The sequence below is a fragment of the Dasypus novemcinctus genome, chromosome 2, assembly GCF_030445035.2.
Source record: "Dasypus novemcinctus isolate mDasNov1 chromosome 2, mDasNov1.1.hap2, whole genome shotgun sequence".
Lineage (NCBI taxonomy): Eukaryota > Metazoa > Chordata > Mammalia > Cingulata > Dasypodidae > Dasypus > Dasypus novemcinctus.
Genome location: NC_080674.1, coordinates 31,492,643 through 31,564,731, shown reverse-complemented (window position 1 = coordinate 31,564,731; position 72,089 = coordinate 31,492,643). Strand labels below are relative to the sequence as shown.

General features: G+C 35.5%; 1 pseudogene; it reads right to left on the bottom strand.

The window, feature by feature from the left end:
* Nucleotides 1-25,075: 25,075 nt before the first annotated feature.
* On the bottom strand, nt 25,076-31,126 carry LOC101415728 (nucleolar complex protein 3 homolog pseudogene; annotated as a pseudogene).
* Between the last annotated feature and the right edge of the window lie 40,963 nt (nt 31,127-72,089).

The following is a 72,089-nucleotide window of genomic DNA, read 5'->3' as shown; positions in this document are numbered from 1 at the left end:
AAGTTTGCATCAAAGGGGGGAATATATGGGCTGTGTTTTTCTTCATAAATAACCTAGGTTGTGTGTGTAAACTAAATGTGTTAATTCAAGCTTACCTGGAATCTGATGGATATGTGTTAATTCAAGCTTACCTGGAATGTGGAGGATATGTGTTAGTTCAAGTTTACCTGGAAAGTATGTGTTAATTCAAAACCTATCTAATATTCAGATAAAACACTTGAAACTTTAAGAAACTAACAAAATCATTTTGCATATAAGCACTGCTTGACTCCCCACTCCTACATCCTCTGTGTAAAAGGAACCCAAAAATCCTATTCAGGGCTTGGTTTTTATTAGGACAGGATTCCACCAAGTCTATCCAGTAGTAATAAATCTTCCTTCTCAGCTTCTCACATCCTGGCCTTCAATACTGTGTCTACCTGACTTCTGTCTCTCCACAACATCATCAGAGCGTTATCACCAGTTGACCTATCTCACAACTCCTTAGGAAAAACAATTTACAGGATATTGTCTTAATTTGACTTGACTCAGCTCACACGGCAGAAAAAGCCCTATTTATTCAATATATATTAACTTGCCAAAGGGCTGTTAATGCAAAGTACCAGAAATCTGTTGGCTTTTACAAAGGGTATTTATTTGGGGTAAAAGCTTACAATTCCAAGACCATTAAAGTCCACCTCGAAGTATCTTAAGAGGTGATTTCTCACCAATGTCAGCTGCCACATTTTGAAGCAAGATAGTCTGTGATGTCTGCCTGGTCTCTGCCTTCCCCTCTGAGCTTCCTCTCTCAGGCTCAAATATTCTACTTTGTTACCAATTTCAAGCTGTAACCTGGCATAGGACTTGTCTCTTTCTGAGCCTCCTATATCAGTCTTGGCTTTTCCACTCTCTTCCCATTTTCATCTGTATGGTAAATGACTCATTGTTTAAATCTTGTCACATGGCAGGATAAAAAATTACAAAACTCCCTTTATATCAGACCCAGTAAGAGGGTGAGGACTCTACCTGAGTCACACTCACTGATGTAGTCAAATCAAAAGGCTTAAAGCAAGTTTATCATATAATCTAATCAAAGACCCCTCAGCTAAATTTAATGCAATCAGATTTATTCATAAAATATTTTCAGACTGCCACACAGGGTGTTTGCAAAAAAATTTAAAAAATCTATTGCTTAGCTTAACATTTTAGGAGTTTGAATCTGTGATATCAGTTGAAATAATTAAGTTTCCGGATAAAGCAGGAGATGCTCATGAGGATGTTGAGAAACTGACATATTCTGGGATATCTAGAAGGCTATTATAGCGCTGAGCACATGCCCCAGTAAAAACTTTATAATGCCTTAATTTCTAACCTCTGGCTAATCTGGAGGCTTTAAATAAACAGGAACTGAAGCCTAAAGAAATGTTGCATAATGCTGACTGAAGTTAAAGGCTTACAAAGACATAAATAGGAAGCCTTTAGGAAAGGGTTAGAGAACAATTGATACACAACATTTAAGAGAATCTATGGCCAGTCACCAGTTGACTGCTAAGCTAATGGACCAGAGACTTCAGGGTTCTCATGCAATTAAAAAAGATACAGAATTTAAGGTATTAGTCCAGGAGACTCACTATACAAACAAACAGAAACTGCAGTGACAGCAACAACAATAAAACAAAAGAACAATGAACTCTAAAGAGGGGCTTGATTTCCAGAGTTCCCAAATATTTTATGTGAAATGTCCCATTTTTAATGCAAAATTATGTGACATGAAGTGAAAAAGGAAATTATATCCCATAATCTTGGAAAAAGGAAACAGCCCCTGAGGAGGCCAAAATATTGCATTTACAAATATTTTAAATCACCTATTAAAATATGCTAAAAAACTATAGAAAGGAATATCTAAAGAATTAAAGGAAGCACGGCAATGATAAATCACCAAATAAGACATATAACTAGAGAGATAAGCATTTATAGTAGAAGAGAACCAAAAAGAAGTTCTGGAGTTGAAAAATAAATAATTGAAAGAAAAACTTACTAGATGGGCACAACAGCAGATTTGATTTGGCAGAAGAAAAAAAAATCAGCAAATATGAAAATATCTGTGGCTTAAAGTTGTAGTTCAGTATAAGAACATTAAACAATTTACTGTACCATCGTAAGAGAATAAAGAGCAAAAAACACATTATAGCCTCAAAAAATACATTTAAAAATATTTCAGAAAATACAATGCCTGTTAATGCCAAAACACTCAACAAATTAGATTAAGAAAGGAAGTTTATCAACCAGATAAAAGGTATCTATGAAAAAATTACAAATAATATGACACCTAATGTTTAAAGACTTAATGCTTTTCCTCAAAGAAGGTAAGTAATACTACTTCTATTCAACATTGTACTTGAGGTACTAGCCAGGGCAATTAGCAAGAAAATAAATCAAATTTTTCCAGAGAGCAAAGGAAGAAGTAAAGGTATTTCTATTTGCAGGTGACAGATCTTGAATACAGATAATTTTAAAGAAATCTCTAATGCTATAAGTTCTATGACATGAGTTCATCAAAGTTTCAGGATATAACAAGATCAATTCACAAAAAGGAATTGTTTTTCTATACAATAGCAAGGAACAATCTGTAAATGAAATAATAAAAGAAAATATAATTACAAAAGCATCAACCAAGTGCCAACTAGTGATGGATCTGACCAAAGGAGGAAACCTGAAATGCAAAAGAACTCTTACATTTAAGAAATTTCAAAATGAGCTGGGAGGTCATTTCAAAGTTTATACTTATGCAGGTCTCAGGCAGTTCTCACTAACTGCAACAGTAAACAAAGCCTCAAACAGGGGTACTCCCAAGGCCTTTTGGAAAGTCTGGACACTATAAGTAAGGCACACAACACCATGAAATTAGTACCCCATTGGTGGGTTTTATTTGGGAGAATATGATAATCAATTTTGCCTATTTAACAGAGTTATTTATAATTTCCCTACAAATGATTCTTCTACCCCTTTTATATGAAACTGTAATTAGCGCTATACCCATAAGATGTCCCAGAGACTAAAATCTTCCATCTGTTCATATGCCAGTTGAACCCTAAATCTACACAGAGTTGCAGCCAACGCCTACTCTCCAGTTGTTCTGACTCACCCAGGACAATTAACAAAACAATGATGATGAACAACTCCCATCCCCCCAAAACAAAGAATATCTTGAACTACAAGCAAAACAGTTCCTTTCATCTGCCCCATAAGATCTAAGCCTCCTCTCAATCTGAAGCGCAGTGGACATCATCATTCTGAATTCCTCAAGATTGAGCGATGAACAAACATAAGGGAGGAATGCAAACATAGACCAGAGTAGACTCACTGTTATTGTAGTAACAGAAGAACTTGCCGTATTGATATAAAGACAGTGGTTAGCCAAGGTTCTTGGGGAGTGGTAGGAAAGCATAGGTGGAACACAGGATATTTTTAGGGCATTGAATTTGTTTTGCAAAATAATTCAGTGACAGATATAGGACATCATACATTTGTAAATCCTATAAAACTGTACAGTGAAAAATGTAAACCATAAAGTAAACTTTAAACTTTTTAGTAGAAATGCTTCAATATTGGTTCATCAATTGTCGCAAATGTACCACACTAATGTAAGATGTTATTAATAGGGTAAAATGTGGGAAATGGGGTGAGTTATATGGGAATCCCTTGCATTTTGATCTAACATTTCTGTAATCTAAAACTTCTCTAAAATAAAGTTCATTATTATAAAAAATAAAATAAAATACCTCAGCATAAATGAAACAAAATTGTGCAAGACCTGTACATTGAAAATTATAAGACATTGCTAGGCAAATTTAAAGATATAAATTAATGAATAGGTATATACAATATTTGTGGGCCAGAAGACTTACAATTATTAAGATGGCAGTGCTCCCCCAATTGATCTATAGGTACCACATAATTCTGATCAAAATACCAGCTGACTTTTTTTCCTTAGTAGTTATTGAGGTGATCCTAAAATTCACATGAAAACAAAAGGGGGCAAAAATAGTCAAAACAATCATGAAAAAGAATAATAAGCATAGTTTCAAAATCAAAATTTACTACAACAATAAAGTAATTAAGACAGTGTGGTACATGCATAAAGATAGAGATATAAGTCAATGAATAGAATTATGTATTCAGAAATAATCTGTTGCATGCATGTTCTATTGAACTTTGACAAGAATCCAAAAAATTAAATACAGTAAAGAATAGTTTTCAACAAATGGTACTCAGTTTTATATCCCCACACATATGATTTAAGTTGAAATTCTACCTCATATCATACACAAAACTTTATTCAAAAATATATCCTACATATAAATATAAGAGGTAAAATAACCAAACAGCTCAACCACTGACTAGACAGAATCTAAATTTACCACTATTGACCAGTCAGAAAAAGAGATGGGCATATTACTGAGTGTAAACTACATTATCCTTGTCTCTACTATAAATTTACATGCAATGAATGGCCCTCAACCAAATATTCAACCAAATATATAAAGGAAACAAAATGAAACAACTACAATGAAAAACATATACACACAAAAACAAACATATTCTCTGTTAAGAAATAAAACTATCAATAAATCCAGAACCAGAGAAGAAAAATGTTTTGGAACTAACAGGTAAGAAAGTTAAAATAGTCATGATTACTACATTAAAAGTTTTTGTTGAATTGTAGATAAAATATGGAGGTGTCACAAATTTCAAGAGAAATGGAAACTTAAAAAGAATAAATTGAAAATGCAAGAAATACAATTTTCAAAACAAAATTTAAGAGATAACTCACTCCTATTATGGGCTTAACTGAAAACTGGATAAAGCAGAGGACTAAGCTGATGTACTTGAATACAGAACAATAGACATTCTAAAAATATAAAAAAGGAATAAAACGAAAATACAAGTAATAAAATAAAGTATAAAACAAATTATTTCAGACAAGAAGAATTCCTACCGTGGGCTTATTAGCAAACTAGACACTTCAGGGGAAACAATCCAAGTACTTGACAAAAGGACAACAGAAATATTGAAAACTGAAACAGAAATAAAACAAGAGGAAAAAAAAATGGACAAGCTTCCAAGAGCTGTGAGACAAAATCAAATAGTCAAGCATACAGATAATTTAACTTTCAGATGAAGAGAAAGAATGAGGCATGATAAATATTTGAAGAAAAAATTATTGACAATTTTCCAAAAATAAGGACATCAAACCACATATCCAAATCTTCTGTAAATACAATCAGAATGAATACAAGGGAAAAACATACCTAGACATATCATGGTTAAAGCTCTGCAAACCATTCCTCTTGGCATGAATGTGAGGGATGAAAGGGGTGTAATCAGATAAAGATGAAGAAAGGAAAAGAATAAATAGACTCCTTGCTAGAAATCATCCTTGTCAGATGACAGTAGAGGGATATGTTTAAGCACTGGAAAAAAACAAAAACAAAACAACAGAATTGTATAACCAGCAAAACTATCATTCACAGATGAAGCCAAATTAGAAAAATAAAATAAATGAAATTATTCAGACAGAAGGAATATAATACCACAGTGGGAATTAGATCTAAACAAAGAAATGTTGAATGCTGATTAAATTAGTCAAAAAAGTGGGTAAATAATAAAGAAAATTTTATTTTAATACTATCAAATATTATGGGCTTTCTAAATAAGAATAGTTACAATATATTATGATATTTATAATATAAATAATTATAATTTTTTGATGACCATAGCCATCAATCATTGGAAGAAGAAAATGAAAATATTCGGTTCTTACACTATTAGGTAAGGGGCAAAATAATTTAAAATAAACAAAATAAAGATTAATCTTTTAATTTCCAAGATAATCTCTAAAACTCTAAATTTAAAATCATTTTTATAAATAATATGATAAAAGTGAATATATGAATATAATTTTAAAAGTGTTTAAAAGGAGGCACAGAAAGAGAAACAAGTAAAAATAGACTGGCATATATTGTCTATGGGAAAACCATTTTATATATAAATATTTAAATAGTTTGAAAAATCAAATATAAAATGTATACACTACAAATAACAAAATGGGAATGGAAAAATTTATGACAAAAAAGCTGTACTCCAAAATAAGTAATACAGCTAATGATAAGATGGATATTACTTAATGATAAAGGAATCATTTCTTCAAGTTGATATAAAAATCCTAAATATAGGATTGCATATGCTTATTAAGAGGACTTTAGAATACATAAAGCAAAAGCATACACAATTTTAAATTAAAATAGACAAACTTGAAATTATATTTGTAGACTTCAGTATTTCTCAGTAAAGATTAAAATTAAACAAAAACCAATTTCAACTACTGATGAGTAAATTCAGCAGGCTACAATATAATCCAGTGAACAACTAAAGTTTGAGCTTGTCCAAGTCAGAAAGAGGCCAGGAGCCACCATCTTAACTCCACACCTGGCACGAGGGGAAGCGTGATAGACTGAAAATCCCAGTGCTGGTGGGGACTGGCTTCTTCCCATCCAGGTAAGTTTGCAGCTCTAGCCTAGGCCCCAGTGCCACCTCCAGCAGGGAGGAAGCTGTGGGGACCTGCACCAGCCTCTCTGGGAAATTACCAGCCAAGCCACAGAGGCCAGTAATTACGCTACCCTGGCAGCCAGAGTTACCCTAGGAGCTATTCTGTGGCTGGAATTGGAAGTTCCATTTCCCAGAAACAAGGGAGGAGGAGACAGTTGGCTGCTGACTTTGGCTACTGATTGGTAGACTTGGCTGGCTAAGAGATAACCCTGGGAAGAGTTGGGATGTGAACAAGCCCAAGTCAGGAAGAGGCCAGGAGCTGCCATTCTGACTCTGTCCCAACCTGATGGGAAGCCTGTCTGATTCTCAGTGTCAGCAAGACCCAGTTTCTTTCTCGCAGATCAGCCTGCAGCTGGCCTATGCTGTAGCCCGCACCTCCCCCCCCCCTTTAGCAGGGAGGAGGTTGAGGAGCTCCACACCAGCCTACACAGGTAACTGCAGGGAAATTTGGCTGGCCTAGATTGAAAATCAGAAGTCTACCAGGGCAACTGCAGTCATCTTGGACTCTCACTGAATATATTGCTGCCGACAACTGCAGTTCCATTCCCGCCGCAGGCAGGGGAGAAAGGGATGTGAAGCTTCATCAGTCTCTCTGGGCAATTACAGTATAGGCCTGCACTTGGATTATTCCACACAGCTGTTACTCTGTCCCTAGCCTGGCAAAGAAGAAAGTTGGAAAAAGAAGCTTCATTTTTCCCTGGAGCAAAGAAGGCAGCTTGAGCCTTCACAACTTATAGCAACAACTACATGCTTGGCTCCTACTGCACAACCAGAAAGAGAAAGGATAGGAAACCCTAAACTAAAGAGAAAAACTGCACCCAGAAAAAATGCTCCAGTAAGCCAGATGCAGAGACACCAACAAAAAATTACAATCCTCACCAAGAAACAGGAAGCTATGGCCCAGTTAAAGGAAGAAGATAAGCCTCCAGATGACATAAAGCAGTTGAGACAACTAATCATAAATTTTCAAACAAATCTCCTTAATAAATTCAATGAGAGGGCTAAAGAGATTGGGGGTATTAAGAAGATACTGAATAAGCATAAAGAAGAATTTGAAAGCATACATAGAAAATTAGCAGATCTTACGAGAATGAAAGGTGTAATAAATGAAATTTTAAAAAAAACATTGGAATCATATAAGAGCAGATTTGAGGAGGCAAAAGAAAGGGTTGGTGAGCTTGAAGAAATGTCCTCTGAAAGCGAACATACAAAAAGCAGATGAAAAAAAGAATGGAAAAAAATTGAACAAGGTCTCAGGGAATGAAACAATAGCAAAAGTCATGCAAACATACATGTCATGGGTGTCCTAGAAGGAGAAGAGTAGAGAAAAGGGGTAGAAGGAATATCTGAAGAAATAATGGCAGAAAATTTCCCAACCCTATTGAAGGACATAGATATCCCTCTCCAAGAACCACAATGTACTCTCATAAAAAAAATTAAAAAAAAATCCAAATAGAGAAATTCCAAGACACATATTCATCAGAATGTGAAATGCCAAAGAGAGAGAATTCTGAGAGCAGCAAGAGAAAAGAAATGCATAACATATAAGGGATATCCAATAAGACTAAGTGCTGATTTCTCACCAGAAACAATGGAGACAAGAAGACAGTGGTATGAATATTTAAGATATTACAAAAGAAAAACTTCCAGCCTATAATCTTATATCCAGCAAGACTGTCTTTCAAAAATGAGGGAGAAATTACAATATTCACAGATAAACAGAAACTGAGAGAATTTCTAAGGAAGAGACCAGATTTTCAGGAAATAATAAAGGGTGTGCTAGAGACTGAAAAGAAAAGACAGGAGAGAGGGGCTTGGAAGAGAGTCTAGAAATGAAGATTATATCAATAGAAGTAACGAAAAGTGTCAAAAGAGTGGTGCAAATAAAATATGTCAGATAAACCTCAAATAGAAATAAACTTAACCAATGATGTAAAGCATTTGTATTCAGAAATTCAATGTTAAAACAAATCAAAAAAGCCCTAAATAACTGGAAGAACATTCCATGCTCATGGATTGGAAGACTAAATATCATTAAGGTATCAATTCTACTCAGAATGATATACAGATTTAATGCAATCCCAATAAAAATTCCACCAGCATTAAAGAAAAAATTGAAAACATGATCATCAAATTTATTTGGAAGGGAATGAGTCCTGAATAGCCAGCAATATCATAAAAAGGAAAGGTGTACCCTCATCTCCAGACTTTAAATCATAATACCTACCTAAAGTGGTTAGTGGTATAAACAGTATGGTACTTGCCTAAAGACAGACACAACAGACCAATGGAACCAAATTTATGGTTCAGAAACAGATCCTCACAGGTATGGCCAAGTGATTTTTGACTAGCCTGTCAAACTCACACAGCTCAGGCAAAACAGTCCTTTTAAAAAAATTCTGTTACAAGAATTGGATATCCATATCTGAAAGAAGGAAGGATTACCCCTCTCTGACACCTTATCCAAAAATTAACTCAAAACGAATCAAAAACCTAAAAATGAAAGCAAGAACCATAAAACTTCTAAAAGAAATTATTGGAAAATATCTTCAAGCCCTGGTGGTAGGTGGTAAATTCTTAAAGGAGATAAGAGGATGACTGAGTGGACTTCTGATATTTAATGTATGTAGAAGTTTTAATTACTGTAAAAGTGTGGAAATGTATAGAGTGGATGGTAACACACAGTGAGTAACAGCTAGTTTATAAATGGGGATATGACTGAAAATGGTGGTCAAATTATGTAAATGCCAATTGACAGAATGCTAGAGAATAATGTAGGAACTGGATAACACAGTAAACCAAGAGGGGGTGAGAATTGTAGATGGTGGTACAGATGCAAGAGTGTCCTTAGTGAGCTAGAGTAAATTTACATCATTGGGAATGTGGAGAAGCATGGGAAAAATACAGCTGGAATGACCTATGGACTGTGGTTAGTGGTAATAATATAATATTCTTGCATCTATGCAGAAGATGTACTGTGCTGATATTGAGGTAGTATGGAAAATGTGAGCCAATATACACTATGGACATGGTAACAATCAGATATTATTTTATCTGTAGCAAATCACACATCCCATTTTGTTGTTTTGATGGAGGGGTGTTGTTTGGGATTTCTGCACATGGGCATGATTGTTTTATAAGTTTACAACTTCTGTCATAAAAAAATATATTTAAAAAATAATGATAGGGTGGGTTGGGGGGAAAACACACCAAATGTAAGATAAGGACTATGCCTAGTAGTAAGATGTTGACAATATTCTTTCATAATTTGTAACAAATATCTCATGACAATGCAAAGTGTTGGTGGAGGATTGATATACGGGACCCCTATATGATGTTATGCATGTTGGTCTTGTAAGTTCACAACTTTTACTATATACTAAATTGTTTATGTATGTTCACATATAAATGATATAAAGATAATAATAATAGGATTGGTTGGGGGAAAATACTTTGTTTACTAGTAATACTTTGACAATGCTCTTCAATCCTTAGTTAAAAAGGTTTAACAACAATGCAAGTTATTGGTGGTAGGGTGAGTTATGAGAGTCCTGTATGATGTTATGTATGTTTGTTTTGTAAGTTCACAACTATTATTATACATTTATTGTTTATGTATGTTTGTGTATGATGATATACATCAATAAATTAAATAAATAAATTTTAAAAATTAAGCAAAACCAATAATCAAAAGGACCATCAATGATTTGCAGTAACTTATATTGACAAACCCCTCCAGCCAGCAACGGCATGTATATTTTTAAAGTGCACACCAATATAACCATAATCTGGGTCACAAAACCAATACTAAAAAATTTTAATAAGATTGAAATAATAGAGAATGTTTTTATCAGCATTCTAATTAAGCTAAAAAATAAAGGACACTTGGAAAATCATCCAATACTTGAAAGTTAAGCAACAGATTTCACATAACCACAGGAATTTAGAATTTTGATTTTATGAAATTCTAAAAATAAAACAACAAAGTTTGTGCTTTGCTACTAAAGCAATGTTTATTGGGAAATTTGTAACATAAATGCTTATTAAAAACACAGTCTTAGGCATTTGTGGATGAATTTAGGTGCTAGTATTTTAATTCTTTATGTGAGTTATGGTTATTTAGTTTTTCACTTCATACTTTTCATTGACTTTATATCATGTTACATACTTTACCATGTTTATACTATACCTGGCAATTAAATTTCCCTGAATTATGTGGAGCTAGCTAGATATGTCTTTACTTATACAAACATTTAATTCAAAGGCAATGGGTTCTGTCAAAATAAAAGGGTATAAAAAATCAAAGTTGTATTTGGCATAATGTGGCAGGAAACATGTATTCTGGTGATTTAATTTGTGTTTGTCTGAATATAGAGCCTGAGACAAGGCTTGGTATAAATTATGATTTTTTTTTTTTTTTTTTGGAATTTGATCCCATGAATCAGGATTGAGGGAAAAAAGCAATTGAAATAGAGTGTTAAAAAATGGACTGGGTTCCATTATGCCCAACTAGAGCTCAATCCTAAAAGAACCCTCTGACAAACACTGAAGAATTTGTTTCACAGTTGTCCCATTGTAGGAGTTTATGCTGGAACATATCTGAACTAATTTCCATAGTATATTGTTTTCAGGTTGATCCAAGGAACATTCACCATCCCAACTACCAAATTCTGAAATGTCAATAACAAGGATAAATCACTCTCTTGCTCCCTTGGGAAAGACACTAGAGACAAAAAAAAAAAAAAAGGCTGCTGAAATTTAAATAGGCCAGGGGAATGAGATAAAGGCCTACATATAGTTGGATTTGGATTATGAACAATTTGACCAATTCCACAGATAGTCAAAGGGAAGTCACTGAATGATTTTTTAAAGAGGATTCAGGTGATCCTATCTCTACCTAAAGAAGTCAATCTGACCATTTTATGAAATAAAAATGATGGTTCAGTCTGTGGAGATGATGATTATTACAGTAATTGAGGTAATTCATTTTATATATTTCTACTATGTTAGTTTCAGATGAAATGAATGTAGGTAAAAAAATGAAAATGAGAGTGTTAAACTAATTTCCTTACATAACCTGATGTGGCTGACAAATACAGCACAAAGGAAATCAGTGAGGTTGAGAAATTAAAATTGGATGAATATGAGAATGACAGTTGATTACTAGAGATAGGAAATATGTTAGACTAGAGGTTTTATTGAAAATCTTATATTTGAAATCTGTAAATTTATTTATGGAATAACATTTCTTAAAGTTAACTAAGTCAAAGAATATAACAGGAATCAGAACCAAGATATATAATATTATAGGTTATAATTTATAAATTTCTACACATATATGTCAGAACCACAAAGTAAATTAAATTGGTGGTAATGTCATTAGTTGTTTCAAAATTAATTTGTTTGAGTGAATATTTACAAGAAGAAACTGTATAATTAATTAAATGGTTTTCAGAAAACAATCTTTTATTTTATATCCCCAGTAAGTAGGTCATATTCACTATTATAGTCTTTGAAGCAGTTGTCATTGTTAATGATGCAAGATATACTAGCAAATCACAAAATTAATTATAAGATAAGCTATCCTTAATAAATATAGATACTTCCATTGTTGTTCAACTAATGATTTGGTTTTTTTTTTTAATGATTCATTCAGGAAACTGAATGATCCATTGAGGAAACTGGTTTAAATAATTTTCATAGCCTGGAAAGAAAAACTGAATAGAATTGTTTTCTCTCCCTCCAGAAAAATCTGTGAAATTATTGAAGATATACATAAATGAGAATCCATCTTCATTTTGGAGGCCCAGGAAATTTGTCACTAATACATCAGAAGAGTGAGAACATACATGTGATTGATAACACAGAATAAAGAGCTGAGTAGCCTCACAAATATGTACAAGAAAACAAAATGTTAGTTTTCCAAAGAGAGGCTCAGAATAACAATATGACAATGGTCCTAAGAAGATGGAAATAGATGATGGGTGATTTAGACAGCAAGCATCTTTTAATGCGGCACTTACTCTTGCTCAAGCATTGAGCATAGTTCTCTAAATAGAAAGTTCTACTATAAGATAATTTGATAGCATAAAAAGAGTCCACAGATCATTCTATCTTTATGCCTTATATTGATCGTGTAACAAACAAGGATTCCCAGATAAGCTGAGAAATATATGTAACTTATATGCATTGATTAGGCTAAGGCTATGCATTCATCTCTGATGACAAACAGCAAACTATCACCTAACATTTGAGGTAAAAGAAAAGGCTTTAGGCCACAGAGAGCCTCAAATCAACCAACAAAAGAAATAAATGTGTATTTAAAATTAAAAATAATAAACAGCACAGAGTCAAACACAAGTGAGTTCTGAATCTGGAGATCATCCTTGCATGTATGGTCCCATTTATGTAGATGAATGTACTAAATAAGAAAGTCCCCTATTTAATTAGTAAGAAAGAGCTAGGTTGTAAATTGAGGTCTGATTTCTGATTAAAATGTCCACTAGCTTCAAAAAACAAAAATTTAAATAGAATTACCAAAAAATTTAAACTATTAAAATTTTGGATATATATTTAACCCATACTTAGGTTAGACATAATGAGGAACAGGAAACATATAACCAAGGAGGTAATATCTGCTGTTGTTGTTTTTACCTCCACCCCCTAGAATATCCTTACTTCCTGATTGATACTAGTCTAGACAACTTTTAGTAATCACCAAAGAAATGTATAACTATGTTTCAACAGAAAAATATACCAGCAGAGAAGCATATTTTTTTCTAAAAATTCTGATATAATTTTACTTTGTAGTAATTTTTATTTTCAATATTATTATTCTCAAATTGCTGATATTGAAGCAAGTTCCATTTTAGTTGTATACATAATAAAGTAAACTATTTTGTGAATAATTCTGCTTTATTTTGAACAAATAATTTTAGAAGACTGATTCTAAGCTGTTTTAAAATAATCGTTTTATAATTTGTTTTAAGATAGGCAATTATAATGAAATGCATAGATGTCTGAAATAGCATCAAACCCAATTTTCTGAAATAGTTATTTTTTGTAGTCTATTTGCATTATTGATAAATATAAAATTGAATTATTACCTTGCTTTTCCATTGTTAGGCAAAGAAATGAAGAAAGTCAATTCATGTTTTAATTAGATGTAAAATATGATTAAATCAATGATCCTAAATACTAATTTATCAAACTTAAAGGATAGAAAATTGATCAGATCATTAATTCTTATTATGTTAGCATAGTTTTTCTTAACTTTTTTATGGAAGATTAATTATATCCTGTAGATAAAATAGATCATAAGTTTAAAGCTTTAGAAATTTTAGAACTATATATGCATATGAAACCAATAAACATAATAAAGAGAGAATTACCAGTGGTCCAGAATTTCCCAATCAATACCACTGCAAATTAACTGTTAATCTGATTTCTATTTCTAGAATGGCATTTGTTTGTTGATTTAACTACTTTCAAATAGAATGACACAATACAAAGTCTTTTAGGTCTGTTTTTCCCAATCAAAATTATGCTAATATTTATCCATTTTTGTTGTTTATCAGAGTAGTTCAATATTTTATTGTAATATAGGAGACACAAAATAATTTAATATGTTTTATTCATAGATGACTATCTTTAAATGCCAACTACCTCTATATTAATATAATAGCAATTACATGATGTAATATCTCTTTTGAAATTAAACTGATACAAAGGTTCAGAAGAAAAAAAAACCTAACACGAAAACATACCCAAAGAATTACCAAAAGAATAGTAAAACTTAACAGTTGATTTTGACATTGATTTTAGAAAATTAATTGAATTAACTAAAATTCATCAAATCTTGTCTTTCTTTCTAATGTTATTCTAGTTATTTCTCCAGGTATTTTGAAATACCTTTATCATGTGTGTTACAAATTTTGCTGATCTGATTGCTTTTAATTTATTAACTGCATTCTTCTAGTTTCTAAAATTTATTATTAAATTTCTTCTGTTTTCCTTTATATGTAAATATTATTTTCCTCAATTCTTGGTACTGAATATTTGAGTCATTAATTACCCCCTTTTTGTAATGTATATCAACAATTTTGTCTTTGATAATAACTTGAAATGTTCTATACTATTATTCCCATTATTCTAATTTTAAAGCTAAACTACATTTTTAAAATATAAGATCTCATAACTTTTTAGGAGGTATTTTAAGGATTTTAAAATTTTGTTAAAAAGTTTTCTATTTTTGTTTCTACCTCTGTTTAGAAATTTTAAAAATTTACATATTTTTATTAGATCTCTTCTTCATTATCAATATCTTATAAATATACTTTTCAATTTAGAATAGTTTAAATTTACAGAAATCTAGCAAACACTGCACAGAGTGTTCCCACATTACAAAACCTAGATTTTCCTTTTAACATCTTACATTAGTGTATTATATTTGTTTTAACTAATTAAGTGATAATGACACATTTTTTTAACTGAAGTCCATAGTATATTCAGATATCCCAGGTCCTTTTGCTGTTTCTGGATCCCAACCAGGATCTAACTTCAGAATTTGTTGCCATACCTCCTTAGACTCCTCTTGTATTTTCCATGTTTTGATGACCGTGACAGTTTTCAGGAGTATTGTTGAGAATTTTGTAGAATGTTCAGAAATTCTAGTGAATTTAAAACTGGCTATAGATGGGGCTTAAATATTCTTTCCTTTGATATGAGGGAAGGTTAATATGAGAAGAAGAAGAATTTAAACTAAGAGTTTAACACAAAAAAATTATTAAATAGGTCTGGACAGAAGCTCAGAGAAAAAAATGCCAGTGAATAAAACCATTATGCTGTACAAGAACTTGGATGTTTTTATTAGATTTAATCTAGCACATTTGATGGCTTTAATGATGTACATGACAACATTTATTTTATTTGGAATGTTTGCATTTTTGATACTTGGAATGACAGTTGAATGCCTGTAGCCTTTTTCTGGCTATATCTAGGCATTCAATGTATACATGCTATCTGTGACTATGATGGTATATTTTATTTTTTCTGATAATTGAAATTTTTATTTCTTTTTACTTGCCTTAATACACTTGTTACAATATCTAGTTCAATGTTTAACAAAAGTGGTGAAAGCAGATATATTTGTTTCCTTACTAATCTTAGCAGGGAATCTTTCAAAGTATTTATAAGGTGTTTGTTGCAAGAGTATCGGAAAACAGGTAAATTTTTAAAATTAGTTTATGAAAGTTCCTCTTTTAACTACTTGTCTAGAAATGTTTAATCATAAATGAGTATTTGATTTTATCAAAAGTTTTTCTGCCTCTCTCAACAAGATGACATGATTTTTCTTATATATTCTGTTAATGAGGCAAAATATGCTCTTTGAATTTTGATAGGAAAACACATGTGTTTTAATGTCTCTTCCATAATAATTGGAATTTGAATCTTCAGCAACCTTAAATTTCTGGAACATAGCCCATATAATTATAGTGCATTATCTCTAGACTCAATCTACTGACATATTGCTTAGAAGTTTTGCATTTATCATGAGAAAAATGATCTTTAATTATTCTTCCTTGTATTATTCTAGTAAGATTTTGTTATCAAAGCTACACGTGCCTTATAAAAGGAGTTAAAAATGTTTCCTCCTTTCCTTCGGAAGAATTTGTATGAGTTTTTGTGCTATTTATTCTTTAAATGTTTGGAAGAATTCACAAGTGAAGTCATGTAAGTCTAATGTATCCTTTGTCAAAGTTGTTTATATACTAGATAGAAGGAAAAAGAATAGCTATGTGAGGCAGGGGAAGCAAAAGGAGATTGAGAAAGAGGTGATGAGTTTGGTTTGTTGATAATTATTATTATTGCTATAACTGGAATAATGAAAGTGCTCTAAGAATGACTGAACTGATGAATGCACAAATACACGATTACACCAAATAATTTTGGTGGTACACTTTGAATGGATTTATGCTTTATTAATATGTGCCAATAAAAATTTTAAAAGTATAAAAATATAGTCAATTTACTTAATAGATAATAGGTGATTCCAAATTTTTATATTTCCGTTAGCTTTGGTAAATTATATTTTTGAGTGATTTGCACATTTTAACAAAATTTGTGAATTTATTTATAGTGTCTTTTCAACTTTTTCAATGCTTCAATTGTCTTTGAGGTGTTCTTTTTAAATGTCTGTTATTTGTACTTTTATCAGTCTTGTTAGGATTAGATTAACTTATTAAAATTTTAAAACTTATCATATACTGAATTTTCCTCTACCTCTCTATAATTACATTATGATAAGATCTTTCAAAAATTAAGACAAGACTTTCTTAAATATTTCTTCAGAATACCTATCTTAAAAAAATCAAAAGTTTTTGTTTCGTTTTGTTTTTGTGGGTCCCCTATTGATTCTCTTTTTAAAAGCTCAAGGGTATTTTTCTATAAAAACATTTATTACAAATCAACACTAATCACTTCTTTATGTTTGTAATTCATTTATTTTACATTTGTGAAATTATGGATTTTAACCTTCACTATGTTTTTTTTTTGACTCTCTAATTTATATGCTTTAATCTATTAATAACTGGACTTCTGCAATCATTCTTACAAGTGACTCATGCCCTATCACGTAATTACCTTGGTATAACAGCAACAGGCTATACCACTTGTTTCTTGTAGTATCACTCATTTCTTTACAACTTTACCATTGTATGCCTTTTCCCACTTTCATACAGCATATAAGCTAAATAGGAGGAGCTATAGCTATTGATCATTTAATATTATAACATTTCCTTGAGTGGTATCTCAAATTCTTCTCCTTCGCATCTTTGTTTTGAACAAAGAAAAGGATTACTCTGGTTGCTTTCAGCATTTTTACGCGCTCCCACCAGTTGACAAGTTTGAACCTTTGCAGTGTCAGGTTTATAATTTGTTAATATTCATAGATAACCTTCTTTGATTACATCATTTTCCAAATATTGAATTAATTTGAGAGGTTTCTTTGTAACTCTACAGCTTTATTTACCTGTTTTTACACTTAAAAAAAAATAGATTTCATTCACTTATCAACTTTGGGCATATTCCAATCTATTCATGTGAACATTTTCAATTAATGCTTGTGAACCCTTTATGAAATATGTTTTCTGAAATTCCAGCAGCTAAATTTGATTGTTTTAAATATTCCTTTTATGTCTAATCAGAATTCTTTTCATACTGTATTATCTTTTAGATGTTTCTTATTAATCAGTTCAAAAACTACAAAAAAAAGCATTTTCTTAATGCTCTTTGCTCCCTTTTAGGAAATGTCAATATATAAAGATTGCAATGCATATAGTACAGTGGTCTTAGCAGAATTAAACACCCAGAAGATAATTGAAATGACATCAATATAATGCATGTGGAATAAATTTGAATTATTTTCATTAATTTTTAATATGATATAGTCACTTTATTTTGTCCAAGTAAATATTGTATTTTTATATTGTTTTCTTTAACTTTAATGACATTAGTATATGTATTCAACCTAGGAGAATATCAAAATTTTGGACTTAAAGTCAATAATAAATACTGTGTTTTCCTTTACATTTTTTACAAAATATCTAATAACATAAAAAATATTTTACTTCATTTTTTCACTTTTATTCTATAACCGCTTATTTATTATTTAATTTTTTGTTTGGGAGATCAGTCTCATCAAATTTCAGAGGATTTCACTTTTAGAAATAGTTTTATTTGAAAGAGATACAAATATAACAAAGAAATCCAAAAGTCTTAGTCTTTCTAGATCTATTACTGATTTATCAGATCATTTGAATTCCTAAAAAACATTTAATAAATCTGAGACATCTGATTAACTCTCTGGTGATATTACTATTTAAGACATCACACATGTTTCATACATCAAATGCAGTAAGAACATGTTAAGATTATTTGACTACTTTGAAAAATGATACTTATGTGTTCCAACCTGGTGAAGAAAATAAAGTAAAACAATAGAACACAATTAAAATAGATGGAAACTTTACAATAAGAAAGAAGTTATACTTTTTCCCTCTTCTGGTTCCTACTTGCTTATATGTTGCTGTAATATCATGCCCCATCACCACTCTCAGGGAAGTATGGAATGCTACATTTTTTCAGAACTATTTATAGCACAGAATAAGTTATATAAGCTCATAAAATTCGACTAAAACTAATATATAAAATATATTTTGTTTTAAATTCATCATATACTAGTTCTGTGCATAACATTTTTCTAAGTATTGTAGAGAGATATACATAAAATGTGAATTTTTACTTCATTGAGATTATAATCTAGTTAGGCAGATAAAGATACACATGTACAATATTTAAATGAATGTACAAGGTGTTAACTAGTACTCTATGCCAGTTATAATTTGTGGAAGAGTAGATGAGAAAGGAATCAAAGTGAATTATTTCATTCATTTCATTCAATCATTTATTAATGTATTCATTCATTCATTCTTTCAGTGAATGTCAATATTTTAGTCATTAAACATAATAATTATTGAGCAAATACTATGAACATATGTATCCATCCTTACTTGAATCAATCATAAAACATTCAATGTGCTTCCCACATATTTCAGTAGCTTTTCTAAGTGCTGACAGAACAAAGATCATTAAAATCCAATTTCATCCCTTCACATCATAACAGCCTAGACAAGTATGCAATTTAGAGACAAACAGTAAGAGTCAGCATAGCATATTGGGAAGTAGTACTCTTGTGCTGTTGTTTTGTAAAAGGTCCAAATTTAAAATTTTTCCCAGAATTTATTAGCTGCTTGACCTTCCTTTCAGGCTTAATTCTCTTCTGAAGTCATCGCTCAATAAATGACATAAAATTGCTCTTGTGCAGACAAATACGGTGCCCTGTGTGTATAGAGAAAGGATTACTTTGCTTAAAATGGCAGTGGAAGCTCCTCACTATGGTCAACATTCGAATTGACTTTTAAAAGACGGGTGCATTTGTTAGATTCAAAAGAGTAGAAAGGCATTTCGGGAAACGGACTTTGGCCCAGTGGTTAGGGCGTCCGTCTACCATATGGGAGGTCCGCGGTTCAAACCCCGGGCCTCCTTGACCCGTGTGGAGCTGGCCATGCGCAGCGCTGATGCGGGCAAGGAGTGCCGTGCCACGCAAGGGTGTCCCCCGCGTGGGGGAGCCCCACGCGCAAGGAGTGCGCCCGTGAGGAAAGCCGCCCAGCGTGAAAAGAAAGAGCAGCCTGCCCAGGAATGGCGCCGCCCACACTTCCCGTGCCGCTGACGACAACAGAAGCGGACAAAGAAACAAAAGCAGACAAAGAAACAAGACGCAACAAATAGACACCAAGAACAGACAACCAGGGGAGGGGGGGAAATTAAATAAATAAATAAATCTTTAAAAAAAAAAAAGGCATTTCAAGCATATGCAAATTCACTCGAGTTGGCAAAACTTATTTCTGCATTTTATGAAGGGTGAGTGTGTGAAATCATCAGTGATAGGATTGAGAAGGAGATAATACAGTCAGACAAAGAAGAGCCTTATGTACCTTGGAAAGAAATTACAAGTTTATTATAATGTCAGAGAAAATATTAGGGAACACTCTTGTTACAGACATATATTTATATTAGACAAGAGTTGGAATTGATGGAGTGAAAAGAATAAGGAGATTATTGCAAAAAATGAGTTGATTTATGGATATAGGAAGTGGGGATGGGATTGGAAAATAGTGGAAGGCTTCCTGAGAAAACCATGAGCACTCATATGTGAGGGAAGAGGAAAATCCTTAGCTCACCATGTTTCCTAGGACTCTATATTTACGAATAGGCTTATGATTGTTATATTAGGAATGTCCAGGGAGATAACTCAGGAAATTTAAGGAGTTCAGATTATGTACATGAGTTATAAGTGGTTGGAGAAAATCTAAATAGGAAAGTGTGCCTGGAATTAAGAATATTAGAAAGGGAATTAAGATTTAGAATAAGAGCTGTGTAGGCAGTCATTGAATTCTGACACCTAAAAAAGGTCATTTACCTAGGAATTTACGAGTAAAATAACTGGGCTGATGATATGATTCTATGTAAGACCGTTGAGTCTACATAAGAGGAGGAGGAAGAAAACCCTTGTGTGCCTAAACCAAAGTTACAAGAAAGTAACCAGGAGAGAAAGGAGTCATTAATATCACGGAATGGAAGGGTTTCAAGGAGGGAATATGCAAAAATGTCAAATAAAGGACAAAATTCCAGTAAGATAAAGATATTGTTGGTTAACTTGACAATTATTTTATGTTTATGAGCTATGAAATCACATAGATAGCAATGGTTTAAAAATAGACGATGGGCAAAGAAATAAAGGAAGCTAGCTTTTTGTGTTGTTATGCTTTGTTTCTTTTTGGAAATGTGGATGTATAAGCATAGAGAAATAAAGGCATAGAGACAATAATATGTCTATATCACATGCACTTTTATTTTTCATTCATTTATTGTTCTCCTTGTTATTTTTGTTTTAATCTGAAGCTTATAACTGCCTTAAACATATTTATGGTTTGAGAAATATAGTCCAGAAAGAAGAGACACACTGAGTATAGCAGAATTAAAAGGGGCAAATTAATAGAGCAAGACCCTAAGATAAGAATACATAAGAATGTAGAGATTGGATAGGAGAATTAATTTTTTCCTGTGACATTAGGCAATTTCCCCAACCTTATTAGCTGCACAAAAAGAACTATAGCCAGAATTCACTGGTGCTTTTGTATAACATGGTTTGCTGTCATGGAATTGTAAGTAGAATTTTCAAATAGATGAATACAATTTGCATTATAAGGGGAAAAAAGTTGTCTCACTTTATGGAAAGGAGAAAACTATAGGCCAAGTTGTAGAAGTAAGACTGAGCCTAATGCAATGAAGCTCTCAGAATAATAGACTTTGATGTTGGGGAGTAGTGAATGATAAGCTTGGATGGCATATCTGAGATCTTAAACTACCATTTAATGATCATGAAATTTTCTTATAAACAGTTTATACATGGACAATTAATATGCATATAATGAAAACAGGTGAGTAGCTATATAATCATTATGATAATATTATATTCCGATTAACTTTTTCAGCAATGATGTTAGAAATATCAATAAGAAATTTCATCTTTAAGAAAATTGTCAAGGGTTATTTGACAGGATTTAGTGACTCATTTGTCTAATGAAAAGAATTTTTAAAAATTTTAAGTAATAATGCAAGCATCTAATTTTTTCATCATGCGAATAGTTCATGGGCTGAAATAAGGGAATATAAGGTAGACAAAAATTATTATAAATTTTAAATTAGAACAAGTTGAAAGAGAGAGAGAAAGAGAGAGAGAGAAAAGAGAGAGAGAGAGAAAGTGAACAAATCCCAGAGAGATGATTTTTAACATCGCTTTCCATGTCATACGACTTCAGGACAACAAAGAGCCGAATTTCACTAATTTATTTCACTTAATTAGGAGCATGGTGTAGTACTTTGCCAATATTACCATTTCATCTGTATGAATAATTTATTATTTTAAATGGCATGTTTGTTTATGATGAAGTATGATATTTAAAAATTCATAAATAATAGACTTACATCAATTGAGATCCAATTACTTTAAAAATGCTTTCCTGAATGCTATCTAATACATTCTTAATGTATTGCTAGTAAATAATTTTAAGTAAATAGCTTTATAATTTTATTTTATAATGAAAGTTCATATTTCAATTTTATATCCAATTTATGCTTGCTAGGATAAAGAAATGAGTTATTCAGGAATATCGATGTACTGTCCCAAATATTTATATAAAGAAACTCATAACAAATATTCCTCCCAAGTACAGTTTCAATTGGATTTTGATTAAAGATAGTCTAAAACAGATATCAAATTAAAGCACAGTTATTATATTAAGCTTGATTAGGTATATTTAAATTGAAATGCTATTGCTCTCTGAATAATATGAACTACACTAATCCTTGAAATAAATTTCATATACTTTACATACTAGATCCATTACTGTACAAAATTAAGTCTACCAAATGCAAAAAATTAAGTCTACCAAATGCATATATTACTGACATCCGTAAGAATTATGATGCAAAGACAAGTTATTACTAAAAAGCAGAAAAATGAAAAAAGTCATTTCAATTCTATACCTGGAAATGTCTCTTCCTGTAAATTTGACTCAATCATATTTTCCACCTACTATTGAAGACACTTATCAAATAAGTGATATGATTAGAGAAATACAAAGGAAAAGGTAACAAATTCATTAGAAGGAACAAGTGAAGTGAAAATAAACTATCTTTCATAAAACATGAATTAAATCTCCTCTCTGGATAAAAAGCTGCCAATTGCTACTTTCCTTAAGCCATCTTTTCCCCACACATTTAGCATCATGCTTAACACCCACGCTATTTTCTCACATTCGAACATATTCAATTTCTCTTTAGAACCTGCTGTCCAATAAGACTTTATCAATCATCTAGTGATGTGAAAATATTCATGCACAAATAAATAGTTATTGACAGGGAAAAAAATAAAAATCCCACTACTTTATAACAATTTAGGATATATCTTCTCTGAAATTTCTAATGTACATGTATATAGTATGTATTATATAAGAATACATATGTATATATTCACATGCCCAAGTTAATTTTGCTCATGTTCACATATATATTTTATTTTGGGGGAAAAATCAAAGTTCGCCTTATATGTTCTATTATTTATTTGCAGTCAGAATGCAGAATAAACAATCAAGTAAACAAAAAAAATCTAGTACACTTAGAATTGAATACATCATAACAGATTTATATATCATTTTTCATAAATGCAAGTTTCATATTGTTTTGCTTTTAGTTTAAAAAGATATGCAGGAAAGTATTGTGCTTTGTGATGTTAGCATTTGCCACCAATTTCACTTTTCTATTTGAGATTTTGGAAAATACAAGAGAAAATTAATAGTTTCTTAATATTAATAAATTGAATCTTTTAGGATAATCAGTTTCGTGAAAATAGATCTAAAGCCCCTTCAATTTTCCTCTGCTCTTCTCTTCAGAGTAACTTGATGCTCTGGAGAACCATATTTCCTGGTAATTATATTTATCTAAATCATTGTTATTAAGCAAAAAAACTGGTGGACGAAGTAATATTTCAGTAATAGTGAATGGTGCCAGTGATGTATCATTCAAAAACTGCTCATATTAAAGGTACAAGCTAACTAAAAAGACTGGATAATTGTGCTCTAGTCTAAAAATTTTCAACATATTCCATAGGGTTTACTATTCACACAGTATATTTGTTAAAATCATGAATTCAACATTAAAAGATTTAATATATGCATTCATCTGTTGAGTTGCTTCCATCTTTTGGTAAATGTGAATAATGTGTATATATCTGTTCGTGTCCATGCTTTCACTTCTTTTGAGTATATACCTAGTAGCGGGTTTGGCAGATTATATGACAACTCTTTACTTAGCTGCTTGAGGAACTGCCAAACTGTCCTTCACAGTGGCTATACCATTCTACATTCCCACCAGCAGTGAATGTGTTCTTATTTCTCACGTTCTCTCCAACACTTACAGTTTTGTATTTTTTAATAGCAGCCAGTCTAATAGGTGTAAAATGATATCGCATTGTAGTTTTGATTTGCATGTGGCATGTACATATGACAGAGTATTATTCGGCCATAAGAAGGAATGAACTATTGACATGCAGTAACATGGATGTGTCAGATAATGCCTGGTCTCACTCATATGAACAACGAGAGCGAGCAGAGTCACAGAGGTAGAGTCTGGAAGATAGGTTACCAGGACATAGAAAGGAAGTAGATATTGGCAACACGATGCTTAATCTGTGCAGAATTTATAATTAGGTTCATTGTAATGGTTCGGAAATGGCTGGAGGTGATGGTAGTACGGTGATATGAGTGTTATTATTGGTGCTGAAGTGTGGGTGTGAACATGATTGAAAGGGAAAGTTTTGGGCCATCCTGGGTGCCTGTATAACTCAGTGAACTCTGTGGCATCTGAGGATTGTGGTTTGAATCAAATATAAGAATGTTCTTTCAGGATCTATAACAACGGTATGGTACTCAGATGACAGTGGAGTGAAAAATGCATAAAAAGAAAACTATGGGATATAAATGTATTTGTTTTGTCATAGGTATGTTTTCTTGATAGATCGAGGCCCAGATGGTAGCTAAAAAAATATTAAAATCTATCCTGGGGAAGTCCTGCTACTTTCTCAAATAAAATGGAAAAAATGACTGGAATATAAAAGCCATGTCTAACAAAAGAAAGCAGGTCAATATACCAAGCTTTCTATCTAATGCTTGTACTTATGTACCTTATTCCTATAAAAATGAAACTTAGCCTAATTATAAGTAATGCCTAAGGTTTACCTCCTGAAAAACTCCTTGTTATTCGGATGTGGCCTCCCTTTAAGCCAAACTCAGCAAATGAACCTACTACCTTATCTCTGATATGGGACATCACCCCTGGGAATAAGCCTCTCTAACACAGAGTATTTATTACCAAGCTCTTGTGCTAGTTTCTCTTATGCTTTCTTCTACTTTCTCAGCATTCTTGATAGGGTTTTTCTTTTTCTTTGAAAGTAATAAACTTTTTTGGTTTATTAATATCCTCTATGTCCTTTTTCACTTCTATTTCCTTGATTCTTAGTCATATGAATGTCTTTACCATCTCAGATCTAACTTCATAATTTCTGTCATTCACAAAACCAGCAATTACTTTAATTACACCAAGAAAAACTTGGTCCAATCTAATCTTGTTTAAAGAGCTTCTTCAGTGCCTCACAATTCATTTCATATATGGATTTTGACATTCATTCATGAGAGGGACAATCAACACAATGATGTTTTTGTGGAAGTTAAAATGAGGTGTTCCCAACATTCACACAGGCTCTTCACAGCCAATACTGCTAGTACTTTACATACCTAAGGAAATTACATTACTTTTCTTCAGCTTCTTCTGTTTCCAGTCTTTAACCTTTTGCTTCAAAGTTTTTAAATAAAATTTATATTGGCTAACCAGGCCTTCATCAAATTCTTCTAACTTTTGGGTTTCTTTGTAGGCATTAGGTAGATTTTTCTCCTTCTGTTAAGGGTCAGATTTTAAATGAAGGAGTAATGTTTTTAAATAACTCCATTATAGAAACTGTCACAAGGTTTTGAACAGTAACAGACATATTGGGATCTTGTTCTGTCAGTGTAACAGCTTGATATGGTTATGAATTCCCAAAATAGATATTGGATTATGTTTTTAATCTGGTCTGTACCTGGGCAGGATTGAGTTATGATTGGGGCTTTGATTAGGTCACATCATTAGGGTGTTGGAGGCCACCAAGGCGTGGGGACTCACAGATAAAAGGCATGGCACAGGACACAGTTGAATGTTTTTGATTGGAGTTTTTTGTTTGTTTGTTTTCTAATTGTTTTTAAATTTATTGAAATATATCACTCATACATTAACATACATAAACAATAAATGTATAATAGTTGTGAATTTATAAAACAAACATATATAGAATCAATCAAACATATATAACATCTCACCCTACCACCAATAACTTGCATAGTTTTTAAACCTTTTTAACTAAGGATTAAAGAGCCTTGTCAAAATATTACTACTAAACAAAGTATTTTTCCCCTAACCAATCCAATTATTATTATCTTTATATGATTTATATGTGAACATACATGAACAATTAAGTGTATATTAAAAGTTGTGAACTTACAAAGCAAACATGCATAACACCATACAGGGGTCCCATGCATCAACCCTCCACCAACACCTTGCATTGTCATGAGATGTTTGTTACAAACTGTGAAAGAGCACTGTCATAACCTTACTACTAATCATATTTCTCTTCTTACATTGGTTGTGTTTTTCCCCCAACCCACCTATTTTTATTTTTAAAATATATTTCTTTATGACAGAAGTTGTAAACTTATAAAACAATCATGCACATGTGCAGAATTCCCAAACAACATGCCTCCATCAACACACCACACTGTGGTATGTCATTTCCTACAGATAGAATAATATCATCTGATTATTGCCATGTCCATAGTGTACATTTGGCTCACATTTTCCGTACTACCTCAGTATCAACACAGTGCATCTTTTGCATAGATGCAAGAATATTATAATATTACTACTAACCACAGTCCATAGGTCACTCCAGCTGTATTTTTCTCATGCTTCTCCACATTCCCAACACCCTGCAGTAGGGATATACATTTGTTCCAGCTAACAAAGAATGCTCTTGTTTCTGTACCATCAACCACAAGTCTCGTCTTCCTCTTGGTTTACTGTGCTATCCAGTTCCTAGATTATTTTCAAGCATTCTGTCAATTGGCATTTACATAACTAGACTACCATTTTCAGTCATAACCCATTTATAATCTAGTGGTTACTCACTGTGTTACCATCCACTCTATACATTTTCACAATTTTACAGTAAAGCTAATTAAAACTTCTACATACATTAAACATCAGTAGTCCACTCATTCCTCCTCTTATCTCCTTTAAGAATCCACCACCTACCATCAGGTCTTGAAGATATTTTCCAGTAATTTCTTCTGGAAGTTTTAGGTTCTTGCTTTTTATTTTTAGGTTTTAGATACATTTTGAGGTAGTTTTTGGATAAGATGTGAGATAGGGATCCTCTTTCCTTCTTTCAGCTATGGATATCCAATTCTTTCAGCAGCATTTGTTGAATGGATTGTTCTGCCCGAACTGTATGAGTCTGACAGGCTACTCAAAAATCACTTGAGCAGACCTGTGAGGGTCTGTTTCTGAACCATATGTTCCATTGGCCTATTGTGTCTAGCTTTAGGCCAGTATTATGCTGTTTTTACCACTATAGGTAGGTATTGTGATTTTAAAGTCTGGAGATGAGGGTTCACTTTTTGTTTTTATGTTTCTGGCTATTCAGGACTCCTTACACTTCCAAATAAATTTAATCATATTTTCAATTTTTTCTTTAATGCTGGTAGAATTTTTATCAGGATTGCATTAAATCTGTATATCACTTTGAGTAGAATTGCTATCTTAATGATATTTAGTCTTCCAATCCATGAGCATGGAATGTTCTTCCAGTTATTTAGGGCTTTTTTGATTTCTTTTAGCACTGAGTTGCAGTTTTCTGAATACAAGTGCTTTACATCATTGGTTAAGTTTATTCCTGACTATTTGAGTTTTATCTGTCATATTTTATTTTCACCACTCTTTTGACACTTTTAGTAACTTCTATCGATATAATCTTCATTTCCAGACTCTCTTCCAGGCCCCTCTTTCCTGTCCTTTCTCTTCAGTCTCTAGCACACCATTAAGTATTTCCTGAAAATCTGTTCTCTTCCTTAGAAATTCTCTCAGTTTCTGTGAATATTGTGATTTTTGCCCTCATTTTTGAAAGACAGTCTTGCTGGATATAAGATTCTTGGCTGGAAGTTTTTCTCTTGTATTATCTTAAATATATCAGACACTGTCTTCTTGACTCCATGTTTCTGGTGAAAAATCAGCACTTAAATCTTATTGGCTATCACTTATATGTTAATGCATTGCTTTTCTCTTGCTGCTATCAAAATTCTCTCTTTCTCTTTGGCCTTTGACATTCTGAAGAGCATGTGTCTTTAAATTGGTCTATTTGGATTTTTTTTTCAGATGGGAGTATGCTGTGCTTCTTGGACAAGGATATCTATGTCCTTCAATAGGGTTGGGAAATTTTCTACCATTATTTCTTTAAATATTCCTTCTGCCCTTTTTATCTTCTCTTCTCCTTCTGGGACATGCATGACACATATATTTGCACGCCTTTTTCTGCTGTTATTTAGTTCCCTGAGACTTTGTTCAATTTGTCCATTCTTTTCTTCATCTCTTCTTTTGTATGTTCACTTTCAGAGGCCATTTCTTCAAGCTCACCAATCCTTTCTTCTGCCTTCTCAAATCTGTTATATGATTTCAATGCTTTTTTAAATTTCATTGATTGCATCTTTCATTCCAATAAGTTCTGCTATCTTTCTATGTATGCTTTCAAATTCTTCTTTGTTCTCATCCAATGTCTGCTTAATATCCTTAATCTCTTTAGCTATCTCATTGAATTTATTAAGGAGATTTGTTTGAACATCTTTAATTAGTTGTCTCATCTCCTTTATGTCATCTGGAGGCTTATCTTCTTCCTTTAACTGGGCAATAGCTTCCTGTTTCTTGCTGTGGATTGTAATTTTTTGTTGGTGTCTTCACATACTAGATTTTTTTTTCTGAGTGCAATTTTTCTCTTTAGTTTAGGGCTTCCCATCATTTCTTCATTGCTGGTTATGCAGTAGGAGCCAAGCATGTAGTTGGTGCTGTAAGCTGTGGAGGCTCAAGCTGCCCTCATTGCACCAGGGACCAATGAAACTTCTTCCAACTTTCTCCTTTGCCAGGAGTAGGGACAAAGTCACAGCTATGTGGAATAATCCATGTTCAGTCCTAGACTGTAGTTGCCCAGAGAGACTGATGAAGCTTCACATCCCTTTCTCCCCTACCTGGGGTAAGGGATGGAGCTGCAGGTTTGGGCAGCAATCTATGCAGTGTGGATCCTAAGATGACTGCAGTTGACCTGGTAGACTTCTGATTTTCAGTCTATGCCAGCTGAAGTTCCCTGCAGTTATCTGTACAGGCTGGTGCAGGGCTCCTCAGCCTCCTCCCTGCCAGAGGTGGGACTGAAACCTAGGCAGGCAGCAGGCTGATCTGTGTGAAAGAAACTGTCAGTCTGGCTTCTCCTCAGGCTGGGGTAGAGTCAGAATGGTTGCTACTGGCCTCTTTCTGACTTGGGTTGGTTCTCACCCAAGCTGTTTCCAGGGTTATCTCTTGGCCAGCCAAGTCTCCCAATGAGTAGCTGAAATCGGTAGCCAACCATCTCCTCCTCCCCTGTTTCTGGGAAATGGAGCTTCCAATTCCCATCACAGAGCAGCTCCTTAGGCAGTTTGTGCCACCAGAGTAGGACAATCACTGGCCTCCAAGGCTTGGTCAGTAATTTCCTGGAGAGGCTGACCCAGGTCCGCATAGCTTCCTCCCTTCTGGAGGTGGCACTGGGGCTTAGGCTAGACCTGCAATATGATCTGGATGGGAAGAAGCCAGTCCCCACCAGCACTGAGATTTTCAGTCCACCCCACTTCCCTTCATGCCAGACACACAGTTAAGATGGTGGCTTCCAGCCTCTTTCTGACCTGGACAAGCTCAAACCTTAGCTGTTCTTAGGATCATACTGTAGCCCATTGAATTTCCTCATCACAGCTGAAATTGGTGCCCAACTGTCTCTTCCTCCCCAGCTTTGGGGAAGTGGAACTTTCAATTCCAGCCATGGAACAGCTCCTGAGGTGGCTTGTGCCTCCAGTGGAGGATGGGTACTAGCCTCCGGGACATGGAGCACTCTACTTACGAGTCTTCTCTGTAGATGGGCAGTCTCCTCCTTCCACTCCCCCAAGGACATTGCAGGATGCTCTTCTGGCTTCCTGGAGCCCCCAAATAGGTGCTTTGACTAGCTAAAGAGATCTCTGGGTATTTGCAAGCTGCCCTGTAGCAGGAGTTCCTTACTCAGTGGCCATCTTGCTCGATTGATGTTGGAGTTCTGATGTCAGAGTTTGATGCTGAAGACTTAAGCTGGAGCCCCAGTAAGTAAGCTTACAGAGGAAATAGAAGCAAGCACCAGGAAGAGAGGAACCCTGAGCCCAAGAAGAAGCAAGCTTGGGAAGAAAGGAAACTTGAACCTAGAGAGATGCAAGACCCTGGAAGAGAGGAACCCAGGAAGTCTGAACTCTTACAGCCATCAGCAGCCATCTTGCTCAGCAAGGAATGTAATTATTTCAATTTTTTACTAATACTTTCTGGATCTGATACTATGGCAGATGCCAAGACTGCAATATTCTTTTCTTCTCCTGAAGATTCTTCTTTCTCTCAATTCAATGTTCTTCTGTGGTTAGCTTTCAGATGGTATCTTCAATGATATCTTCTTCTTCTTGGTCTTCATCTCTGTTACTGTCAGTAAATGGATTCTCCCTGTTCTGTGGGATTATAACACTTTTTTTTTTATAGTAAGCAAATAAATCTGTAAACTAGTGCAGTTTGCATATTTCTTGGTATTTTTCATATTTATCTATAATACTCTCATACTTTCATTTTGTGGCACAAACCAGCTCACTAGAAGAAAGATCTCTTGTTAAAAAAGATGCTCTTTGTTATTAATTGTAAGTCACCTTCACCATATCTGAAAGAAGGGTTTTTTCTTCTCTTCTCTCTCTGTCCTTTAACCTGGTCATTTTTCCTTTGGGTCTTGAAATGGAATGGATTTTTAGGCCTAGCATCTTTTACAGCCTGCCCTAGTTTCCTCCATTCTTTTCAGTATTTCTTGAGAGTGCTTTGTTGTTTAAATTGCTTATTTTTTTAGCATGTTTTCAAGTTTAACTTTACTCATTTTTAGCAACTTCTGAAAACTTGGAAACTTTCTTCTCACCTTCATCCTTACATCTCAAGGGAATTGCATCCCCACAATTTCACAAGGAGTGGAGATAATCTAGAACATATCTAGAGATAATCTATAAAAGATACTCAGGAGCTGAAGCAGCAATCCTCTGCAAGCTGGAATCTCACAACTGATTTCCAACCTCTCCCCTAGATGTCTCCCTCATCTGTGTGCTCATTGTTTTTGTTCGTTGCTTGCACTTGTGGCCTGCTTGTTGCCTGCTCATTGTTTTTTCCTTTAGGAGGGGCCAGCAACCAAACCTGGGACCTCCCATGTGGGAGGTGGGTGCTCAACTGCTTGAGCCTCATCTATTACCCACAAGTGATTTTTAAAACAAGCTATAGGCTAAGTAGTTATCCAAGTCAGGTAGATGAGTGTTGGGTAATCATATGTAGGAAAGCACATGTGATTTTCCTTTCCTTTTAAGAGTATTTTTTTTGAAACCATGACTGTTAAATAATTAGGTTCACATATTATTTAGCCTTCTATGGGGGTTAGTGATAATTTAATATCTTAGAATCATGTAGCATTATGAATATATATATATATATATACACTATGCTGTGGAAAAAAGTTTCACCTGCTCTATTGTAGATGTTGCCTTATTATAGATGTTGCAGTTGCAGTTGATCCCTGTTATTGTAAATGATGTTGCAGTTCAGATAGAAACAGCTGCTTGGTAGTTTCGAATAAATATGAGGTGGAAACTAGGGTCGAAGCTCTCAGTTCCAGAAGCTGTGAGGCCCCTTGTCCCATCTTCATCTCCTGTCTTGTGTCTTTCTCTCTGCCCCTTTATTTCATAAAGTTCTGCATTGCCTTCCCTTTGAGCCAAACTATTGTGAGCTGATTGCAGCAGTATGCACAAGGGTACATGGATGACATTATAAAGGAACACCAAATTACCTTACATTCTTTAAGTTTTAAAATTTCTAAAATTATAGAACACATTCTAAGAATAAAACCTTTTCTTTTAATCTGTATTAAATGGTAATTCATGTTAAAAATATATATCAGAAACAGGTTCATTCTAAGATACAATAAATTATATGTTTATTCATTATATTAACTACTTAATGGTCATTTATTAAGAGATTGAATACAAATTTTTTAGGATCTTACCTGAAAGAATATTTGTGAATCATTCATTTATTTGTATTTCAAACTCAACTACCAATTCCCATTTCTATGCATTACAGCAGTTGAAAAGTGTTATATCAACATGAAAATAACATTATTAAACCTCATATAGTGTGTTAACTGTCCTTCAAATATAAAGATAAAAGAGATATGAAATTAATTCTATAATTTTAATTAATATGAAAGTTTGTCCTGAACTTTCCTTTAAAAAAGAATGTCATCACTGGTAAATATCCAGAAAGCATATAATCAGCCAGAGCGGGACAGAAGTAGTAGTATAGCAGGGTGCTGGAAGCAGTGACCTAAAGGAAATATAAGGTGTAAGGAAATGCTAGCTGCACAGACCTGGTGACATTGTAAGAGGTAGATTTTGACAACAACTTCACACTATGTTGAGTATAAGCTAGTTGTTCTTGTCTCAGGAGGGGATGGAAAGTCTGTTCTGACCATGAAGTTTGTTCAAGGAATTTTTGTTGAAATATGTGATCCGATGACAGAAAATTCTTACAGAAAGCAAGTTAAAGTAGATACACAACCATAGAAGCATGAAATCTTAGAAAGTACAGACACAGAACAGTTTACAGGAATGAGGGAGTAGTACATGAAAAATGGACAAGGCTTTGCATTAGTTTATTCATTTATTGCACAGTCCACATCTCATGATTTACAAGATCTGAGAGAACAGATTCTTCAAGTAAAAGGCATTTATGATGTTCCAATGATTCTGGTTGGTAATTGGTGTTATTTTGATTTTGAAAGAGTTGTAGGAAATATGCAAGTTCAAAATCTAGCAAGACAATGGAACAACTGAGCATTCTTAGAGTCTTCTGCAAGGTAAATAATAAATGGTAATGAAATATTTTATGACCTAGTATGGGCTGGGAAGGGCCACAGAAAGATATCAAGTCATCTAAATGCATTATTCTAAAGGCACTGTAGTCCTGAGACAGCTCTGAAGAAATGCTGCCCAGTACAACAATGCAGGCATTCCAACTTTGTTCAACCTACCAGCTTGATAAATGGACTTTCCTGTGGTTGTACCCTTTAAAATGCAGATGAAAGTTTCTAGCACAGTTTGCACATTCTAATCACTTTCCAGAATGACAAGAAAGACTTTACTTATACAATAGTCTTAGAGTATGCAACTGGTAAAATCAGAGGCACATCCAATATAACTGCTTAAGAGGCATTCTACATCCAACAGTGTTGTACATGTAAGAAAATGGTGTAATGTATATGTTAACATTCCACCCCTCACAAACTTTGTATTGGAAAGAACAATAAGGTAAATCCTAAAAGCACCACTGTTTTAGCTTAGTAAAAGATAGTCCAGAAGATGGAGGATTAGAGAGGCAGAGAGATCACTTGTCTCCCAGAAAAAAGTAGCTAGAGAGCAGGCAGAGGCTATCAGAGGATTGCTATGGGACTTAGACAGGAGAAGAAGATGAGACACCACCCAGAAAAGAGATGGACAAAGAAGAGGAGTCTATGCTGGCTGGAAAAATCCTGTGAGTTAAGCTGCAGGAGCAGCTACTGATGCCCATGCCCCCATCCTCAAAGCAAAAGGCAGTCTGTAGATTGCAGCAGCTGTGGACTGCTGCAGCTGTAGATTGAGGGATTGCAGAGGTTCTCTTTCCCAAAACAGGGGAGGCAGAGGGACAGAGCCTACAGCAAATTCAGATTTTGGTCAGCAAACTTGGCCTGCTGCATTGGAGGGGTTGCACACTTCCAGGCCTGGTGGGACTGTGACATTGTTTGCCTTGAGAGCTGGCAATGAGCTAAAAATAATTAGCCTTATCAAACACCCTCCCTTCTTCCCTGGCTAGTCGCTGAGGAGGCAGATGGAGGGAAGATGCAGCTGGCCAAAGAAGGAAAACAGTTTCTGAGAAAGTTTGTGAGGCTTGGTTCACCAGTTATCCTCCCCTGTGACTGTTGTAATTCTTCTGTGGTCCAAAATTTCAAAAATGAAGCCAAGGACATCACCAAATAGGATTAATATAAAAATGAAATAATAATGATAGGTTTAAACATAAGAAATAAAATACATATTAATTTAGAAAGACTAAAAAATTTTAATTGGGATATTAAAAAATAATGAAAAATATTCAAAAAATTTTTTGACATTTTTCTTTCATCACTGTAAGATCTTTTGTCATTTATGTATAGTGACATTTTATTCCATTTATTCCCACAGTGTCTGGCTTTTATTTCATTTTGACTTTAAAGAAGTTTTAGGTCACAGTAAAGTCACATAAAGAACAGAGGGACTCCCATAGACCCACCATCCCCTCCCCTTTCCTCCTTCAACTATCAATAACCTTTTTATATGTGGATGGTACATTTGTTACAATTGATGTACACATTGAAACATAGCCACTAACCATGGTCAATGGTTTCCTTTATGGTCTAATGCTAGAATGTACACTTTAATATATTTTTATTGAAATTGAACATGGCCTGTATTCATCATTGCAAGATCAAACAGAACATTTCCATTGTCTCCTGACTACCCCCTCTTCCATCTACTCTATTCTTCCCTCCTCCTCCCCTCATGGCCTATGGCAACCACCAGGCTTCATTCCTTCAAGGACAAGATTTATAGTCACTTGCAACAATTCTGAAGACTTGACAGTTTTCTGTCCTCCCCTATTAGGAACCACCCATGCTCTAGAGAGACACCCACCCTTCTATTCAAGAAAATATCAGGCCTCCCCTGGATGGGAGTTCAACTCCTTCCCTCTTATTCATTGGGTCTCCATGCACTGATACAACACACAATTACAAAATGATCACTCACATAGTCTCTAGAAGACTGCCTAAGATGTGCTTTGTCCCCAGTGCACCCCCCATCCAATACCCTAAACCAGTAACTCTTCCTTGTCATATTGCCAAAAGAACTTTCCCAACATTGTAGTTTCAACCACATACTTGCCAATCCCCAGTGTTCAACTGCTCCCTCCCACAACCCTACCCCAGTTCCACAGACCTTCTAACCTACCCTCCCCACCTTACCTCCCTGCCAAACATATACCACCCAACCCAATAGTATCACTATACCCGTGTCATATCCCTTCACTGTACTTCTCTTCACTGTACTTCACTGAACTACTCACTTCCACCTTATCATAGATTTAGCCCATATGGGTGTTGGCGTATGACCTTCTTCCTTTCTATTTCCTGTAAACATTTCTTCCAAACTCTAGCTCTCTGAGTCTGCTAAATTTGCTTATTTCATAGCAGAGAAGTCATGTAATATTTACCTTTCAATGCCTGGCTTGCTTCACTCAACATAAGGTCCTCCAGATTCATCCATGTTATCCTGTGTGTTAACACTGTATTCCTATTTACAGCTGAGCAATATTACATTGCATGTGTACACCACATTTTGTTTATCCATTCATCTGTTGAGGGGCATTTGGGTTGATTCCAATTTTTGGCAATAGTGAATAATGCCACAATGTACATAGGTGTGCATGTATCTGTTTATATCCTTGCTTTAGTCCCACTGCAGAGGGTTCTAATTCCTCCATATTCTCTCCAACCCTTTCAGTCCTTTGGTTTTTTTAATGGCTACAAGGCTAATGGGTATAAGATGATATTTCATTGTGGTTTTGATTCTCTTTTCTCTAATAGCTAGTGATATTGAGCATTTTTTCATGTGGTTTTTAGCCATTTGTATTTCTTCTTTGGAGAAGTGTCTGTTCAAATCACTTGCCCATTTTTTAAATGGGATGTTTGTCTTTTTATTTTCAAGATGTAGAATTTTTAATATATGTGGTATATTAGGCTCCTAATAGATGGTTACAAAATATTTTATCCCATTCGGTAGTCTGTCTTTTCACTTTCTTGATAAACTTCTTTGTGGTGCAAAAGGTTTTAATTTTGAGGAGGTCCCATTTATCTATTTTTTCTTTTCCTGCTGGAGCTTTGGGTGTGACATTCATGAATCCATTTCCTGTTATAAGGTTCTGTCAATATTTAGCTACATTATCTTTCAAGGTCTTTATAGTCTTGGCTCTTATATTTAGGTCTTTGATCCATCTCGAGTTGATTTTTGTATAAGGTGAGAGATGATGTTCCTCTCTCATTCTTTTGGATATGAATATACAGTTTTCTAAGCACCATTAATTGAAAAGGCCAATCTCTCCCAGTTGAGTGGGCTTGGTGGCCTTGTCAAATATCAGATGACTGTGTATGTGAGGATTTATATCAGAACTCTCAATTCAGTTCCATTGGTTGGTATGTCTATCTTTGTCACAAGAACATACGGTTTTGGCCACTGTAGCTTTGTAGTATGTTTTAAAGTCAGATGGTGTGATGCCTCTGATTTCGTTTTTCTTTTTCAATATGTCTTTGGTTATTCAGGGCTTCTTGCCCTTCCAAATAAATGTCATAGTTAGTTTTTCCAATTTGGTAAAAAATGCTGTGTTGATTTTTATTGGGAATGCACTAAGTATGTAGATTAATTTGGGTAGGATAGACATCTTAATGATATTTAGTCTTCCCATGCATGAACAGGGAATATTCTTCCATTTATTTAATTTTTCTATGATTTCCTTTAACTGTGTTGTGTATTTTCTGTGTATAAGTCATTTACAACTTCAGTTAAACTTAATCCTATATATTTGATCCATTAAATTGCTATTGTAAATGGAATATTTTCTTGATTTCATCCTCAGATTGTTCATTATTGGTGTACAGAAATACTATTGATTTTTGCACATTGATCTTCTAACCTGTGATTTTACTGAACTTATTTATAAGTTCTAGAAGCTTTGTTGTAGTTTTCTCAGGACTTTGTATATACAGGATTATGTTTGCAAATACTGAAATTTTGATTTCTTCCTTTCCAATTTGCATGCCTTCTATATCTTTTTCTTCCTAAGTGCTTGAGCAAGTACTTCTTAAAACAGTATTAAATAGGAATGATGATAGTGGGCATTGGATGGCATCCCATCCAATCTTAGTGGGAAAGCTCTTAGGATTTCACCATTGTATGTGATGTTAGTTGTGGGTTTTTCATGTATACCCTTTATCATAATGAGGAAATTTCCTTCTGTTTCCTTTTTTTTTTTTTTTTTTGCAGTGTTTTTATCAGGGAAGGGTCCTGTATTTTTTCAAATGCTTTTTCTGGATCTATAAAGGTGATCATATTAATTTTTCTTTTTATCTGTTTATGTGGTGTATTACATTGATTGTTTTTCTTATCTTGAACCATCCTTGAATGCCAGGGATAAAACCCACTTGGTTGTGGTGTATAATTTTTTGATGTGTTGTTGAATATGATTAGCAACTATTTTGCTGAGGATTTTAGCATCTTGGCTCATTAGAGAGTTTGGTCTGTAATTTTTCTTTCATGTGGCATCTTTGTTTGGCTTTGATATCAGGTTATTGTTGGCATCATAGAATGAGTTAGGTATGTTCATTCTACCTCTATTTTTGGAAGAGTTTAAGCAGGATTAGTTTTAGTTCTTTTCAGAATGTTTGGTAAAATTCACCTGGTAAAAGTCTGGTCATGGACTTTCCTCAGTTGGAAGCGTTTTGATGACCAATTCAGTCTTGTTCCTTGTGATTGGTCTGTTAAATTCATCAACTTCTTTCATCACTGTAGGCTGCTTGTGTGTTTCTAGGAATTTTTCCATTTCCTCAAAATTATCCTTCTTGGCATACAATTTTTCAAAGTATCCTCTCATTATACTGCTTATTTCTGTTATGATACCTCCTTCCTCAATTCTCATTTTGTGTATTTATGTATTCTCCCTTTTTTTCTTTGTCAGTCTAGCTAAGGGTTTGTCAGTTTTATTGATCTTGAAAAACCAAATTTTAATTTCATTTTTTTCTAGCACTTTTTATTTTCTACTTTATTTAGTTCTGCTCTAACCTTTGTTGTTTTCTTCTTTCCACTTCATTTGGGGTGAGTTTTTTGTTCTTTTTCTAATTCCTCTAGGTGTGCAATTAGGCCTTTAATCTTAGCTCTTTCTTCTTTTTGATATATGGGTTTTTGACTATGAATTTCCCTCCTGTTTAGCTTTTGTTTCATCCCATAGATTTTGATATGTTGTGTTGTCATATCCATTCACTTAAGGGTATTTGCTGATTTCTTTTTTAATTTCCTCCTTGTCAAAGAGTGTGTTTTTTAACTTCCATATCTTTTTGCCTAATCTGGTTTTTTGGCCCTTACTGATTTCCAGCTTTAGTTCATTGTGGTCAGAGAAATTACTTTGTATAATTTCAATATTCTGAATTCATTGAGAGTTGATCTGTGGCCTAGCATGTATTTTATCTTGGAGAATGATCTATGTGCACTCAAGAAGAAAGTAATTCCCACTGTATTTGGGTGTAGTGTTCTATATATGTTTATTAGGTCCAGATCCTCTTATGTATAATTCAAAGTCTTTGTTTCTTTATTGATTCTTGGTCAATATGTTCTGTTTAATGGTGATAATGGTGTGTTAAAGTCCCCCACTATAATTGTAAAGGCATCTATTCCTCCACTTAGTTTTTCCAGTGTTTTCCTCATGTATTTTGAAGTGCCTTGGTTAGGTTCATAAATGTTTATGATTGTTTCTTCTTCTTGAAAGATTACCTCTTTTATTAATAAATATAGTGTTTGTCTTTGTCTCTTAAAATAGTTTTGCATTTAAAGTCTATTTTGTTTGATATGTACAGCTACTCCTGCCCTTTGTTGGTTGTTATTTGCTTGTAAAAGAGTTTTCCAGCCATTTACTTTCAGTCTCTTTGAATCCCCGGGTCTAAGGTGGGTTTCTTGTAGACAGCATATAGATGGGTCATATCTCCTTATCCAATCTGCCAATCTGTGTCTCTTGACGGTGAGTTTAAACCATTCACATTTAGTGCTATTAGTGTCAAGGAATTACATTAGCCAAATTTTCTTTGAGTTTATACATGTCATATGTTGTTTTTGTTTCTCTTATTTTTTTTTTCTTCCACTCTCCTCCAACTCTCTCTCTCCTGTTTTATTCTTTCAACCTGCAGTACTCCTTTTAGTATTTCTTGAAAGGCAGATTTTTATTGGCTTAATCTCTTAATTATCTCTATCTGTGAATATTTTGAATTCTCCATCATTTTTGAATGCCAGCTTGTTTGGATAGAGAAAAAAGATAGAGAATTCTTGGAAGTTTTGTGTTTTTTTTTTTCTTTTAGTTCTTCAACTATGTCATACCACTGTCTTCTTGCCTCCATGGTTTCAGATGAGTGATCAACACTTAATTTTATTGAGCTTCCCTTGTATGTGATGGTTCTCTTTTCTCTTGCTGCTTTCAGTATTCTTTCTTTGTCTTGAGCATTGGACAATTTGGCAAGTATGTCTTGGAATAAGCCTATTGGGATTTATACTGTTTGAGGTTCACTGTGCTTCCTTGACAATTACATCCATCTCCCGCAATAGGGTTGGGAAGTTTTCAGCTATTATTTCCTGCAACAATCCTTTTATCCCCTTTCCCTTCTCCTTTCCCTCTGGGATGTCTATAATGCATAAGTTTGAGCATTTTGTGTTGTTCATATCCTTAAGTCCCTGCTGGATTTTTCTGTCTGTTTATATATTTCGTCTATTACATTTTTTATTTCAGGTATGCTGTTTTCCACATCACTTATTTTTTTCTCTGCCTGTTTAAATCTGCTGTTTTGTGCTTCCAGTGTATTTTTGATATCTTGGATTGTACCTTTCATCACCTTCATATCCATTATTTTTTATGTATGTTTACAGTGTCTTCAGTATGTTCTCACAGTGTTTTCTTAATATCTTTAAACTCTTCCTTCACTTCTTTAAGTTGGTTCATTATATTTGTTTGAACAGCTCTGATTAGTTGTTCCATGTTTTGCATTTCCTCCTGGTTTTAGTTTTTTCTTTGGACTGGGCCATGTGTTCCATTTTCATAGTATGGTTTATAATTTTTTGTTGGTGTTTAGGCATCACTTTATCTTGATGTATTTATTCAGTTGGTTAGTTTTTCTACTCTAGGGTTTGTTGTTTGCATGTATATGGTATGTTTTCTCTTTGACACTTTGTTCCTCTTATTCTATTTCCTTGCTGTTATCTATGTTCCCTTGAAAAAAAAATTAGGGCCAGAGAAAGGGAAACAAGTGAGAAGATAAAAAGGATAGTAGAAATAATAACAGTAGAAAGTAGAAGAGGAAGAAGATAAGAGCTAGGAAAATGAATAATTAACTCATGTAAGAAGTGCAGAGGAATAATAATAAAAAAGTGGGATACAAATAATAAAATAAAAGAGCAAATAAAGAAAAATATCTAGAATGAATTAAAAGTCCAGAATGGTAAGAGGAGAGGGAAAGAGAAAAGAAAAGGCAATAAGAAAAAATTTAATAAAAGAAGGAAAACAGAGAATAGAGGAGATAGAAATAAAAACAAGAAAAAATGAAGACTAAACAAAGAGAGGTGGAATGTAAGAACAAAGACAGAAAGCAGAAGATAGAAAGATGAAGGAAGGAAAAGAAATAGCGTAGGTAGACAAAATTGGTATACAAAATAAAAGAGGAAGTAAGGAGGGGGGAAGACAGCAACACCTAATTTTTAAAAAATGGAAGAGAAAGAAAAGGCAGGGGGGGGGGACGACAGAAATTACACACACACACAAAAACGAACACTCAAGCATGCAATCAAACTAAAACCTAGGAAAAATAGCCTTCCCTCTTAGGACCAAGAGTAGCTTCTCAGGCTGCCGGTGTTCATCAATCAGTTACCCTGTAGCCTGCCCTCTGCAAGTTTTGAATTGCCTTTTAGTGAGCGAATTTATTTTTTTTTAAATAAAGCAACCTTTGTTAAGAAAAATAGGAGACCCAAACCCAACAGAAGCTAATATAAAAATAGTGTCTGCATGTTTCCTGTCTTAAAGTTATCAGATGGGTGTTTGACAATCTGGCAGATCACGTCTCAGAGAGCCAGAATGGAGCCAGGGACCTCCTATATTCAAATCGGAGACTCCTCTACTGAGCTACGTTTTCTCATTAGGTCTATTACCTAGAGAGCTGTCCAGTCACTTTCCCAAGGGCAGGTTTTACTCCTTGCAGTTGGGTAGATTCCTGCTGACCAGTAGCCTGTCTGTCCCTGCTCCCTTTCTACTTTTATTGCTTTCTCTTCCAGGGCAGCAGGATGCAATAGCCTGTGTGATCAGATCCCTGCTCTTTCCTGGTGAGGTTGAGTTCCCTTCTGAAATTCAAATAGGACCCTAGTATCCAAACTCACTGCAGAGAAATGTCCCTCAATCCTCTTCCAGACTTATATCTCCTCACAGGGGACCCTAGGTAGGTCCATGACAGTTAAAGCACTTCCTTCTGCTTGCCTCCCTTAGGGGAGTTGAAATTTTGATAGTTTTCAGCACTGGACCAGTCAGTTACCTGACTCCACCGTCTCCCAGCCCAAGTTCCTCTCTTCCAGGTTGGCTAGGTAAATCAGGCTGTGTCAGGACATTTGCCTCTCTGATTATCCCAGGACCATTTCTTGCCACCTGTTATGATCCCTAAAATTCAAAGGGGGTCCAGGTAACCAAACCCATAATAAGAAAACCCCTCTCTACCCTTCCCTGGAACCCTCTTCATCTGGAGAGTGCTCCTCCCACTGCAGAGGCTTTTTGCCTTGAGGGTGGATCTTAGCTGCCAGCCATTGCCAGGCCACCAGGGTGAAAAACACGGTTTTCCCTTGGGTTTGTTTGTTTGTTTGTTTTGCAGTTTACAGAATAAATTTTTTTTTACCTTTTTTTAAAGACACATAAATCACACAAAATGTTACAATAAAAAATATAAGAGGTTCCTATATACCCACTCCCCACACTCCCCACTCCTCCCACACTGACAACATCTTTCATTAGTTTTCATCTCGTTTCCTGTTCACTCCATACCAATGCCCTGAAGCCTCTTGCTCTGTGGGTTCCCAAAACAGCTGGCTCAGGCAGGATCTTGCCCCTTCTCAGACATTTTTTGTGGGAGAGGTGGTGAGTTCCCACTTTAACTGACATCATCTTGCCTCAATCCTCCAGGCAATTGGATTTTAATTACTCTTATCCCAAGTCTGTAAAAGATGTTTAAATTGAGGAATTATAGGACAACCTATGCTTAATAGACTGGGTCCTGAGCTCTACTCACATCTCCTTTCTTATCACACCTATCCTCCCCTCAACTGCTATCACAAACAGAAGGCACTGGGAGCAGGGTAGGTCAGGAAGCTTAGGAAAAAAACTTTCTTCTTCCAATAGTTTCTATATTCAGATTTCTATATGACCTTTTCTTACTGTTTGGCTTTTCTAATTTTGGACTCCAGGAGTACTCATTACACATTTACACACACACACACACACGCATATTTTATGTATATATGATTATTTAAATTTTAGCAATTTGAATAGACTTCTTTTAAGAATTTTCATTTGGTAATTCAATGTTATCATCCAGAGATATGAAAATATACATTGAACAAACAGGCACAAATAGATACACAAACAGAAAGATAATACTGAAATTCATCAGTGGAAAGTCACCTTGAAAGGATGTTGACTGGAATATATCTGCTTTGGTGAGGAAACTTAGAAGAAAAAACCTGAAAGTACCCCAATTTAGGAAGCATAAACAGATGAAGTAGTAGTAGAGATCAATCATATCAGTGAATGGAGGAGACAAAGAGGCAATATTTTCATTTCTATTGAAAAACAGGCACTGATGACCAGATTATAACAGCACTGGTCATTTAAGAATTTGAATCATTTTCTTTAATTCTACTTCATCAAATCCCTTGCCCTGGAGTAACTATTTACAAAAAGGGGGTGGGGGAATGAAAGAAAAGGGAAGAAAATTACAAGATAAATCCAAGAAAATTCTAGTTTCACAACAGGTTTCCAATGCAAAAATTTAAAAAGTATTAAAGGGAGAAGAACTTGAAATAGGATGTGAGATTGTGGAATTTAGTTAGACTAGTTTTTGTTGATATTTATTTCTTGGCTTGTTTTTGTTTTACTTAAGAACCTTAAAGTACCTGAAGAGCTACGGGATCTTTCTGATGGTGCCAACCTACGGTAATTGAAGGTGTTGATATAACAAAATATAGTTTCCTGATAACACTGTGATATGTTCTGCCTACTAGATAAAATGGTTTTACTTTCTTTTTTAAAGTTGTATTATTATGTGCTTTAATGCATATATTTTGTGCTTTCTGAATCTCCCATTTTTTCTGTGATTATTCCTCAGCAGGTATGTAGCAATCTAATAACTTGCAATTATTACAACTTATTTGTAAACAGCTAAATGTCCTCCATGAAAAAGAATGAGCCAAAAGGAAAATGGAGAGAGTAAATGTGCTACTTCCATTATGAAATCATTTTAATTGAACATTAAGTAATCATGACAAGTCGTCACTTTCCAGGATTATAAAATAGCAAAGTAGACTCATATTACATTGCAATTTGTTCCTAATTTAAGGTACATTAAGACTGATATTGCAGTACTTTCAAGGCTAAATCATAATGATAACTATGAAAATGATTGTAACCATTGTCAATGACATCATTCTATATGCTTAAAACAGTGCACAAGTCATGGAAATTGTATGGTGCCGCCTAAGGTCATTCTCTGAGGAGGTTCTTGCACATATATCACCACACTTGTATCAGATGATCATCTTTAATAAAGCAAGGAATGACAGGATCATTGAGGCAATTATTCACGTGGACTACTACCCATGAGGCAGCCCAGACATAAAGGGAAACACTTTTTCCAATAGGGCTCTTTTTAATGAATGAAAACTGCCTCATCCTAAAAGAAAATGGAAGCCAAAAAACATAAATGTACAAGCAAATATTGACTAGTAGGAGCCACATGTAAACAAGTGGTCTGAGTGAACAAAACATGTCCAAAGGTTGAGTTGAGAAAAGAAAGTCTTTTAGTTACTAGTAGAGCAGGAAAATATAAGGACATAGAATCCAGAACATCACTGACCATGGAAAACTCTTTCAAATAACCATTTCTATATTTATAATCAGAAAGAATGTTAATGCATAATATCTTACCTTTCCATGAGGAAAAAGAAATAGTGAGATATTAGGCAACATATTATTTTGACATGGTTAAGCCCAATTATATAAAAGGAGTAAACTACTGGGAAGAAAATGCAATATTTGAAATGCAGTCATACAGAAAATTGTCTACAGATTGAATAAAGTATAAGCTGTTCTTTGGGAGTTATCCCCTTAAGTTTATTTTCATATGTTTCATGCTAGAAAGGAAATGTTATCAAAATAAGACTAATCTCAATTTTACACTTCCTTTCTTTTCTTTCCATTCCCCTTGCAAACACATTTCTCCTAACATCATACTACCTATCAGGGATATTTATTTTGGAGACAAGTCCACTACAAATGACAACTTTAAATTTTATTTACCCACAGCAAATGGGGGAGGCAATGATCAGATGAATGATAGAAACGTTTCCTTCTTTGTGAAAAATGAATAAGTGGACAATACAGAAACCAAGTATAAGTCATTTTAAAAGAGAAAATCTTATCATTTGCCATTCAATGAAATATACATTTTATCTACTACTTGCAGTTATAACAGCAAAAGTTTGAGTAGGAAAATATATCACTTTTGATTTGATGTGATGTCTATCATATATCTATGCAATGATCATAGTTTTGAGTTTATTATGTTGAAACTTCGGACATCGGCATTTTTGAATATTAAAATCTGTCAAATCCAGGTACTTCATATGGTTCAAACTAATAGAGGGCTGTTTTATTTTCCTAGGTTGCTCCAGTAAATGCCATGAAATGAGTTGACTTAAATAATGAAAATGTATTAACTTATAGTTTTGAGGCCATGAAAATGTCCAAAACAAGGCATCATCCAGGTGATGTTTTCTTTGCAAAGTCCAGCTGCAAGTTATCCTTGGCTTCTCTGCCACATGGCAAAGCTTATGGAGGTATCTGTGGTCTCTCTTTTTTTCTGGGTTTCATCTATTTCAGCTTCTTGTTTCTCTCTCTTCCTGTGTATGCATTCTTTTTATAAAAAACTTTCATTAATAGGATTAAGACCTGTCCTGAGTCAGGTGGGTTACACCTTAACTGAAGTAGCCTCATCAAAATGTCCTACTTAAAATTGTTTCACACACACAGGAAAGGATGAGATTTAAGAATGTTTTTCTGGTGTCTAGAGACCTTCAAATCACCACAGAGCCATTAATTGAACATTCAGCTGGAGGTGTATGGAAGAAGAGGATATTTTCTACTGCTGTCACCACTGGGACTGCCTTTTGCCAAGTTCATATTTTAATGTAGCCTTTAATTAGTACTGTATACATTATTTGGGAAGTTGTAGTTTCTTTTACAGCTATAAATATAAATATATACATTAGAGAAAGGAATATATTCAAGAGAGAAATAGTCTCTAACTCATAAGGAAAAGCCATATATTTTTGTCCTGCCCAATTCACAGGTAAGAGATGATATTCTAAATAGAAGGCCATAACCAACACTTAATGAAAAATACATATCTAAAATGCAACTTAAACCTTAACTTTTGCTTTCTGAAATTAATCATTTTATTTAACTAGTGAAATATTACCATATATTGACAAGTTAATTAACTATGCTAAGAACCCATGGGATAATGAACTCTACATTAAATTTGATAAGAAGAGAAATAAATTCCAAGAATTTAGTTGAAAATGACCTAGTTCTCTAGGTCCCATATTCCAAGCAGACCAATGGAAGGAGAAAAGTTTCACGAAAAATAGTGGCTCCTTTTGAATTATCCAATCTCATATCTAGTTCTTTTGTGTGCTAATTTTGCTCCCCTTTAAAGTTAAGTAAACTCAAAATTAAGTGCTGAGTTTTTTATCATTGGAACACATTGTGAAAATGCCATTAGATGACCCGACCCGCGGATCAGTTGAACCAAGACAAGACAGGATTCTGATCAAGTCTCATTTATTGAGGGTCAATCAGGGGTATTTATAGCCTGGGATGAATGAGGTTTTGCACTACAGATCTGATTGGTCCACGTCAAGAAGTCTTTTCCAGACGTTTCAAAACAACCGTCTGAGCGGCCTGAGGATAGAAGCTTAATTACTACAGTGAGGGTGCAGAAACGGAAACTTAACCGGGTTAGTATCTAAAAATAGTGCTTAGCAACAAGATTGCCAATACAACACCAGTGCCGGAAGCAGCTTCCCACAGGTCCCCCTTTTCTTTAATATTTTTAGCAGAAAAGGAAGACTGACAAGACGGCCCATTCTGGGGGGACTGTGCCTGTCTTAGGTCAGGGCTGGCAAACAGACGATCACATTAGACCTTACCCGTCATTGAGAATCGTGGCAGCGAAAGGCCACATCTCTGTCTTAGGTGGCTGTTATCGTGAGAATGCCTTGCCCAGTTGCCTGTCATTGACTAACCAGTCCAGCACCTCAGAAGATACTGATGAGATATTCATGGTCTGGGATCAGGCCTACCGGCTGGATCCATTTCCAAGTAATGGTCAGACCCCTCGTCATAATCGGCCATGTCCAGTCTATGATAATGGACCTGGATGGGCTGCATTTTTATGGCATCCAGTTGTTGCTTTAAAAAGGCCATAATCTTGTTAAAAGAGAATAGGTCCTAGCGATAGAAGTATTAGTAAGCCAAGCAGAGGTCTGAAGAAAAGGAGTAGATAGGGCAATAGTCCATTCATCCCACTCCACAGGGGGTTGTCAGCCAGCTCCTTTCTTCTTTTCTCCAGGTCTTCTTGAAGCTTCTTAACTTTATCTCGAACAATGCCAGACTTGTTGGCATAAAAGCAGCACTGTTCAAAGAAAGTAAGTAGAAGGGATCTGTGCAGTGTGGTCCAGTCGCTCGGAGTGCCGGCGTATAACAGAAGGGCTCTGACGATGGTGATGAAGCTGCATAGAAAGACTCCAGGGGGGCTGCACAGCTGCATTGGCTTTAGTGTTGGTTACTTTCCTGCAAGAAAACAGTATTCATCTCAGGGAGAGTCCTCTACCCTGGATAGATTGTTATTATCCATTTGTTTAACCAATCGTTCCGGCAGCCACCTGGCTGCATCTAGTTCTTTTGAATAGACGCAAACTGATCCTCTGCCCCATATTAGGATGGGATTGGGTCCATGCCAGGTATTATCCATTGGGTCTTTCCACAGAACTGTGGCATGGTTAGTGCCGGGATTAGAGTGCCAGAAGCGCTCGGCTGCAGAGTGTCCCTTTTGGTCTAAGGTTAAAAAAATTTAAAATGAAAAGAGAGTGGGATAATAGATTTTTGGGAGATCCTCTGACAGGATACCACTCCCCCTTTTTTATTTTTTCAATGGTATTTTTTAGAGACAGATGCGCTCTTTCGACTATACCTTGCCCTTGGGGGTTATATGGAACGCCTGTGATGTGTTTTATGCCTAAATGCTGGCAAAATGTGGTGAATACATGGCCACTATATCCGGGACCATTGTCCATTTTTATTTGTTGTGGAATTCCCAGTACTGCCATGGTTGCCAATACATGCACTATGACATTCTTTCCTGCTTCTCCCATTTGTGGGGTAGAGAAGATAAATCTGCTAAAGGTATCAACTGTAACGTGCACATATTTCAGATTACCAAATTCAGGAATATGAGTTACATCCATTTGCCAGCGGGCATTAGGTATCAGACCATGGGGGTTTACTCCTAAATGAGGTGTAGGTAAAAGGGTTATACAGGAAGGACATCCCTTAACAATTTGGCAGGCTTGTTCTCGGGTAATTTTGAACATAAGCCTTAAAGTATGTGCATTAATATGATATAGGTGATGGGCTTTAATTGCCATGTTAACGTTTTCTTGATTACCTGAATTGGGCGAACCTTGGTCAACATAGCACATTAGCCGTGTGGCCTGATCAGCTAAATGATTCCCTTGGGTGAGGGGACCCGGAAGATTGGAATGAGCTCTGAGGTGACCAATAAAAAAGGGGTGATTCCTTTTATGAATAAGAGATTGCAGTTGAGTGAACAAAATAGCTGCCTTCGAGACGTTTTTTATTTGAGCGGCCGTTTCAAGCAAAGGGACTGACTGAGTTTTATAAGCGCTATCCGTGAAGAGGTTAAAAGAGGCACTTTGGAATGCAGAGAACACAGCTATGACAGCTTGTAGTTCTGTAAGCTGTGCAGATTTTGAATGAGTTTGAAACCGGACAGTTTTGTCATTAAAGACATAAGCAGCCATTCCTGAGGAGGACCCGTCAGTAAATACTAACAGGGCATTAGTAATTGGTTGCATAGATATTCTTGTAGGGAATACAAAATCACGGGTACTTAAAAAATGAAGAAGCTTGTCAGTGGGGTAATGGTTGTCTATTTGCCCTGTATATGATGCACAGGTGATGGGCCAACAGTCAGTGGTTTGGAAAAGCCAATCCACCTGGTGCTTAGTATACGACTGGATAATAGTATCAGGTTCTTTGCCAAAGTAGCATTTACTTTGATCCCTACTTAGCATAATAATGTCTGCAATCGCCTGATAATAGGGGTAGATTATTTCGGCAGATGATGCGTGTAGGTGAACCCACATTATGGGAGCAGCTTGCCAGAACACTGCAGTGGGTGTTAAGGAAGTTTGACATATGACTAGAAGCAGGGGCTGATCATAGTTTATGGCAGTGACTAATTGCGATTGAATAGCCTGTTCCACTATTTTGAGGGCTTGACATCGCCTGGGGTAATATTTCTTGGGGAGTTAGGGTTGGGATCTCCCTGTAGGATGTTAAATAATGGTTTTAGATCTCCCGTAGTTAATTTTAAATATGGGCAGAGCCAATTTATGTCTCCCAGAAGCTTCTGAAAATCATTAAGTGTTTTTAATTTATGTAGTCTAAGCTCTACCTTTTGATTCGTAATTCTGTTCCCCGATATTTGGAATCCCAACTAAGTATAGGGATCTGTCAGCTGTACCTTATCAGGGGCAATTTGAAGCCCGTGTGCTTTCAAAGTTACCTCCATATCATGGTAGCACTTCAGGATGTCCTGCCCGTCTCTGCCCACCATCAGAATGTCATCCATATAATGTATGATATAAAGATTTTTCCATTTAGTCCTAACATTTCATATGGCTATGTCTACAAATTTTTGGCATAAGGTGGGGCTATTGGCCATGCCCTGAGGTAAAACTCTCCACTGGAATCTTTTCATAGGCTCCTTAAAATTGTTAGAGGGAAGGCTAAACATGAAACGTTTCTGATCATTTGGGTATAATGGGATGGTAAGAAGCGATCCTTCAGATCTATAATGATTTTATAATAGCCAAAAGGAATACCAACAGGAGATGGAAGACCAGGTTGCAGAGCTCCCATATGTACCATGGTTTTGTTCACTGCCCGTAAGTCCTGCAAGAAATGCCATTTTCCAGATTTTTCCTTAATGACAAAGATAGGTGTGTTCCAGGGTGAATTACTCTCTAAAATATGTCCTGCCGCCAGCTGTTCCTGTACTAACTGCTGTGCAGCTTGTAATTTTTCAAAAGATAAAGGCCATTGATCGACCCATACAGGTTCATCTGAAAGCCAGGTGATTTGGTCTGCATGGGGTACAGGAAGATCAACGACCCCTAGGCTAAATTTCCCAGGCACCTTTTGCTATTTTATCCCTTTATAGATAGGGGTTGAGCAGTGCCTGATTCGGATTTTCCGAAACCTTTTCCCGGTTTAAACCCTTGCGAGAGCATTTGAGCTGTGACTATATCGTTGAGACTACACATGAGAAGCCCTATTTGAGAAAGCAAATCCCTTCCCCAAAGGTTAATGGGGAGTCCCGATATCACATAGGGTTGTATAGTTCCCTGATTTCCTTCTTTATCCTTCCAGGTTAGTAGTTTTGAGCTTTTTTGGGATTTTTGACTCTGACCTACGCCCCTTAAGTTAGTTAACATGGGAGAGAGAGGCCAGTTAAGTGGCCAGTCCTCTCTTTTTAAGATGGTAACATCTGCTCTGGTGTCTACAAGCCCGTTAAATTCCTTACCGTCCAACCATAAGGTCATCATAGGTTTACTGGCGGAAATAGCTTGTGCCTAATATGCATCAGAGGAACCAAATCCCCCTGAGCCATGCTTAAAACCTTTCACTCTATTATCTGTGCCTATTAATGGGAGTAGTAATAGTTGAGCAATTCTTTGTCCCACGGGAATAGTGGAAATGTTCTGTGGGGAGGATGCCATTACCTTTATTTCTCCAGTATAATCATTATCGATAATGCCAGGAGAAATTTGAAGCCCATTAATTGTGGAGCTACTTTGTCCAATTAGTAGACCAGAAGTATTATGCGGCAGGGGACCATACACGCCCGTTGGTAAGGCTTGTATCCCCATCTGAGGTGTTAATACTGTGTGGGTGGTGGTACAGAGGTCCAATCCTGTGTTTCCTGGGGTGGCTTGACAGAGGTCAGGAATGGATTGCTGTTGGCTGGAACAAAGCTGATTGCCCCATAAACTTGTTTGGGTTTGGGGGCCTGGGGCTGGCCCCAATTCCCGTTTCCCTGGAGGGAAGGTAAAGGTTGACCCTGGGCATCCGTTTTTGATTTACATTCATTAGCCCAGAGCCTTCCTCGGTGACACCTGGGACATAGCCCAGGATTCGCACCTCCTCCTCTTGGAGTTTTTTGGCCCTTACAATTTCTGGCAAAATGACCTTCTTCCCCACAGGTGAAGCATTTCCCTTTATTCTGTTGGGCTAGGTATTGTTTAACTGTAAACCCTTGTAGGGCAGCCGCCATAGCTAAACCTTATTCATATGCGGCTCCTATGTCTGAACATAATCTAATGTAGCCAGACAAATCTGTCTTTTTTCTGTAGGGACGGATTGCAGCTTGGCAAGCGGCGTTTGCATTTTCATATGCTAATTGCTTTAAAAACTCAGTGCCTGCCTCTGCATTTCCAAATATCCTCCCCGTGGTGGTTATGAGCCGATGTGAAGTCTGCAAAAGGCTCATCCGGTCCTTGTTTTATGCTAGTGAGAGAGGAACTAAGATCTCCTTTGGTAGGTAATTTTCTCCAGGCTCTAGTGCCTGCAGCTTGAATTTGCACAAATAAGCCTGCATCATATTGCATTTGGGTTTCATTGGAGGCATAGTTTCCTTCTCCTATCAGCATATCTAGGATCCACCCATTGCCTGCTTGCGCATTGCACCTGGCAGTATCTTTACAAATCTCAACATACTCTGATTTCCATAGCAAATAATCCCCTCCAGACAAAGTAGCATGGGCAATAGTGTGCCAATCGATGGGGGTGAGCCAATTGTCAGCAATGGATTCTACAATAGCTAGGGTGTAGGGAGCGGTAGCTCCGTATTGGGCGACTGCGGTTTTAATTTCCTTGATAATTTTAAAGTCAAAACCATGGTGGTGCCTCCAAGTTTGATTCTGATTGTCCTTAGTTTCAGTTACAGGAAAGGCTTCAGGTTCTTCTAGATTAACTAATGTGTTAGAAGCCCAAGGATTTCGTAACATTGCTCCACGTGCCGGCGGCTTAACACGGGATTCTGAAGTTTTACTTTCATTTTTAGTTTTTCCTGTTTTCAACCCTTCTAACTGAGATATGAGTTCCTGATGTTCTTTTTCTAATTGAATTTTTTCTTTCAGTTTCTCTATTTTTTCTAATAACTCCTTCCTTGGGTTGACTACCGGCATAACTATAGGTGGGGCTGCGGGATAGGGAACGTATGGCGGAGGTCAAGACTTTACCGTCTCCTCCTCAGATTCACCCAATTCTATATTAGAAGATTCATCATCAGTTTCCACTTTTAATTTTCTGAGGTCAGGGTACGGGTTCCTACTAGATATGGCTTTAGTTTTTCCTTTATTTTTATCCTCCTTACAGGATCTTTTGTTTGCATGAACTAACGGCTGCTTTAACCTGGTGGTAGGCTTCCAGTCCTCCTCGCTATCTAGTGAGATCAAGTCCTCCTCTGGACCTGACGCTCCGGATGCGTCAGGCGGGTTGGACTTTGGGCAGTCTGCTGATTTCTTAGGGTTGGTGGCTAGAGCCTCCAGCCCCTGTCCTTCTTGTAAAATTTCCTCCCCCTTCTTAATAACATTTGCCACAACTGTGTCCCTATGGCGAATACTTAAAACATCATTAATGAGATTCAAATATGAGAATGCGGTTACTGGGATTCTTTCAGGGCCAAAAGTTTTGTAAAAGTCCTATAAAGCATCCCCTACTCTTTTCCATCTTCTATCATCAATAGTTCCTTCTTGAGGAAACCATGGACATACTTCCTTCAAAAACTCAAAAAACCTCAATAACTGTTTACTTTCACCTTTACTCCTCGTGTCTTTGATGTCTCTTGGAGACCCTCCACAAATGTCTCATGCTGGCTCATTTCTTGCCCCATGATTGCCAATCACTTACCGAGGCTTCAACCGGGAGGCAGGTTCCCTCGTGGGTCCTCCGAATTCTCACATCCTGGCCGGCCCCTCTATCGACGTTCCTCACTGGATCCCTCCTACTCTGGTCCCTGTTCGGGCGCCACTTGACCCGACCCACGGATCAGTCGAACCAAGACCTGAGGGAGGGAGTGGGAATGAAAAGGGACAAGAGACACAAAGAATGGAGACAAGACAGGATTCTGATCAAGTCTCGTTTATTGAGGGTCAATCAGGGGTATTTATAGCCAGGGATGAATGAGGTTTCACACCACAGATCTGATTGGTCCATGTCAGGAAGTCTTTTCACTGACGTTTCAAAACAACCGTCTGAATGGCGTGAGGATAGAAACTTAATTACTACAGCGAGGGTGGGGAAATGGAAACTTAACTGGGTTAGCATCTAAAAATAGCGCTTAGCAACAAGATTGCCAATACAACACCAGTGCCAGGAGCAGCTTCCCACAATTAGATTTGAAGACAAAATAGTACATATATGTTTAGTTAGCTATTTTTTTTTTTTTTTTTTTAGGTATCAGGGCTGGGGATTGAACCTGGGATCTGATATGCAGAAAGCCAGGGCTCAATCACTGAGACAAATCCACTCTTCTGAATTGATTTTGACTGTTTGCTTCCTTGCTTTCATGTTTTCTCTGTCTCTTATTTTTTTTCCTTCATTTTTTTAGAGGGCACAGGGGCCAAACCAGACTTCCCATGTTGGAAACAGGCACTCTACTCCTTGAGCCACATCTGCTCCCAAAATTAGTTCTAATTTAAGTAGCTCTGTGTTAGCTTTATACAAAGGCTTTTTAATTATTACTTAAGCAATATGAATATAAATACTATCTGTTACTAAAATTAGAAGTATATTACCTATTTGTATTCAGTGTAAAATCAAATTAAGTGACCATAACACAGACATAGATGTTCAGTATCTTTTACCTTACAAGATGTTCACTGATATTTTAAAGAAAAAAGTAATCACTGCACAAAAATTACTGAGCTAGATCATGTCAAATTCCTTAAGGAACAGATGTGAGTTGTTTATGGTTCACCCAAGAGTCACTAGCACATTAACACTTCTTGAGTGCATATGCTGAAATAATTATAAAGAGTTCAAAATTATATTTCATTGCTCCAGTCTTTTTTCCACCGGTGTGGTAGAAATTTATCACATTTCTAGTCACAAAGTAGATTTTGAATATATCTTATTTACATTTGAGGAAATGCCCATATAAAGTCAAAAATTGATTTTCCTAGCCTCTTTTACAGTTAGTATATGTGGCAGTGGTTTTGTCTTTCTCAATTCTAAAAATGAGACAGTCATCCTGAGATCAACATACACCATAGGCAGCAAACACCATACATTATTCATTTCTGGCAAGCATTGTGGCAGAATCACCAGAACCTCAGAGAAAAAAAATAAGAGTTTCTGGAACCCAATGCCTACATCAGCAGTGTAAACAGTGGTGACTGTGCATAACTCTTACCTCTATATGGTCTTTACTGGAATATCTCAATGTTGGGAAGTGTGGTCATATAGTCCCATGCCTGATTTCCACCCAAAATCCAAATATCTTTCAATAAATTCCATTTATAATTCAACTATCCAGTTTCTTTTCTGTTTTTCATCTAAGAAGCCTCACTATATTGGAAATTGGTGTCAAACATCATTATAAGCAATGGATTCTCAAGGAAATGGAAATCTAGGACTGGTTATCTGGACTGATCGTATTGATAGGCAGAGAACATCCAACTATTATCAAAGGATAAGAGTGACAATTCTTGGCAGAGAGTAGCAGAAGAGCTATTTAAATTAATAATTTGTAAAAGCCAATTCTTATCACTTCCATTGACATGATAATGGGTGGGAGGAATGCAAGTCTTTGTAATAGTCTGATTGCTTGTAATTGGATGGTAGCATTAGCATAAAGTAAGAGCTGTTTCCTCTAATTTCTCAGATCTAGGGATGATCAGATAAATAAGAGTTGTCTATAACTGTGCTGAAAGATGTCATTTGAATTCTTAGCTTCACTAGACCTTTTATGAGAAAATCAGGGAATTACTATAAAAACATGGGACTTGAGAATAGGAAGGGAAAATATGGGAAAGCTAAAGTTTCAGAAAATAGCAAATCCCAAAGCCTAGCTGAATTTCTGTTACTACCCTTCCTTTCTCCCATGTGGCTATTTGTATTTTGCTTATATTCCATGTAGTATCTTGTCTTAGGAAAGTACTATTTTAGGGATGTCAGTATTCATCAGTCATCACCCTAGTCACACTTCATTGCTTCCAGTTTTAGACTCAAGTCAGATTTTGTTTTCTTGGGGTTAGGTGGGGTATGTCAAAATTTGAAAAGAGTTTGCAAAGCAAAATAATTACAAAGTTTTTAGTAAATATTACTAAATGCAGAGCATGTGTGTGGGACTGGTTTGTGAGGATTTTAGTTTTTTAAGAATATAGCATAATATGAAAATTGATATGCCTGTAGATACCAGAGATTCTGAATTCAATGTGATTGTCAAGGGGTAGACAGAATTTTTCTGTAAAAAGCCAGATAATAAATAATAGTGAGTCCAAATGGTCTAACCATGACTACTGAACTTTGCCATTATAGCAGGAAAATAATCATAGAAAATACACAAATGCATGGATATGTCAGTGTTCCAGTAAAACTTTACTTACAAACACAGGGAATGGGCTAGATTTAACCTATAGGCCATAGTTTGCTGAAACATGTTCTAGCTCCTACATTACCAGTAGTTGTAAATGTTTGTTTTGGTTGACAGAAATTTTGTTCTCCAGAGGAAACAAAAGCTAAATGAGTTTGAAATCCAAAGACTTAAGTGAGAAGAAATCCAAGATTTAATTAGAAAGAAATTGATCATAGATTCCCCCAAACTACCAAATGACCAAGTTATTCTGGAATTATAACTGAGCAGGAGGCTTTATGAATAGTAAAAATAGTGAAGATAGTTCATGCCACAATGGTCTCTATATAATACTTAGAGCCAAATTATAATACAGCCCTAAATCTCCTTGGGTAAAAGGAAGGCTATTATCCTTAGGAAGAACCCTTGAAATCATCAGACATATATGCTCTAAATCTTCCTTTACGTCATCTTCAAAGGGATCTATCATGGTGATTTAGTTTGCTAAAGCTGCTGGGAGCAAAATAACAGAAATTGGTTGAGTTTTATAATGGGAATTTATTAGGGGAAAATCTTACAGTTTCAAGACTGTAAAAATATCTAAATCAAGGCATTATCAGAAATGTTGTCTCAGTAACATCAGCTGCTGGTGATCCTGGAGTTGGGCCTCATAGCAAGGCAAAATGGAGACTGGTTTCTGCTAGGTCTCTGGCTTCCCCTCAGAATCACTTCCTCCCTGAGATTAGCTGTGAGCTATCAGGCACATGGCTGGTCTCTCCCTTCTCCTTACTTCAGGCATTTGGGTGATTTCAGCCTTCAGCCTCTCTCTCGGTCTCTCAGGGTTTCTTTTTCCTTTCCTTTTCTTTTCTGTTTCTTTTCTTTTCTTTTCTTTTCTTTTCTTTTCTTTTCTTTTCTTTTCTTTTCTTTTCTTTTCTTTTCTTTTCTTTTCTTTTCTTTCTTTCACTGTCAGCTGCTCTTTTTCTATGTCTCTATTTATATAAAACACCAATTAAAGGATTCAGACTCACCCTGGGCCCTACAATCTAATCAAAGACACTTGACTAGCATGATCTAATCAAGAGTGAGCTAATCAAGAGGTTCCTTAACTGCACTAACCTAAAGGTCTATATAAAATAGGTTTACATGCACAGGAATGACATAGAACATAGTTTTCTAAGGTCCACAAAAGACTCAAGCCAGGATAGGTTTTTTTTTGGAGTTTTGCCCTCCAGAAAAACAAGTTCTTAATCCATTCCTATGGATGTGAACCCATTGTAAGTCAGACCTTTAGATGAAGTTACTTAAGTTAAATTGTGGCATACTCAATCAAGATAGGTCTTAATCCTATTGTTGGGGTCCTTTCTTAATAGAATAAAATTTATACAAATAGAGAGTAAGCCAGAGGAATTAAGAAACTGAAAGTCAGCAGAACCAGGAAGAGAAGGAAGAGGCCGGGAGAGAATGCCATATGCATTGCCATGTGACAGAGGAGTCAAGGAACAAGGATCAGTCACAACCAGTCCCAGAGTGCCACAGTCTCCTTAAGAAAGTATTACCTTAATGCTGCATTAATATGGACTTTTCCTAGCATCAAACTTGTGAGTCAATAAATTCCTATTGTTAAGCAAACCCATTGCATGGTATTTGCTTTAGCAATGAAGATACTAAAGCAATGTTTGTACATTGCAAATAGCAAAAAAAAAAAAAAGGAAATTGCTTTGGAATTGGGTAATGGGTAGAAACTGGAAGAATTGTGATGTGCTTGACTGAAATAAACTGGATTGCTTTGAATATACTGTTGGTAGAGATCTGGATGATAAAAGTACTTATGATGAGGCCTTAGAAAGAAATGATGAATGTATTATTGGAACCTGGAGGATAGGTGATTTTTGTCTTAAAGTGTTAGATAAATTGGCAAAATTGAGTCCTGATATTGGATTGAAGGTAGAAGTTTAAATTGATGAACTTGGGTATTTAGCTGAGATTTCTAAGCTAAATATGGAATGCACAGCCTTATTTCTCCTTGCAGCTTATAATAAAATGCAAGAAGAAAGAGATAAGCTGAAAATTCAACTCCTAAGTACAAAGAAACCAAAAATTTGATGGTTTGGAAAATTATGAGCCTATCCAGATAACTTGCTCTCATGCTAGAGCCAGAAGTAGCTTTATCAGGGGACTTCCTGAGATTCCAGAAAGCAAGTTACCAGAAAACAGTCTTCATGAAAGAGCTAAATTGACAGATCCAGTCAAACATGTCAGTGGAGGTCAGGATTAGAAATAAAATTATGCATAAAGGATCTGTGGAAAGTCATTGTGTCTAATGGTTTGGATATGTATGAACTGCACATGAAGCCAATAATGTTTCTGTGAAATTTGTATGAACAAAACCACTGTCAGTCTGGACTGAAAAGAACAGAGATGAGGCAAATTGAAGGAAGAATGACTTCAACAGCAGAAACATGGTAGCCAAAGTCTGGACGAAAGATATGTCCACAAAGAGTGGTCCAACCTATGTGTGTGGAATGCACTTGAAGGGCACAGATTATCTGCCCTGGTGTTTGGAAGATGGGGGTTTATTTCCATTGTTCAGGGAGTGCGATACCACCCCAATGTTCAGAGATGAGAGGGTGTGTGCCACAGCATTCATGGGGAGTATGGCTACCACCCCAGTGCTCAAAGAGGTTGGAGCTTGTGTCTTGGATTTTTGGAAAGCGTGGACTTTGCACAAGTGCTTAGAAGGTTGGACTATGGTGATTTGGAGCTATGTAAGCCAAAAAACATGTTCTTAACTAAATCCTTACCAGTGGGCTTGAACACATTGTAAGCAGAACCTTCTGATGAGTTTACTTCAGCTAAGGTGTGGCCCAAATCAATCAGGGTGAACCTTAATCTTACTATTGGAGTGCTTTATAAGTAGTATGAAATTCAGACAGATAGAGAGAAAGCCACAGGAAGGGAAACACTGAAAGTCAATGCAACCTAAAAGGCAAGGGAGAGACCAGAATAGCCACTATGTGCATAGCTACGTATTAGAGGAACCAAAAAATAATGATCAATAGCAGCCAGCCTCAGACTGCTACAGTCTTCAGGGAGAAAGCCTCATCTTGATGATACTTTGATTTGGACTTTTCCTAGTATCAAAACTGAGAGTCAGTAAATTCCCATTGTTTAAGCCAACCCAATTGCCTGGTATTTGTTTTAGCAATGAGGAAACTAAAATGGGATCTATGTCCAGTTGTCAGAGGATTTAGACATAAGAAATCAAGAAATACTGAGAACTATCACCATTATTGGAAAGTATTTCAGTTTGTTAGAAGTTATTGGAAGCTATATACCAGAAATGAGTTGGTTGGCTTTTATAATGGGAATTTATTAAGTTAATAACTTGCAATTCTTAGGCTGTGAGAATGCCCAAATCAAGGCATCATCAGAAATGCTTTCTCACCAAAGTCAGCTTCTGGCAATCCTGAATTCCTGCTATGTAGCAAGACACAATGGCAGCTCTCTGATCTCTGCCTACTCTTTCAGTCTTACTTTCTATACAAACTCAGCTGCTGGTGATCAGGCATATGGCTCATCTCTTCCCTCTACTCTGGGCCTCATCTTTTTCAGCATTTAGGGTCCATTTTCCATGCCTCTGTGTTCTGCTGATTCCAGTCTCTGGGACCTCTCTCTTAATCTCTTGGGGTTTTTTCTGTTTCTGCTACTCTTTTCTGTGAGGCTGTGGCTTTCTCTCTCTCCTGTTTATAAAGGATTACAGCAAGAGGGCCAAGAGCTACCATGGATCATGTCCGACTAAAATAATTCAATCAATGCCCCTTTCCAACTGAATCCAATCCAACCAAACTGTCCCACACCCACAGGAATGGATTAGCTTTAAGAAAATGATCTTTTTTGGGATTCACAAAAAGCCTCAAACTGTTACAGAAACTCTTACACAAATATGTGGAATCCCAGCATGTCGCTGTCAATCAATGTAAATGTTTACTAGAGTGCAGGTTATAAATGCAAGTTTTACTCAAGTGCAGTTCATGGTTGATCCACATGGACATGGGGCACAGTCTATAGTTATTGACCCCATTCCTGAATGCAGAGGTCAAATTGTTGTGCACAGCAACAGACAGAATTGCCATATTTCCTCCCTGGTTCATGTTTAAGGAGCATCAGGTTAAAGATTTGTGGGTTCTCTCTTCCTATGAAAATAGGAAATCAATATTCATACTGCATTTCTTAGCAAATTATAGAGATTAGTGCCACTATCAAAGATATGGAAGATACATTTTATTTGCTATCACTTTTTTTCCCTTTGCAAAGAACAGATAAACTTAGATCACTGGGTTTTCAGAAACATATTCAGTTGCTCTTTCAAATACGTTTGGGTATGTGTGAGTGTATTTAAGTGTTTAATTTCAGCAGATACATATGGCACCTGTTATATAGGTATTGATCTGAAACATTTTTCTACATCATACTAATCCAAAAACACCCAACATTATCTGCTTTCAGATGGTAAGTACCTTGACATATTTTGCCATCTAATTACAGGAATATATTATTTTTGAGGTACTCTGCCAGGTTTATCTGCAAAGACTGAAATATTTTCTTATTCTATGAATAGTATGATGACCTATTACTGTGATTACATCATGCTAATAAGAAAAAGGGAGTGACACTGAATGTTTTGATATGACAGAAAGACAGTTATGTAATATTGTTGTGTTTCAGGAAGAACAGAGTCTGGAATGTTTTAAAATATCTTCTCCAAGTAAAAGGTTAGTCACTGTTGTTGGTAGCCCCTACCTCTAACCAAAAAGACCAAAGTCCAATGTACCTCTTTGGACATTGGAATCAACACAAACCACAATAGGATGGACTGCCTTGATCTATTTCCCAAGTGATCCAAAAGCCTGCCAGTTTTGAATGGGTTCCAGAGCAAAAGAAGTCAGTCCAACAAAATCTATTTGTACACTATGCAACGATCTTTGTGATTTTGTCCCAGTGAACCAATAGGTCCAAAGGAAAGTTGAAGTCTCTGTTACACATTGGAATGACGCCTAGAGCTTACATTCTAAAAAAGCAGACAGACTAAAATAACAATTTCATTTCCAACATACCATGAATTTTACATATTTTTCCATTTACTGTATTCTCCCTGGATACTAGAATGTGTGCTTCCTGAAGGTAAAGTTTTAAGGCTTTCTTCAGTATCATTTTATTTTATTTTCTCATTTGTTCACTGCTATGTCCCAGAGTCTTGAAGAGTACCTATTTCATAGTACCAACTTAATCAAATCATAGAATTATAAATGCTATGAAAAAAAAAATTAAAGCAGGTCAAGGATTAAGGGAAAAGAGAGAGCTGTGTGGCCGGGGAGAAAACCATCATTTTAGTACTTCTTTAGTGAAAAATTCTTTCAAAATTTATCTTTGGTTTACAAACTCCTGGAAAATTTTGAGGAAATGAGTCATGAAAATATTGGGAGAAATTATTCTAGGCAGAAGCAATATCAATTGAAAAGTTCCCAAGGTAAGGTTAGTTTTGTGTATTTGAAAAAAAATCAGAAAAGCCAAATTGCTTGGTGAAGTAAAGGAAGGAGAAAATGGTATGACATCATTTTGGAGAGGTAGGCAGAAACTAGTTTGTTTATGGTTTTATAGGGTATGGTGAGGAATTTGGATTTACCATTAAATGTGATGCAAAGACACTAAATGTTTTTTAATAAATATGCTATATAATCAGATTTATATTTCTTAAAAGATTTCTCTGGTATCTGTGTAGAGAATAGACTATAAGAGCATGATAGGAACAGCTAAAGGATCAATTTGTTGGTGCACAGTGAAGAGGTGATGACTTGGGTTAGATTTGTAATGGTGATAGTAGCAGTGGCCTAGAGGGGTGGTAGTTGTAATGGTAGTCCTACTGACAGCATGATTGAACTAGGGTAGCCGGGGAGGCATGAGCAGTAGTGGTCATCGTAGTGACGGTGGTAATGGGTGTGGAGGTGCTGCTAGTAGTACCAGCAGTAATGATGTTTGTTTATACTTCCTCCTCTGTGAAATGGATTTAGGTGCCTCCTACAGTGGCAGTAAAGGTTAAATTAGCTAAAATATTAAAAGAATTAGAAAGATGCCAGAGTTAAGTGAGCACACAGTAAATGCTGACTGAAGTTATGACCTAGTTTCCATAGCTACTGTTTGTGATTTTCAGGTTCAGCCAAAGGCAATTATAATGGCAAGGGCTGGCATGCCTCATGGGGGAAACCTGCCCTTTCCACATGTGGCCTGATGCACAGCCAGTGCATTTCAGTTGCTTTAGGGAGTTTCAGTGAAGCATTTTGATGTCACTGGCTGGTCATGGTCTGACATATCTGCAATCCAAGGCTGAGTCTTTGCTCAGGTTCTTTTGCTGAAACATGCTTAGTGGAGGGATAAAGGAAGGCCTTAATAACATTCCACTCTTACTTGGTACTCATTACTTTCCATACCGTTCCCTCCACTGCCCATCCCCCAGGTCCATAAAATAGCAGGAGCCTTATGTTCAGTGCTCCCTTAGCAGTATAATGACCCCTACATTTGTTCTGACCCATTGTACCAGATCCTTACTTGACACCATTCCATAGGCCAGAGCAGAACAGAAGTGGATCCAGTGCTTTCTGTTGGTTGGCCTGTGTTAAACTCTCACAGTAAATGAGTAAAGCCTTGGTTGTTATTTTCATTGACTTAACTGACTACTTTTTAAAATCTTTTCACTCTTTTTTTTAATACACATCCCCCCCTTTGTGGCTTTTTGCATGCTATCTGCTCTGTGTTGTCCATTCACTGTGTGTTCTTCTGTGTCTGTATTTATTTTTTATTTATTTCCCCTCCCTCCCTTGCAGCTTGTTTGCTGTCTGGTCTCTGTGTCCATCATTTCACTCTTCTGCATTTTTTTTTTTGGCTTGTCTCCCTTTATGTTGTGTCACTTTGCTGAGTCAGCTTTCTGCAGCATTTGCAGGCTGGCTGGCACCCTGTGGTGCTTGCAGGCCAGGCAGCTATCTGTGGCATGTGGGCGAGCCTGCCTTCACAAGGAGGCCCTGGGACATGAACCCAGGGCCTCCCAGATGGTAGATGGGAGCCCAACTGATTGAGCCACAGCCGCTTCCCTTAACTGACTACTTTTGGCACTTGCCAGCTCAGCTTAGCTTTTGACAGATACTTTCTACCCTCTAACCTTTTATGGCATGCTCAAGCAAAATTCTCTTCTTCAAGAAAGCAGGATCATACATCTTCGACTAAACATGTTTTATTCTTTTCTGAATGCCATGCTTTAAGTGAGTAATTCACCTTTCTGAAACATTATATTCCTCATATTTGACAATCTGATTAATATGTCCATTTCAAAGTACATTAAAATTCTGTCTTACTTTTGAAGAATTCTCTATCCTTCAAATAAAGAAAATGATATTTTCTTCATAAATGCTTATCCTAATAGTCTTTTTCGGTCTTAGCATTTGATTGTTGATTCATGTATATAAATAAATTATCTCAAGATACTTTGAAAAATGCATCAATGGATGCATGCGGAGTTCAGTACAGGGCATTTATATTGTCTATATTCTCATGGGTAAATCCTACCACTTTGTGATCATACAACTACATGTACAGAATGGATTGCTGAAGTGAGAACCTAAAGAGTGAAATGAGTTATTTTAAGTAATTAAAAAAATAACTTCATAGTGCTTTTTCTTAGGGCTTTCCAAAATTACTTTGTAATATTAAATGCATGATTGTTTTTAATTGTCATTGTTTATCACATGTACCAAAAATATACAAAGGAAATAGGAAAAGAACATTGTATTAGTTAGCCAAAGGGATGTTCATACAAAGTACCTGAAATGTTGGCATTTTAAAGGGTATTTATTTGGGGTAGAAGCTTACAGTCACAAGGCAATAAAACATAAGTTACTTCTCTCACCAAAGCCTGTTGTCAGGTATTAGAGGAACATGGATGCCAGTGGTTGAGAAGGTTCAGCATTCCTTTTCCTCCTAAGGTTCTGTGGTCCAAGCTCCTTCTGGTCTCAGCTGTAGGTTAGCAAAAAGAAAGCTGCTTTCTCTCCCTGGGGTTTGTTTCTTTTTGGGCTTCCTCAGGTGTTCAGGGCTCTGGTCTCTTCAGCAGCAAACTATCAAGTGAACAGCTTGGCTTTCTCCCTGGGACTCCAGTGTCCAAAACTAAACTCTCTATCTTCTTTCTTTCTTTGTGTGTTTACTCCCATGTGAAAGTCTATTTTATCCCCACTAAGGGGTAGGGACTCAACTCTGCATGCCCTAATGACATGGTCAAATAAAAGCCCTAATCTTGATTTAATAAAGCAAAAGTGAAACCTCTGAAACTAATACAATCCAAAACATCCAGAGGAACAGACCAGCTTACAAACACAATTCAATATCTGTTTCTGGAATTCATAAACAATACCAAAATGCGACAAACACCAAATCCTTTGTAGAATTGAAATAATTTTTGTGATTTTATATATGGGTGAATAATTACATATATAATTGTTTAATGTTTAAAATGTCTTTGTTAGGATGAATAAGACTATTGTTTGCATGTTGTTTCTTTCAAGGGTAAATGTGCTAATATAAATTTTCTCTTCATGGAAAGAAAATCATCATATAACTTTATCTAAACAGGTATAACATTCTGGAATAAATAGACAAAGCAGACATATAAGTCAAGTTCCTCTGAAGTAAATTTAAAGTTGAAGCAATTGATCAATAATGAGGTAATGGAATTTTTGATGAGTTGCAGGGTTGATGTGGATTTTGTCATAATGTCATCATGCATAACTGAGAAAATCTGCCATCTGCCTTATTCTGTATGGTAATGCAGGGTTTCATATATCTATATAATATTGCAGTAAGATCTTATCCACAGTCAAGCAAATGCTCTAAGACAGTGAATGATTGGTGAGCCTTAGTTAATCTCTGTACATGATTTATAATCCTGTCTAGCATCGTTAGGCATAATATCCCTAGGAATGTAACATGGAACAAATATGGTAATATTTCATTTTAACTTTTGCTGATTTGATATAGAGATTCTTAAAGAATCATTTCTTGCTTTTTAAAAATGTGTTTTCAAGTACATTATAACCCTCCAGTACAGAAATAGTTTCACATGGAAGTGTCAATATATATTGAAAAATCATAGCATCATTTTAAAGGCAAGACATTGGGGTTGCACAAACTTGAGTTCAAATCCTAATTTTGTAGCCTACCTGCTCTTTGACCTTGGGTAATCATGTGATCTCAGACTCAATGCTCTCAATCAAAAGACGTGTTGAAAGGTTTTATAGAGAAAACATGTGCAATGGGTTTAGCCAATTACTAAATCATCCAATAAAGTGTAGCCATTGTACTGATTAAATATCAACAAAGCAAGGTTTAACTTCATAACTGAAGTTATTTTATGTGGCTTATATAGAAACTATTTAAATATTGTTACAGCAAAAGTGTACTTATTTTTTAGGAAATACTATAATCTATATAACACCTATTCTGTAGGAATGCCTAACTGCTGTTAATTCTATATAGAAATACAAAAGAGGTAGGAATAACTGAAATGTTTAACTATACATGTGGAAAAACACTCATTTTCTAAGTCATTATTTGCATTGATCATTTATATATTATAAATAAATAATTTATTTTTAAGAATTAAAAATTATTTACTGGAAACTAAATCCATTTACTTTACAAGGTCCAATACTCATCCTTTTTGCCAGTGGTTGGGTTTTGATCATTGTTATTTCTGTTTGGGGAAATACTCTTTAAAGTTAAAAATATCTCATTTATTTTCTTAAATTATTCTTGCTTATTTTGTCCAGAGTTTCTATGAATGTTTGAAGTCCACTATCTTCAATCAAATAATTTGTAATGGGGCCCAGATTATGACAATTTTTTAGTAAAACTGACTTATGATACAAAAATGTATAGAAGATATTAGAATCTTCAACCTGAATAAAACAGAGCATGTTCATATACAAAAAGAAAAGGAACATCCTGTTAAAGAAAGGAGTCTACTTGAGTGCCATAGCATTGGATCAGTCACGTAAATGAAAGGTTTAATCTGGAATATAAACAAGTTGCATTAAAGAACAGCTCATTACAACCGGAAATGCATTTAAGCAAATGTAAGATAGTCAAATGATGCAGATTTCCAGAAATAACAATGCTTTCTTGAATAAGCTAACCTCTCTGCACCTTTATATATATATATATAAACTGGAATTATGGAATATAATTCTAATCCAAAATTACATGTTTATATAATATAGTGATTTAATGTTATTTTATTTTTCTTAATTTTATTATTTGAAAATTGTACCTATATGTATATGAATACATAGAGGGAGATAGTATATGATTTACTCATTAACTTATTAATAGTTAAGTGAGGAAGTACTAAGCATGTACTCTTAACTGTACAGAGCATCTGATGAGATGAATATTCAAATATTATAGCATAGGCAGCCTAATACTAGTTGGGATTCATTTATAAACCCAGTATTCACTGGGAATTTATATTCATTACAATAAACATGATGATCACGATGATCATGATGATGAAGATAGGAAGGAGGAAGAGTTGGTTGATAAATTAAAGTTAAGTTGTTACTTTTTCTCAGAATTATCCAAGATAGTAAACAAATAAAATTATTGCAGCCTTGTAGAAAAAGTATGTGAGATTTTTTTTAAGTGATTATCAGTGGAAAAATATTATTAGCATTAATTGAGGGAACCCTGAGAAAAGAAGTGTCTAGATTCTTAGCCTTTGTTTCCAACCTGTCCAAATAGATTATGAAGAAAAAAACTGAAAGAAGCAAAGCAAAGAAAAATAAAAATGACATCACTTGGAAGCATGTTTAATGTTTCTGCAGGAGCAACTTTTTGTTGTTGTTTTGATTTACTTTCTATTTTTTCCATAAAAATACTGAATTATATGAGAATCAAATGGGGGCAGAGGGTCCAGCCTTAATATTCTAATGATAAAACTATTTTCTCAATAAAAAGATGATAGACATTTGCAGTAATTTCTATTACATAATATCTATTTTGCATTACTGTCTCACCCTGGGAAAGCTAATAAGGCCCTATTGAAAATGATACTAAAAATAGATAAAAGACCCCATTTTATTTTTTTTCTCATAAATCCCAAGGAAGTAATCTCAGATATGATCATAACTTGAAACTGGAAATAACCTGAAAATTAATAATTATTCAATTATTGAATTGATATTTTAAAAGTTTTCATATTTATGATATTTCTAAACAGCTATGTTTTTATTATTGGATTATAAACAATATTAGCAACAGCTCTATTAATGATAAATTATTATAGCTCCTCACTGTATTGTGAAATTAGCCAATCATTCCTCCTTCCTTATTAGCAAATATCATGTATGCCAATTGAAAAATTGTAGAGATAGATGGAGGGGGAGAGAAAGAAAGAAAGAGAAATCAATTAATAGAGAGAGAGGGAGAAAGAGAGCTTAGTGTGTACACCAATTTATCAATATATTTAGATAAAGTTTTTGCTCTGTGTAAAATACTTTAATACAATTCAATGACAGAGGTTAATATTTTAAAAACCCAATAACTAATAATTTCCATCATATGAATTTGAATTTAAATATTATTAATTTGACTTTCTAGAGATTTACCAAAGCAAAAAGTTTCTGACTATTAATTTCATACAATATGGTTTGAAATGCAGGAGAGAAGAAGGTGAACTGGAGGAGGTAAATGATCTGAATTATTGTTTGACACTTCATTAAAAATATTATGTAAAGATAGAAAATCTTAACTTTTCATACTTAAATCTAATATCAACATAAATAAATCTATACAATGTCTATAAAAGTATCATTGAATCAAATGGAGACTTAATTATTAATTATAGGAATCATGGAATAATTTATCTTAGGGGAAAAAATGAAAGAAGCCTAAATGTGCAAATAAATCAATTTATAAGCCTGTAGTTGAGTACAACTGTTAAATAGTCTTTTAAAGCCAATCAATATATAAGAATGTTTAATGATATAATGTCAAAAAAGGGAATAAGCATGATGCCAACTGTGATGATTAGGCTGTTGTGTCAGCTCAGCCAGGTAATTGTGCCCAGTTGTTTGGTCAAGCAAGCACTGGGTTAACTGTAATACAAGGGTATTTATGGACTTTAGTCACCATTGACTTTACTGCTGTGGTAAATTATAGATAGCTGGTTTAAATTACGTCAGTCAAGGAGATTGCCATCAGCAATGAGTGACACTTAAACTAATCAGTTGAAGGCCTTAAAAGGGGAAGTGAATCCATCATTGAGAGAGAATTTCCCAGCTCGTCTTTGGGCAGCCAACATCTCCCAGAACTTATCAAGAACCTTCACTGGACTTTAATTGGAGCCTCTGGTTTCAGCCTGCCTATATCTTGGTCCCATTTAAACAGCAACTTCCTTTACCTAACCCTTCATCCCACCAGAAATTTGTACTTTGACTAGAATAAGTTCTTACGTTATTAATGCCTTGGGATGTTTGAAGAAAAATGGTGTCTCTAAAATGGTCTGGTTTCTACAGTATGCTCCTGTGTGATGAAAGCAAAAGGTGTCTTACAACATAGAAACTAAACATTTAGTATACCCTACAAGATAGCCATTCTTATCTATCTGGTTGTTAGTAAAACACCAGGTTCCTTAGTTTATAAACAACTCATATGGCAAAGACTGGAGTCATTCCAAAAAGGATATCCATCCAGTTGGATGCATCTGATGTTTTCAATCAAAGGCCAATTCCACAAATAAAAGGGGATGGTAGTTTTTTAATATTATTTTTTAAAAAATTAAAGATACTTGGATTATACAAATGTCATATAAAAATTATAAGATGTTCCCACATGCCCTACTCCCCTCACCTCCCACATTTTCCCACATTAACAACATCCTTCATTTTTGAGGTACATTCATTGCAATTGATGAACACATTTTGGAGCATTGCCACTAAGCAAGGATTAAAGTTTACATTGTAGTTGACACTCTCTCCCACACAATTCTGTAGGTAATGACAAGATTTTTAATGGCCTATATCTGTCATTGCAGTGTCATGTCATTTGGAACAATTCCCAAGTCCCAAAAAGGTCTCCATATTAAACTTGTTTTTCCCTCTCCTTGCTCTCAGAATTTCCAGTGATCACTGAAACCACATCAAAGATATAATTTCTTTCATTGCTAGAATCACAATAATTCTAAAGTAGAATACCAGTAAATTTACTTTAGTTCATAGTTCATTCCCCAATCCTGAGGATTTTGGGATGGTGATGTCCACTCCACCTCTAATTGAGAGGGATCTGTGTTTCCCTAGGGCCTATAGATGGAAATCTTTTGCTTTCAGTTGCAGACTCTTTCCATTCCTTGGTATTGTAGTCATTCATCATCTCCTCCATTTTAGTTGTCCTGGATGAGACCAATGAACTGGGGAGTAGCTGTTGCAACTCTGATAAGATTCAGGGTTCAGCTGGCACATGGAAAGCCCAAATATTTAAGTCTCTTGGATATATACCTACCAACTCTAGTTCTAATAATAGGTTCAAATTGAAGAACAGTAGAGCCACGTGTAGGGAAAATACAACTGAGTCAAATTCTGTCACTCTGGGGAGCATAAATTCCAATTAGGGCCCAAGGCACAAAACTCTCAATTATCTGCTCTGATTATAGTGTCTGATTGTCTTCAGAGCCCTCAGGAGCCCTGAAATTTGGGGTAGTATCTAATTTGGCAGTTAAAGAGATCTGCTGAGACATGCATAAGCATAGCTCTGGAAAACCTTCCAACTCACTTTGAAGTCTCTTAGCCATATAAACTCACTTGTCTTTACCTCTTCTCCCTTTTGGTTCAGGTCTTTTTTCAGTTGCATTGCTAGTTGGTACTTTATAGTAATCCCTCAGTGCCAGGGAGGTTCATCCCTGAGATTCATGTCCCACACTGTGGGGGTAGGTAAAGAATTTATAGGCTGAGTTTGGCTTAGAGAGAGAGGCCACATTTAAGCAATAAGGAGGCTCCCAGGAGTCAACTCTTAGGAGCCTATTATACTAGGCTAAATTTCCATTTCAAGAGTAAATGTTCATATACAGTGATCAATATCAAGGGCCCATCAGTGGACCATCGTCCTTCACCAGTCATTATCCCTGTACTTAGAGGATTCTTGCTGATCTATTAAAGATTGTGGCAGAGCTCCCTATGATGGGAAATTGATATTCCTTTGGTTATTGTGTGAATCTCCATCCACTGTGATGATGCCCTATGAACATTTCTACACATTTGTATGCCTTATATGTATGCCCAGGTGAACTTCCTCCCATGTATCCCCTGTCACTGAAACCCTGCACCAATGATCTTCCCCTGCCACAGTTGTAACCCTTCTATGATAAGGGGATGGTTACTAAGTACTTGTTTGGGGACAAAGACCCAGAATTTAATCTGATAGGTTTCATTTGACATACGGTATACTAGAATGTTGAAGGAATTGTGTTCAAGGTAGGAGTACCTAGGGAAGAATAGTGTAAAGAAGAGTTAAAAAAAAAAGTCATGGTGAAGGTAGGATATTATTGGGATAGAGATTAGGGACTGTAAAAGGTATAGGATGGATGACAGAACATTAAACAAAGGGAAATGGAAAAGGCAGGGGATAAGGTGAGGAAATCCAGACAGGTCTTCTTCCTTGATATTGGACATCATCTACTTGTTCCAATGTCTTGGGTAGACACTGTCTCTATCAGATGTCACTGCTTCTGGTATTCTTGTGTCAATTTTATGGGCTTGCAGCATGTTTTAGTTGTGACATATGAGACCAGGGATCATTTCCTTGTAAATTTACTGCCATGGTGGTGGTCAATAGACTTGATTAAAATTCTTTCTTAAGCAGTCTTTAATTGATTCTCTTCAAGTGTAGCCTAAGTATTCTCTTCATATTTGAGCTAAGAAAATTTAGAATGGTACTGATGGTTCATTGATGATGGTTCATTGATCCATCTATTGATGGTTCATTGTCTCCTCTCTTGTGATAATGCCCTAAATAATGTACAATCTTTTGATAAAATTGTATTTTATCCTTGGATGCTATATGTCCCTCTTTGGCGAATGCTACTCAAAAGTAAATGGAATTTTCATCACAAACCTGCTTAATTTTAAAACAGATTAGTAATTGTTTGCATGTTGATTGGAATATAACCCTGTGGGAGGTTTAATTCTGAACCTGATTGAGAACCTGAGAGAAACAAAAGGTAACATCTGTAAATCCTTGAGGCATGACAATCTAGGTATATTGTTTTTCCCAGATAAAAGCAAACAGGTAATGACTTTCAGAATCAAGAGGGGCACTAAAGAATGCTGAGCAAAAATCTATTATAGAAAAATAGGTGGATATAGCTCAGTGGCTGAGAGTCTGTTTTTGAGACAAAAGACAAGATGGAATTTGGAATAGGAAGTTCCAGAAATATTGGGATTGCTATTTCATATATATCTATCAAATCCTGGACAAAATATAGGGAATTCCCATGTGTCCCACTCCCTACCCCTCCCACGCTTTCCCACATTAACAACATTCTTCACTAGTATAGGACATTTGTTGAAATTGATGAAAACATATTGGAACATTGACATTAAGGATGGATTATAGTTTACATTCTGTAACACAATTTTGTAAGTTATGACAAAATATATAATACCCTTTATCCATCATTGCAATGTAATTCAGGAAAATTCCAATGCCTCATATTACATCTGTTTTTTCCTCTCCCTCCCCTTAGACCCTCCAGTGGCCACTGCCTCCACATCACTTATTGAATCTTTATGTGAGGCTATTGTGGTGGCAGATTGGCCTCTGGCAACCTCCCCACACCAATCAAAGAATGTTCTTCATTATTTCTCAGAGGTTTTAGGTCTTTTCTTTTCAAAGGAATCTCTCCAGTGCAGTTTTATTCATATAAAAATATCCTAAAGTAGCTTCGGCAAAGAGAGATTGTTCTTCCTCAGATCCACCCATGTATAGAAAAAGTTATAGGTATTAGGTCCACACTGTAAGTACATATAAGAAACAAGAGTTTTATTAGATGGAGGACAGGGAAATTTAAAGTAAGAAGAGCCATTTATGCTGCAGTCAGATGAAATTGTATTCATGTTAAACATATCTGGGGCCCTGAGCTTTTCAATTCTGCCACTTGGAAAATGTTCTGACCACAACAGAGTCCCCCAGGACCAGACAGACATCAAGACAGAACCAGGACCATTTCAATGGACAGAATGGGAGACTGAAAGAAATGAAACATTCTAGAGTAGGAGGGAAGAATGATATAAAAGCAAATGGGGTATATGATGATAAAACTGAAATCAGCGGTGCCTAAACCAAAATCTGGAATAAAAGGATATTGTACTCAACACAAATTGCAGAGTTGAAATACAGAAAGAATTTTCCTCAGGAAGGAGGGATCTGGGCAGATAAGCGATGGGCACAAAGTATCTATTGCAGTCACCTGATCGGTCACTGGAGCCAGCAGTTTCAGAAGCACACTGTCTATACCTCACTGTGGCCTCCAAACTTGGCAAAAAACATAAGACTAGAATTTTCAGGTAACAACATTTTATTGGGGATGACAAAATTTGTTGCATGGAAACTGGATCACTTGGGATAATGGAAGCAGGTTCGAATTTTGGGATGGCGAACAATTTGTATAGGCATAAAAATAAAGTTA